Source organism: Antechinus flavipes, chromosome 2 (assembly GCF_016432865.1).
Source record: "Antechinus flavipes isolate AdamAnt ecotype Samford, QLD, Australia chromosome 2, AdamAnt_v2, whole genome shotgun sequence".
Classification (NCBI taxonomy): domain Eukaryota; kingdom Metazoa; phylum Chordata; class Mammalia; order Dasyuromorphia; family Dasyuridae; genus Antechinus; species Antechinus flavipes.
In genome coordinates this window covers 255,748,656-255,820,744 of record NC_067399.1, presented here as the reverse complement: position 1 = coordinate 255,820,744, position 72,089 = coordinate 255,748,656, and the positions used below count along the sequence as shown (strand labels likewise).

The following is a 72,089-nucleotide window of genomic DNA, read 5'->3' as shown; positions in this document are numbered from 1 at the left end:
TCCTTGCTGGTGTGAACCCTGGGGAGTCCCAGCATACTGTAGTGGAAAGAACACTGGGTTTAGAATAGAACAAACAAACCCAAACCAACAAAAATTCAAGCATCTATTTGACCTTATGGAAGCTTTTCAAATTCCCTGAATCTCACTTTCCTCATTGTACATAATAAGCAAATGCTCAGATCATCGAATATGGAAATACTCTTGTGGGAGACAGCAGGAATCTTCTACTGGGAGAAAACATTTTGCATTCCCCTAAGTGTGGGTGGGAACAGCTGCTTTCCATACAGTCACTTTGGGCTAGATCTTTAAAACTACCAGATTGGGACAAATTTATCTTTTCTTTTCAAATGGCATCCTGGAGGAAAGGTCTTGTTCACCTCGGCATTGTCGCCATTCACTCAGCTGAATGGGAAGAAAGACTACTTTCTCTTTCTCCTAATACCTTGGGGCCCCAAGAAATGAGTTTGAGGTTTTGCTTTGTTTCATTTGCCGTTTTTCAGTTTTAGACATGCGCAGTGAAATCCAGAGACCCAGATACTTGACCCATGATGACTTTGTCACTAGGATCCCAGGCTAGGTGCTGCTGCCAGCCCAGCAGGGAAATTCTGAGAAAGGGATGGGGGTGGAGGTGAGGGTGGAAACTAGACTCAGACTAGATCAGATTAAAGTTCAGGAGGATTTTGGCTTTAAAATTTGGTGAGAATATGTCATGTAGGACTTGAGTTAAATTGTGAGCATTATTCCCTCTCAAGTAGACATTTAAGGGGTATAGGAGAAATTATGCCCTCCATATTGGAGAGGGAATATTCGTAGGTTTGTACTTGCTATATACTTAAAGTAACTATTCCTTTGTAAAGTTTGTAAAAGATAACCTCTCTTCCAAAAGGTTAAATAGTACTGGGATACTATGGACTCCTAAAATTTGGGAAACATAATAGGTAGAGACTTAAGTCAATGGAAGACCCCTGAAAGATATTAAAGAACCCTGAGAGAGAGATAAAGTGTAATAAAAGCAATGTTTAAAAAGTTCAGATCAGAGTATTATTATATGTAAAGATAACCTGATTAGGCTGAAAGACAGTAAGGTGTAGTAGAAAGCATGCTAGATTTTAAGTTAGAGGATTTTTATTTGAATCCTAGTTCTATTATCTACTGCTAATTTGACTGGAGGTAAATTTTCTCATTTTTGACCTGAGAGGGATTAAACTGGATCAGGAGACAGCAAACTCTGACTTGAAAGTCAAATCCTTTTTGCTCCCTGTTTTTGAACAGCCTAAAATTAAAAAGTTTTTATATTTTAAAACGCAATAAAGCTTTTTATTTTAAAAATGTAAAAAAAATTCTTAGTTCCCAAACTGTACCAAAGAAAACAATAGAACATATTTAGCCCATCAGCTATATTGCTGACCTCTAAATTAGATGACTTCTGAAGCCTCTATGAGAACATCTGAATCCAAGGCTCTTGTTAGTATTATTTAGGAGGATGTCTTGAGTCTAACTCCTAACTTGCAAAAAAAAGTTTAAAAGTGTGTGTGTGAGAATGTGAGTGTGTGTAAGTGTATAAGTGTGAGTGTGTATGAGAGTGTGTGTAAGTGTGTGAGTATGAGTGTGTGACTGTGAGACTGTGAGTGTGAGAGTGTGTGTGATTGTGTGAGAGTGAGTGTGTATATAAGTGTGTGTGTGTGTGTGTGTGAGTGTGTGAGAGTGGGAATATGTATGAGTGTGTGTGTGTGTTTGTGTGTGTGTCTACATGATTTTAAACTGCCATTCTTGACTGGCAACAACATTAGGCCTGGCATCCTTGTCCCAAGTCACCATGGTTTAAACTCCTGGATCTGATCTCTACTGTACTGTGTCTACTGAAAAGGGCAAATGAATCAGATTAAAGCCTCCCATTTCTTGGAGATGCAAAGTCTAAGGGTGAGAGAAAGTAATTTCCCCTATCCTTAGTCCATGATGCCCCTACTGTGAGTCAGTAAAATCTTCACCTTTAAGCCATTGGAAAGAGAGAGAAAATGAGACTGTTCCAGTCTGGTAATTTTTAAAGATACAGTCCAGTTTGGCTATGAGACCAATGGAAAGTAGTTGCTCCCATCTACATGGTAGGGTAATGCAAAATATCTTCTACCAGAAGCACTTATATGCTAGGTGATTTGTTATATGCTGAAGTTGGGTTACACAAAGGCAAAAATAAAACAAACCCTGGCTTTAAGCAGTTTACATTTTATGGAGAAAACTGTGTCCACATATAAGGAAATACAAAAGCACAGAATTTGAGAGTTGGAGAGGACTTCTTGTAGAGAAGTCCCACTTTTTAATTTAATCCCACCCATACACAAAAGGAACCTCTCATATAAAAGACCAAATAAATGTTCACCTATTTTTTGTTTGAAGACCATCAATGAGGAGTAACACATCTTATTTTTAGGAAATCATTCCTACCTCAATCATAATTTTTTAAAAAACTTCTTCCCTTTGCTCCTGGTTCTATCTTCTAAGTCCAATCAAAACAAGTCTAATCTTTCTTTCTCCTCATATCCTTCCAATTCCTAAACATAGCTATAGTGTCCTAAAATATTATTTTTTTTAACTAAAAAGTTTTTATGACCTTAAACTTATCCTCACATGTTATGTACTCAAGGCTTTTCATGATCTTAATTATCTTTATTTGAATAGTCATTAGTAGTGTTATGTTGGCTATATAGTAGATATCTCTTCCATGCTTGTGTCAGGTGCAAATTTGATGAATATAGGATCTATACCTTTATCTAAGCCATTGATAAAATATGTTATATAGCACAGGGCCAGGTCTGGTGCCCTCCATCAGACACTTCCTGCCACACTGAACCATTGATATCTACTTTGGCTCCTGCCATTCAACCAGTTCTGAGTTTATATCTTTCCATCTTCTCTACAAGAGTAATTTAAGATATTTTAACAAAAAAGCTTTGCTAAAACAGTGATCCAAGATAATTCCAATAGAATTGGGATGGAAAATGCCATCTGGTCAAAGGATATGAACAGACAATTCTCAGATGAAGAAATTGAAACTATTTCTAGCCATATGAAAGGATGCTCCAAGTCATTATTAATCAGAGAAATGCAGATTAAGACAACTCTGAGATACCACTAAACAGCTGTCAATTGGCTAGAATGACAGGGCAAGATAATGCAGAATGTTGGAGGGGATGTGGGTAAACAGGGACACTAATACATTGTTGGTGGAATTGTGAATACATCCAGCCATTCTGGAGAGCAATCTGGAACTATGCTCAAAAAGTTATCAAACTGTGCATACCCTTTGATCCAGCAGTGTTTCTACTGGGCTTATACCCCAAAGAGATACTAAAGAAGGGAAATGGACCTGTATGTGCAAGAATGTTTGTGGCAGCCCTGTTTGTAGTGGCTAGAAATTGGAAACTGAGTGGATGCCCATCAATTGGAGAATGGCTGAATAAATTGTGGTATATGAATATTATGGAATATTATTGTTCTGTAAGAAATGACCAGCAGGATGATTTCAGAAAGGCCTGGAGAGATTTATATAAACTGATGCTGAGTGAAATGAGCAGTACCAGAAAATCATTATATACTCCAACAATACTATATGATGATCACTTCTGATGGACATAGCTCTCTTCAACAATGAGATGAACCAAATCAGTTCCAATAGAGCAGTAATGAACTGAATCAGCTACATCCAGTGAAAGAACTCTGGGAGATTACTATGAATCACTATATAGAATTCCCAATCCCTCTATTTTTGTCCACCTGCATTTTTGATTTTCTTCACAGGCTAATTGTACACTATTTCAAAATCTGACTCTTTTTATACAGCAAAATAACTGTTTGGATTTGCAACTGTCAATGCTAAAAAAATTACCTATGCATATATTTTAAAATAAAAAGCTATTAAAAAAAAAAGAAAAGAAAATGCCATCTGTATCCAGAGAAAGAACTATGAAGATTGAATGTGAATCAAAGCATACTATTTTCATTTTTTTGGTTTGTTTTTTCTTTCTCATGATTTTTCCCTTTTATTCTGATTTTTCTTTCACAACATGACTTATATGAAAATATGTTTAAAATAACTATATGTATAATCTATAGCAGATTACTTGCTGTTTTAGGGAGGGAGAAGGTAAGAGAGGGAGAAAAATTTGGAATTCAAAATCTTACAAAAATGAATGTTGAGAAGTATCTTTACATGTAATTGGAAAAATGTAATGTTAGCAAGCCAAAAAAAAAAAAAAAAAAAAAGCTTTGCTAAAATCTAGGTCAAGTATGTTTGACGAGGTCTTGAATGGTGTGTTGGATAGGAACTAAAGAGTTCATCCCTGAGGCAACCAGGGAAAAGGCACTGATAGAGATCATAGAGATCAGTTTGCCTTCAGGGTCCCACCTTCTGGAGGACATCATTCAGTCTGAAATCCAAGTTAGGTCAAACCTTTGAGAATCATCCTCTGTAGGAGTCTTGAACAGTCTCACTTCGCCATGTCCTATCAGAAATCCCAGTCAAGTTTGAACCATCCCAGGGCTGCCTCCTTTCTTTGGGTCAGTCCATCCCGGCACTCTGCCTCATGGTGTCTTTCCCTTTTTCTTCCCCTTACCAAGCCGTCTCTCTCCTAACTCCATTGTACTTCCCAATTCCACTTTTCTTCCTCATGGCTAACTAACTCTTTTAAAGTGCCAAGTCCCTTTCAGGATTTAGCAGTCAGCTAAGGGCATACCTTAACTTTATGGGGTGCTCCCTTTCTACTGGGTAATTGGGAATTTCACTGAGGAACTTGTCTTTCTATGCTCTCCCATTCTACTTCATATTTACCATTTCTGGTGTTTATTGTATCTCTTTATTTTTGTCTGTAACCTTTTTCCTAGATAAGTCTATCATTTGTCAAATAAAATAGCCATTGTGAATTCTTCATATGACCGAATCCCAACTTTTGGTGCCTACCGTCATCTGGTGTCTACACCACCCACATCATTTTGACAGCATTCTCTTCATCTACTTTAATAATCTTGTCCAAAAATGAAACAAGGTTAATCCAGCATGTCTTATTTTTGAGGAAGCTCTTTGTAGTGCCTATTACCCTTTTTAGATATTAACTATCTTCTTAAAGATTCTTTCTAGAGTTTTCTTAAGAATCAAAGTCAAGTGCAGCAAAACAACTGTAGGAATATGTATACATATATTGTGTTTAACATATACTTTAACATATTTAACATGTATTGGTCTACCTGCCATCTGGGGGAGAAGGTGGGGGAAAGGAGTGGAAAAATTGGAACAAAAGGTTTTGCAGTTGTCAATGCTGAAAAATTACCCATGCATATATCTTGTAAATAAAAAGCTATATAATTAAAAAAAAAGAAAAGAAAATGCCATCTGTATCCAGAGAAAGAACTATGAAGATTGAATGTGAATCAAAGCATACTATTTTCATTTTTTTGGTTTGTTTTTTCTTTCTCATGATTTTTCCCTTTTATTCTGATTTTTCTTTCACAACATGACTTACATGAAAATATGTTTAAAATAACTATATGTATAATCTATAGCAGATTACTTGCTGTTTTAGGGAGGGAGAAGGTAAGGGAGGGAGAAAAATTTGGAATTCAAAATCTTACAAAAATGAATGTTGAGAACTATCTTTACATGTAATTGGAAAAATGTAATGTTAGCAAGCAAAAAAAAAAAAAAAAAAAAAAAGCTTTGCTAAAATCTAGGTCAAGTATGTTTGACGAGGTCTTGAATGGTGTGTTGGATAGGAACTAAAGAGTTCATCCCTGAGGCAACCAGGGAAAAGGCACTGATAGAGATCATAGAGATCAGTTTGCCTTCAGGGTCCCACCTTCTGGAGGACATCATTCAGTCTGAAATCCAAGTTAGGTCAAACCTTTGAGAACCATCCTCTGTAGGAGTCTTGAGCAGTCTCACTTCGCCATGTCCTATCAGAAATCCCAGTCAAGTTTGAACCATCCCAGGGCTGCCTCCTTTCTTTGGGTCAGTCCATCCCGGCACTCTGCCTCATGGTGTCTTTCCCTTTTTCTTCCCCCTTACCAAGCCGTCTCTCTCCTAACTCCATTGTACTTCCCAATTCCACTTTTCTTCCTCATGGCTAACTAACTCTTTTAAAGTGCCAAGTCCCTTTCAGGATTTAGCAGTCAGCTAAGGGCATACCTTAACTTTATGGGGTGCTCCCTTTCTACTGGGTAATTGGGAATTTCACTGAGGAACTTGTCTTTCTATGCTCTCCCATTCTACTTCATATTTACCATTTCTGGTGTTTATTGTATCTCTTTATTTTTGTCTGTAACCTTTTTCCTAGATAAGTCTATCATTTGTCAAATAAAATAGCCATTGTGAATTCTTCACATGACCGAATCCCAACTTTTGGTGCCTACCGTCATCTGGTGTCTACACCACCCACATCATTTTGACAGCATTCTCTTCATCTACTTTAATAATCTTGTCCAAAAATGAAACAAGGTTAATCCAGCATGTCTTATTTTTGAGGAAGCTCTTTGTAGTGCCTATTACCCTTTCTAGATATTAACTATCTTCTTAAAGATTCTTTCTAGAGTTTTCTTAAGAATCAAAGTCAAGTGCAGCAAAACAACTGTATGAATATGTATACATATATTGTGTTTAACATATACTTTAACATATTTAACATGTATTGGTCTACCTGCCATCTGGGGGAGAAGGTGGGGGAAAGGAGTGGAAAAATTGGAACAAAAGGTTTTGCAGTTGTCAATGCTGAAAAATTACCCATGCATATATCTTGTAAATAAAAAGCTATATAATTAAAAAAAAAGAATCAAAGTCAAGCTGACTGACCTATAGTTTGCAGACTGTTATCTTCTCTTTTCTAAAATATGAGGAACTTAGTCCTCCTTCCATCCTATTGGCACCTTTCCCATTTCCCATAATCTTTTAAATATCACTGACAATAACTCTGCAATTATATCTGCCAATTCTTTTAGCATCCAAAGATGTAGTTTATTTGGTTCAAGCCAAAAATATATGCCAAGTAAATATGAGATGATTTAGGGATAGTGGAAAATGTTAGCACTGGAGTCAGGGGAGGGGAGAGGGGGGAGAAGGGATGGATTAGGAAAGACTTCATGTAGGTGGAAACAATTTAGTTGAATTTCCATAGAAGCTAGGAATTCCAAGAAGTGACAGTGAGGAAGGCAAGCATTTCAGGTTTGATGGATAGACTATTCCAATATATCATAAAGCAGCAAGATGGGAGATGGAATTCCAAAAGTGAGTGACAAGAAGTAGATGAATTCTAGTTGCCCATCTTAGAATTTAGAGAGCATGAAGGAAATTAATATAGAATAAAGGTAAGTCAGAGCTAGATTGTGAAGGGTTTTAAATGTCATAAATAAAAGTCTGTATTTGATCCTAGAAGCAATAAAGAACAGCTGGACATTTTTGATGAGAGGAATGACTTTGTCAGACATTTGCTTTAGGAATGCCACTTTTGTAGTTGAGGAGGACATTCCAGGCATAGGGAACAGAGAAAATACTTAATCCTATTTCATGAATAGAAAAGATAGCCATGTCACTAACTCATAGGGTGTTTGTTGGGCTGTGAGATATAAGAAAACTGGAAAGGTAGGAAGGGCCAGGTTATGAAGGGCTTTGATCATTAGCAAAGCTGAAGGTTTGAAGGGATGAATAAGAAGGGCCTTGAAATATAAAGAGAGAGAAGTCTCTTCTGGGTAAAGGAAGCATTCCACATCTGAATCTTGAATGGTCAATGATTTAGATAAAGGCAAAAAAAACCCCCAAAAAACAAACAAACAAAAAAAACAAAGATTGCCTCAATACACAAATGTCTCCCTAGCTTTGTCTTACCACTCATTTGCAGAAGATTCAACAGGAATCTAGGAAGTATAATTATGTGTTTATGGTGACCACATCACTAGTAAAGGTGTATAGTTTCTCACTGAGAGAACCTTAATCTGAGACAAAAGGATTGAACAGGAGAGGCCAAATCATCTTATGGTAGTAGTAAACCTCAGAATAGTCAGAGGAAAGCTTCTGCTCATAAGTATACTAGTAAATGTTTAACAACTGGCTCTCCAGAAAAAAAATAGTATTCTTGATATACTTTCAAATTTAATTTTCATTAATAAATTTTTTGCCATTACTTTCTTAAGTTTATATCAGTACCAGCAAAAATCAAGCTGCTGTTCATAACATCCACGCTGAAAAAGTTGGCTCTTGTATATCCCTGTTTCTGTTGGTCCTGGACTAAGAGTCAATGGCATTGTCAGAAAGAGCTCTAAAACATCTAGCCAAATCAGCGGTTGGAGTTACATCAAAGCTGCTCTTCAAAAAACAAATCCAAGGAGTCTAATCAATGGATCTGTCTAAAAGAGATGCTGAGGACTGTGAAAAGCCCAATGGCTGAGTGATCTTCCTGGTCCAGCTCAGAAAACCTCCAATCTATGATTGAGTGATTTGTTTCATTCAGTCCACTAACAGTTGCTCAGGAGAAGAACAACCTACCCAGCCCAGGCCAGCAGCAGATTGCTTTGCCTAGCTGAGATCTTCTGCCTACTAAGAGGCAAGCCTGTGCTAACAACAGTGTCATTTTTCACTCACACTGACACCTGATCTTTTATTGATCTTCATGAGGATAGATATGTGAGTTGCCTTGACATGACATGTACCCTATACTTAGTGATGAGGTCTTGAATAGTATTTTTAACAGAGAGAAAAGAATTGATCCCTGAGACAAGCAGGGGAAAGAATCTGTTAGAGATCAGTTTAGCTCCATGGACCCTCACTCTGGGGACGTCAACCAACCTGAAATCCAAGTTATGTGAAACTCCTGAGACCAACCCTCTGTAGAAGTCTCCAGCAGTCTCACCTTGCCATGCCCTGTTAGAAATCCTAGTCATGTCTCTTAGGTTAAATTTTCCCTATAAAATCTACTTATGGGCCATCCCATGGCTGCTGCCTTCCTTTGGGTCAGCCGCCGTGGCACTCTTGCTTGTGGTGTCTTTCCCCTTCCCTTTTCCCCATGCCATGTGATATCTCTCCTAACTCCACTATACTTCCCAACTCTACTTCTTCTCCTCATAGCTAATTAATTCTTTTGGAGTGCTATGTCTCTTTTAGAAACTTGTCTTTCATATGCTTTCTCAATTATATTTCATATTTACCATTCCTGGTGTCTATTGCATCCATTAATTTTGTCTGTAATCTATTCCTCTAAATAAATCTATCTTTTGTCAAAGAGAATAGCCATTGTGAATTCTTCACATGACCAAATACCAGCTTTTGGTGCTTACCATCATCTGGTATTTATATCACCTATATCATTTTGGGCCTTGAACCATATCATTTGGTGCCAAATCCCACATTGTAAGCCACATCACTTAGGATTCATTTATAACTCCATTATATGGAGGGGCAGAGCCAAGATGGCAGAGAAGGCACACTTGACTTTCTAAGTTCCTCTTATGCCCTCACAACCAACATTAAATTCAGCCTCAAAAATAGCACTTGACTGGTAAAACCCATGAAGATTAGAAGCACAACAACTCACCAGGCGAAGATAATCTGGAAAGATTGCCAGGAAAGGTTTGTCCTGAGGGGCCAGGAACAGACCAGCGCAGGCAGAGAAAGACTAGTGTCAGGGAGCTGACCAGGGACAGGGGTGACCTCTGCTGCTAGAGAAGACTCTCCCATAGGCTAACTGCTCTGGCTTAATTATAAAGCAGTAAACTGGCAGAGAAATTAAAGCCAAAGACAGAGGGTACTCTCTAAAAAACGCCAGACCCTAATAAGATCTGGCTATAACCACCCCAAACTGGAAGTGACTCAGGCAGACCCGTAACACAGCCCTGCAGCCACATTCTACAGTTCGGGGCTTTTGCGGGGGTAGGTACAAATCTGCACAGCTCGGAAGCACAGCCTGGGGCAGCCTCTAATCTGCACAGTGGGGGGCTCAGCCAGGGGCAAAAGAACTTTCACAGCAGATTGTGCTTCACTGCAGGACTTCCGATCCCTGCAGGGCTATTCACTGCTCAGGGCTAATACCCATAGCCCCAGGGTGGGCTTTGGCTTGGGATAGTGAAACTTTCACTGCTCAGCATCTAGCCTCAAGGCAGTCATTAACCTGCACAGCGGGATTCTTTACAGGGCACTTTCGCACCTTCGAAGTGCAGGCCTTAGTTACTTCCAGGGAACTCTTTCCCAGAGCACTCTCATACCTCACTGCTCTTCGTAGCCGGTTGGCAGGACAGCTACCCATCCATATACCTACCACTGCTCTGCAGAGGAAGCTGGTAACCTCCTGGCCCTGAAGGCAGACCCTACAGGCATTAACAAAATGAGCAAAAAAAATCAAAAGGATGATGGAGAGCTTCTATACAGAAAGAGAGCAGCTTTTCAACTCCAAGAAGACTAATAGCAGACAGTCTACAATTGTACCCAACACAAAAGGCTCTCCTAGAAGAGACTATTAAAAACCTTAAAAGAGAATTAGAAGAAAAATGGGGAAAGGAAAGAGAAGCTATGCAAGAGAGCAACAACTTCCTAAAGTGTGAATTAGAAAAGGTAAAAACTCCCAAGAAGTGCAGGGAAACAGAATTTATGAATTGGAAAAGGTTAAAAATTCCCAAGAAAGTAGGATTTGTGAATTGAAAAAAGAAAATAACTTCCTAAAAAAAAATTAGTGAAATGGAAAAAAATTCCATAGAGCAAAACAACTCATTTAAAAACTCAATTGAACATATAGAAAAAGAAATAAAAAAAGCTAATGAAGAAAATAACTTACTAAAAATCAGAACTGAACAAATAGAAATGACTGATTCATTGAGACATCAAGAATCCATCAAGCAAAACCAAAAAAATGAGAGATTAGAAAAAAATGTCAAATATTTACTTGGAAAAACAACAGACCTGGAAAATAGTTCTAGGAGAGATAACCTGAGGATCATTGGACTACCCAAAAATAATGATGAAAAAAAGAGCCTAAATACTATTTTATAGGAAATCATCAAAAAGAACTGCCTAGAAGTAATAGAACCAGAAGATAAAATAGGCACTGAGAGAATTCATTGAACACCTTCTGAAAAAGACCTTAAAATAAAAACTCCAAGGAATATTGTGGCCAAATTTCAGAACTATCAGACTAAAGAAAAAATATTACAAGCATCCAGGACAAAACAATTCAAATACCAAGGTGCCACAATAAGGGTCACTCAAGATCTGGCTGCCTCAACATTAAAGGATTGAAGGGCCTGGAATCTGATATTCCGAAAGGCAAAAGAACTTGAAATGCAGCCAAGAATAAACTACCCAACTAAGCTGAGCATATTTTCCCATGGAAGAAGATGGACATTTAATGAAACATTAATGAGGAATTCCATTTGTTTCTAAGGAAAAAGCCAGAGTTAAACAAAAAATTTGATCTCCAACCATAGGACTCAAGAGAAGCAGAAAAAGGTAAAAGGAACTCTTGAGAACTATATTTCTATTGTGGATATACAAAAAAAAAAAAAAAAAAAAACAAACAACCAAAAAAACATGTATAATTTGATTTTACTGATATAACATAATAAAAGGAAAGTAGAAATGGAAAGGGGATAGTGTCGGAAAAAGGGAAAAGGGGAGATAAAAAGAGGGAAACTACATCCCATGATGAGGCAAAGGAAACCTACGATATCTGAGGAAACTTAGAGAAAGGGAGGAACATTGTGTAAATCTTACTCTCATCAGAGTTGGCTCAAAGAGAAAATAATTGACATATTTATTTTACAAAGAATCTTCTCTCACCTCATTAAAAAGTGGAAGAGGAAAAGGGAAAAGGAAAAAAAGAGTAATAAGGGAAGGGTACAAGAAAGGGGAAGGGATTCAGAGGGAAGAGGGAGAGATCCTAAAGAGGGATCATGTGTGACACAAGTGGGGCCCATAAGTTTAATACTAGGGAAGGGAGTAAGGGGGCAGGGAGTGTAAAGAAAAAGAAAGGCACAATCCAGGGATATTATGATGGCAGGAAATACAGAATTAGTAATTTTAACCATAAATGTGAATGGGATGAACTCTCCCATAAAGCAGAGGCAGATAGCAGACTGGATCAAAAGTCAGAACCCTATAATATGATGTTTACAGGAAACACATTTAAAACAGGGAGATACATACAGAGTAAAAGTAAAAGTCTAGAGCAGAATCTATTATGCTTCAGGTGAAGTCAAAAAAGCAGAGGTAGCCATCCTTATCTCAGATCAAGCAAAAGCAAAAATTGATCTAATTAAAAGAGATACGGAAGGAAACTATATCTTGCTAAAGGGTACTGTAGACAATGAAGCAATATCAATATTAAACATATATGCACCAAGTGGTATAACATCTAACTTCCTAAAGAAGTTAAGAGAGTTGCAAGAAGAAATAGACAGCAAAACTATAAAGTGGGAGATCTCAAGATTGCACTCTCAGAATTAGGTGAATCAAACCACAAAACAAATAAGAAAGAAATTAAAGAGGTAAGTAGAATATTAGAAAAATTAGGTATGATAGATCTTTGGAGAAAACTGAATGGTGTCAGAAAGGAGTATACTTTCTTCTCAGCAGTTCATGGAACCTACACAAAAATTGACCATATATTAGGACATAAAGACCTTAAAATTAAATGCAGGAAGGCAGAAATAGTAAATGCTTTCTTTCCAGGTCACGATGCAATAAAAACTACATTTAACAAAAAGTTAGGGGTAAATATGTAATGGGCTGCGGCTCAGGTTGATTCACTGAGGTCCCAAGTACATGAGGCTAAATAGTAATTGGACCATATTCTATTAATATATGAGCTTGGAGAAAGAATGGCCCCCGCCCACTCTTTGTGCAAGTCCTGATGTGTTGTATAGGAAATGATGATTTTGGTGGATGGAGGTAGGGGAATGGAAAAGGAAGGGGAAGGAGAGACTGCTCACATTGCCATTGCGATGGCCTTTCAGCTCAGATCTCTCTCTGCTAGCTGGCTTCCTGTTGCAGCTGCCCATATTGCTATCGCAATCCTTCTTGCCCATATTGCTATCGCAATCTTTTTTCACCTCTTTACTTCAATAAAGATTGAAGATTTTTCCCTTAACCTGAATTCCTGACTCCGGCTGATTTTAAATATGCGGTCATTACATAAATAGACCAAAAAGTAATTGGAAATTAAATAATCTCATCTTAAAGAATGATTAGGTGAAACAGCAAATTATAGACACAATTAATAATTTCACTCAAGATAATGACAATAATGAGACATCATACCAAAATTTGTGGGATGCAGCCAAAGCAGTAATAAGGGGAAATTTTATATCCTTAGAGGCTTACTTGAATAAAATAGAGAAAGAGAAGATCAATGAATTAGACTTGCAACTTAAAAAGCTAGAAAGAGACCAAATTAACTCCCCCCCAATCAATTCCTAAACTTGAAATTCTAAAATTAAAATGAGAAATTAATAATATTTAAAGTAAAAAAAAATTATTGAACTACTAAATAAAACTAAGAATTGGTTTTATGAAAAAAACAATAAAATTGATAAACCTTTTGTAAATCTGATTAGAAAAAGGAGAGAGGAAAATCAAATTAGTAGTCTTAAAAATGAAAAGGGAGAACTTTCTATCAATGAAGAGGAAATTAAAGAAATAATAAGGGGTTACTTTGCCCAACTTTATGCAAATAAATTTGATAACCTAAGTGAAATGGATGACTATCTCCAAAAATATAGGCTTCCCATATTAACAGAGGAGGAAGCAAATTGCTTAAACAATCCCATTTCAGAAAAAGAAATAGAACAAGCTATTAATCAACTCCATAAAAAAAAAATTCCCAGGACCAGATGGATTTACATGTGAATTCTACCAAACATTTAAAGAACAATTAGCCCCAATGCTATATAAACTATGTGAAAAAATAGGGAATAAAGGAGTCCTACCAAATTTCTTTTATGACACAAACATGGTATTGATACCTAAACCAGGTAGGTTGAAAACAGAGAAAGAAAATTAAAGACCAATCTCCCTAATAAATATTGATGCTAAAATTTTAAATAAGATATTAAGAGACTATAGAAAATCATCCCCAGGATAATACACCATGATCAAGTAGGATTTATACCAGGGCTGGTTCAATATTAGAAAAACTATCAGTATAATTAGCCATATTAATAACCAAATAAACAAAAACCATATGATTATCTCATTAGATGCAGAAAAAGCATTTGATAAAATCCAAATCCATTCCTATTAAAAACATTTGAGAGTATAGAAATAAATGGACTTTTCCTTAAAATAATCAGTAGCATCTATTTAAAACCATCAGTAAGCATCATATGTAATGTGGAATGCAATCATTCCCAGTAAGACCAGGAGTGAAACAAAGTTGCCCACTATCACCGTTACTATTCAATATTGTATTAGAAATGCTAACTCTGTCAATAAGAGTTGAGAAAGAGATTAAAGCAATTAGAGTAGGCAATGAGGAAATCAAATTATCACTCTTTGCTGATGATATGATGATATACTTAGAGAACTCCAGAGATTCTACTAAAAAGTTATTAGAAATAATTCACATCTTTAGCAAAGTTGCAGGATACAAAATAAACCCACATAAGTCATCAGCATTCTTATAGATCATTAACAAAATTCAACAGTTAGAATTACAAAGAAAAATTCCATTTAAAGTAACTATTGATAGTATAAAATACAAAGGAATTTATCTGCCAAGGGAAAATCAGAAACTTTATGAGCAAAACTACAAAACACTTTTCACACAAGTTAAGTCTGATCTAACCAACTGGAAAAATATTAAATGCTCTTGGATCAGGGTGAGCAAATATAATAAAGATGACAATACTACCTAAACTAATCTATTTATCTAGCGGTATACCAATCAGACTCCCAAAAACCTATTTTAATGACCTAGAATAAATAACAACAAAGTTCATATGGAAAAACAAAAGATCAAGAATTTCAAGAGAATTAACAAAAAAAAAATCAAATGAATTTAGCCTAGCTATACCAGATCTAAAATTATATTATAAAGCAGCGGTTACCAAAACCATTTGGTATTGGCTAAGAAATAGACTAGTTGATCAATGAAATAGGTTAGGCTCAAAGGACAAAACAGCCAATAACTTTAATAATCTAGTCTTTGACAAATCCAAAGACCCCAGTTTTGGGAATAAGAACTCATTATTTGACAAAAATTGCTGGGAAAATTGGAAATTAGTATGGCAGAAACTAGGCATTGACCCACACTTAACACTGTACACCAAGATAAGGTCAAAATGGGTTCATGACCTAGGCATAAAGAATGAGATTATAAATAAATTGGAAGAGCATAAGATAGTTTACCTCTCAGACCTGTGGAAAAGGAAGGAATTTATAATGAAAGAAGAACTAGAGATCATTATTGATCACAAAAGTTTTTGTACAAACAAAACTAGAAGGGAAGCAATAAACTGCGAAAACATTTTTACAAAGGTTCTGATAAAGGCCTCCTTTCCAAAATATATAAAGAATTGACTCTAATTTATGAGAAATCAAGCCATTCTCCAATTGATATATGGTCAAAGGATATGAACAGACAATTCTCAGACGAAGAAATTGAAACTATTTCTAGCCATATGAAAAGCTGCTTCAAGTCATTATTAATCAGAGAAATGCAAATTAAGACAACTCTGAGATACCACTACACACCTGTCAGATTGGCTAGAATGACAGGGAAAGATAATGCGGAATGTTGGAGGGGATGTGGGAAAACAGGGACACTAATACATTGTTGGTGGAATTGTGAATACATCCAGCCATTCTGGAGAGCAATTTGGAACTATGCTCAAAAAGTTATCAAACTGTGCATACCCTTTCATCCAGCAGTGTTTCCACTGGGCTTATATCCCAAAGAAATCTTTTTTTTTTAATTTAAATTTTATTTTATTTAATAATAACTTTGTATTGACAGAATCCATGCCAGGGTAATTTTTTACAACATTATCCCTTGCACTCGCTTCTGTTTCGTTTTTTCCCCTCCCTCCCTCCACCCCCCCCAAGATGGCAAGCAGTCCTATATATGTTAAATATGTTGCAGTATATCCTAGATACAATACATATTTGCAGAACCGAACAGTTCTCCCACTGCACAGGGAGAATTGGATTCAGAAGGTAAAAATAACTCGGGAAGAAAATCAAAAATGCAAATAGTTCACATTCATTTCCCAGTGTTCCTTCTTTGGGTGTAGCTGTTTCTGTCCATCATTTATCCATTGAAACTCAGTTAGGTCTCTTTGTCATAGAAATCTACTTCCATCAGAATACATCCTCATACAATATCATTGTCGAAGTGTATAATGATCTCCTGGTTCTGCTCATCTCACTTAGCATCAGTCCATGTAGGTCTCTCCAAGCCTCTCTGTATTCATCCTGCTGGTCATTCCTTACAGAGCAATAATATTCCATAACATTCATATACTACAATTTACCCAGCCATTCTCCAATTGATGGGCATCCATTCATTTTCCAGTTTCTAGCCACTACAAACAGGGCTGCTACAAACATTTTGGCACATACAGGTCCCTTTCCCTTTTTTAGTATCTCTTTGGGGTATAAGCCCAATAGAAATACTGCTGGATCAAAGGGTATGCACAGTTTGATAACTTTTTGGGCATAATTCCAGATTGCTCTCCAGAATGGTTGGATTCGTTCACAACTCCACCAACAATGCATCAGTGTCTCTGTTTTCCCGCATCCCCTCCAACATTCATCATTATTTTTTCCTGTCATCTTAGCCAATCTGACAGGTGTGTAGTGATATCTCAGAGTTGTCTTAATTTGCATTTCTCTGATCAATAGTGATTTGGAACACTCTTTCATGTGAGTGGTAATAGTTTCAATTTCATCATCTGAAAATTGTCTGTTCATATCCTTTGACCATTTATCAATTGGAGAATGGCTTGATTTTTTATAAATTTTAGTCAGTTCTCTATATATTCCCAAAGAAATCTTAAAGAAAGGAAAGGGACCTGCATGTGCACGAATGTTTGTGGCAGGTCTTTTTGTAGTGACCAGAAACTAGAAACAGAGTGGATGCCCATCAATTGAAGAATGGCTGAAAAAATTGTGGTATATGAATATTATGGAATATTATTTTTCAGTAAGAAATGACCAGCAGGAGGATTTCAGAAAGGTCTGGAGAGACTTACCAGGTGATCATTATATACTTCAAAAACAATACTATAGGACGATCAGTTCTGAATGCATGGCCTTCTTCAACAATGAGATGAACCAAATCAGTTTCAATAGAGCAGTAATGAACTGAACCAGCTACGCCCAGTGAAAGAACTCTGGGAGATGACTAAGAACCATTACATTGAATTCCCAATCCCTATATTTTCACCTGCCTGCATTTTGGATTTCCTTCACAGGCTAATTGTACAATATTTCAGAGTCCGATTCTTTTTGTATAGCAAAATAGGGGTTTGGTCATGTATACTTATTGTGTATCTAATTTATACTTTAATATATTTAACATCTACTGGTCATCCTGCCCCATAGGGGAGGGAGTAGGGAGAAGGAGGGGAAAAATTGGAACAAAATATTTGGCAAATGTCAGTGCTGTAAAATTATCCATGCATATAACTTGTAAATAAAAAGCTATAATAAAAAATAACTAATAAATAATAATAATATGTAATGGAGAAAAGTTAATTTTTTAAAATAGGATCAGAAAAAAAGCAAATATACAAATGTTCTTTTAATAGGCAACTAAAAATTAATTGAAACTATAAATTTGTCCAAGTTACAGGATATAAAATAAAACCACATAAATCATCAGCATGTCAGGATATTAGCAATAAAACTAGACAGAAAATCTAGAATAAGAATTTCCATTAAAATAACCATAACAGATATAAAATGTTTGAGAATCTACCTTCTAAAATATACTCATAAGTTATGAGTCCAAAGAAGAAAATCAGGAATCAGGAAGATTCCTCTTCCTGGGTTCAAATACAGCCTCAGATGCTTACTAGTGATTCTGGGCAAGTCACTTAATCCTGTTTGCCTCAATTTTTCATCTGTAAAATGAACTAAAGAAAGAAATGCAAAAAGTACTCTAATAGAAAATCCCAAATGAAGTTATGAAGAGTTGGACATAACTCAAAAACGATAACTCCAAAGTCACTAACCTGTGCATACTCTTTACCCAGAGATACCAATATCATTACTATATTTACACTCAAGAGATCAAAGAAGAAAAGTACCCATGTATACAATACTTATACCAATTTCTTTTCATGTCAACCCTAAACTGGAAACTCCTCTACATATTGTAGGATGTCTAAACAAATTATGACATATGAATGTAATGTAAAATTATTGTACTATAATATAATGAACAGTTTTAAAAGACACTAGGAAGCATTCTATTAATGCTGAATGAATCTTGCAGAACTAGGAGAAGAATTCATACAATGATGACAACATTATAATGAAAAAGAACTATGAAATACTTTAGAATTTTGTCAATAAAATAGTAATTTACAATTCCAGAGGACTGAAGATGAAATATGATACCTTCTTCCAAAGATGTGATGGATTATACATATTTATTATGAAAGTATGCTTTTTCTTTTCTTTTTCTTTTGTTGTTGAATTTAGGGAACAGTAGGAGGAATAATTTTTTTTTCAAATCAATTTTTTTAAAGAAAAATAATTAGGCCAGGTTTTCTAGTTAACCAAGACATGGCTTTTGATTTCTTAGTGTTTTTTTCAGCTGTAGCTGATGATGGTCATTTTCTTCTCTGAGAAGCAGCATGCCTCTAGAAAGCACCTCTCTTTAGGGCTTCAATACTGACCTAGGTACTCAAGGATTTCTTGAATTCATGAAATAGTCACCAAAGCTTGAAACATTCACCTCTGAGGATCAATGTTCATTCACATACTCAGGGTAAGAAACCAAAACAGAAGTGACCATCAGGGACTTGAGATCCTATTTTAGGTTCTCCTAGGCAAGCCCATGCTGTTGCTGCTTATACTAGAATTCTAGCCTGTGATGTTCTTCTTTTTCTAAAATATATTATGGTTCTCTGGGAAGCAGGTTTCTTGAAGAGGTTTTCTGGAGGCAGCCTTAATTTCAGTTCCAAGTAATAATCACCTCAAATACAGACAGAGTTAAAATCCAATCTTTTATTGTCTCTTCCAAAATAGCCCAGTTAGCTTTCTTTGTTTCCGAGAGCTCTCATTGCTAATCTTTTGCCTCTGCTAGCTTCTGCCTCTAGCTCAACTCCGACTCCTGACAATCTTCTGAACTGACTGACTGACTGACTGAAACTCTTTTTATGCTCTTTTAGAGGTGTAAACTCAAAGGCTGACTTCTCCTCAGAGAGTGGGATTATGGGAGGTGTGAATTCACAAAGTTACAAAGTTAACTTTGTGAATCTCCCATACTTGTGAACTCCAATGTGTGAGTTGTAATGTATAAACTCTCTTAAAAGTCTTAGCTCTAATGTGTGACCTCTAATGTGTAAACTCTTAAAGGTGTAAGCATTGTTTCTATCAATTCCTTTGAGTTATCACTAGGATTCTAACACTAGCCATCTCTGATATCAGGAGGTATAGGAATGGAAGAAAAATCCCTTTTCTTCTTTGCTGAAAGTCCAAGAGAGAGGCTTTCTGAGACCAAGTATACACTCAAAAGACAGAAGAGATTTTCTCCTATACCTTTTATATAATCTACAGATTGTATGGCTTTTCTTGTTAGAGTCAATAATCATTTTCAATGTAACATCCCAGCCATATGGACCAAAGGACTAATCAGTAATCACTGGTTTTCCCCCATTAGCAAAGGGCTAGATCACATACGGCAAGGAGTCAGAATACAAGCCCAATTCTGTGGAAGTGTTCCATTTCAACATCTCTACTGAGAAAAAATGGAAGGCAATTGCAATATATGACAACTAGAGTGTCAGCTGAACTAAAACTAGAGTGGCAGCTGAATTTTAAGAAGTTTTAAGAAGAGGAAAAGGATAAGATTTTGTGATGATGCAGAGAACAAGACTTTGATATGTAGGGTGAGAGAGAGTATGAAAGCAAGGAAAATTTCAAGGAGTTGATAGACTTTGATGCAGCCTGTTCAGTTGTATCTGATTCTTCATCTTGGCAGAGATACTGGAATAATTTGCCATTTCTTTCTCCAGCTCATTTTAAAAGATGAGGAAACTGAGGCAAGTAAGATTAACTGACTTTCCCAGAATCACACAGTTAGTAAATGTCTGAGGCTGGATTTGAACTCATGAAAATGAGCCTTCCTGACTTCAGGACCAGCACTCCACACACTGAGTTATCCAGCTGTCCTTGAATATAGCCTATCTGTTTGTTATTTGAGTATTTTCTCGTTTTCAGGGCTTGTCACCTGTGTCTTTCTCTTGTCACATTTGCTCTTTTATCCCTGAGGAATTGATAAAGGTTTGGTCAGTTTACTGCATACTTAACCTTAATCCATTCTCCTTTACAGGCCTAGAAAACCTTTCCATTTGGGGAGTCTGTGTTCTCTGAGGACCTCTAGGTCCTCCCTTAGCTCAGAAGGTGATAATTACATAGATGCTATTTTGTTCCTCTGAGGCAGAGAATCAAAAGCCCTATTTTTAGAGACTGTGAAAACCCTTTCTCACTGTTTCCTGAAGTATCATGATGCAGGTGAACAGACCTGCTTTTCAAGGGTCTGGGATCTCTGGAGTGAATTAGGAGAGGTTAGTCACAGTGGGAAGCAGGAGGATTAGGATGCCGGGTTGGTGCTTGATGCCTCCAGGCCTCACCATGGCAACTGGCTTCAGACTTTTAGTGAAATGAAGCTCTAGTAGTGAGATTTTTCTTAGAGAAAAGTTTCCCTTAGGTTAACCCACTGGTTAAGAATAGTTAATGGGATTGGTGCTTATGAAGACTTTTAAGTGCATTTGCTACTCAATTGCTTGTCTATAACTATAGTTGAGATTTTTCCCTTTTTTTGTTTGGGCACTGAGGCTGCATCTACACAGGCCAATTGAAATAGAGAGTCAAGTTATGATCTGTGTATTGTAGTTATAGACAAACGTAAACTATAAAAATTCAGACCTCCAAATCCATTGTTCTCCTTCACAACTGTAAATTATTGAGGTCTTGTGATAGCTAGTTAGTATAATGAAGAGTGCTAAACTTGGAGTTTAAGATAAATCTGATTTTAAATTTTAAAAAGTGATTTTTAATTCTCAGATACTTACTAGCTGTGTGAGTGGGCAAAACTCTCAGCCTTAGATTCATTCTATGTAATATGGTACTTTTCTCACAGTATTTTTCTGAGCAGCAAATGAGATAATAAATGAAAAGTACTTTGCCAATCTTAAAGTACTAAACATAATCCCTAGTAATAAAATTATCTCATATTTCAGTCAGATTTGGAACTAGAAGGAAATGGGAATATTTCATACTTCTAGAGAAGTTAACTTGGCATTAATTTGTTGATAGCAGAATAAAGAATATAGCAAAATAAATTCATCTGTACCATAGCAATTATGCAACCTTTGTTTGTTCTGATTAAGCATACCATGTAGGAATCCAAGCAGGAATGAGCCAGTTCTGTTGGGATCATAGACTGACCCAAATGATCATTGAACATTGGAATTTACATGGTGTTATACACAGAAATAAACAAAGATAATCAGTATCCTGTACCATGAAGTCCATCCCAGGTAGCTTTGAATTGACCAATCAGAAAGAAGCTAGACAAGGGTGTTCACATGAATTGGCACAGTTCCTTTGAGAATAGTTACACCTAGGAATTTGTCAGCTCTAGCTATTTTTGTCTATAAATCCTCCTCTCTTCCCCCTTTCCCCTTTGGGGAAAAGGGTCTGGTCTGAGCTATTGCATCACCTCTCATCTCTTTGCCTCATTTCACATGTACAGTCATACTTCAAAACATTGGAAAAGGAAGAAAAGAGGTTTCCCTCATCAATTTCCCTGGCCTTTGGTTGTTTACAGATACCTAAAAATATCCATTAGGGAAATTATGTAGAAAGGTACAATGGAACAAAATTATTGACTATTCCAATAGACCTTGTAGTTCAGGTCTTCAGATTTAAGAAGGGGTAAAAGGAATGGAAAGAGGAAGTTAGATGGCTTAGTGGATAGAGTATTGGGCTTGGTATCAGGAGGACCTGAGTTCAAATCTATCCCAAGATACTTATTAATTGTGTGACCCTGGACAAGTCATCTAACTTGTTTGTTTAATCCATTGAAGAAAGAAATGGAAAACTACTTGTGTCCTTGCCGAGAAAACCCTATGATCCATGTTTGCATGGTCCATGGGATCACAAATAGTTAAAAGTGACTAACAACAATAACAACAAAGAGAATGTAAGAGGCAGCATGTTGTAATGCAGGAGTTCTCAAATTACTGTTTATAGACCTTGGGAATCCTTGAGATCCTTTCAAATACTCCAGGAGGTCAAAACTATTTTCATAATAATACTAAAGATATTATTTATCTATTAAAATATTTCTTCTTTTTTCCAACTATATGTCTATTTGAGGTCAGATCTTTATATACATCTACTAAAACATGTCCTAACAATTTGAATGCAGAATCAGATATAAGACTTTAGCTGCTTTCTATTGAACCAGACATTAATTTTCAAAAAAAACCCAAACAATACTACTTTTCTTACTATTTTTGTTTTAAAAATGTAGTTTTTTCATGCTTTTCATAATGATATATACAAGTTTAGTAATGTTATTTAAATGAATAAATCCATATTTTGAAAAATTATCATTTTCATTTCTTATATGGCAAATATTGATAAATATAGCATGGATCTAAGCTTTAATGTCTTTCCAAAAAGCTCTGGCATTCTTAATAATTGTCAAAACTATAAAGTGGTTCTGAGATTTAAAAAAAAATTGATAACACTTCCTAGCTGTATGAGCCTAGGCAAGTAACAACTCCAATTGCCTTGCCAAAAAAAAAAAAATTTATAACCACTGGTGTAATAGAGAGCCAGATGGCTTTGAAGTCAGGAAAATCTAGGTTCAAGTCTCCTCCTGGCTGCATACTGACTGCATGACTTTGGACAAGTCATTTAACTTTTTATTGTTCGTTTTATAGGTGATGCTTATTTGCATTGCTCATCTGTAGAAACTTTCTTAACCAAAAATTCACAGATCTGGTTTAAAAAAAAAGGAAGGAAGAAAATTGTGTTGGAGCTGTGGGGGAAATTAATAGGGTCTTCAGATATAACTTGGGGTGGGGAAGATGTGGTTCCTAAGTATTTCTTGAGAGACAAAACAGGGTTCTGTACAAGGACAGAGTCAATTCAAATTCAAGGAGCTAGGCAGAGGGCAAGAAAGAAGTTTACAGCAATGGTGTCAAAATTGGTCCATAAGCATTTATTAAATGCCTACTCTATGCCTGATAATGTGCTAAGTACTGAGAATACAAAAAAAGGGCAAAAAACAGGCACTGCTCTTATGGCACTCACAGTCTAAGGTGGGGAGACAACATTCTAACAACTATGTAATTGGTGATAAATTTCAAGTGATAATCACTAAGGGGGATGAGGAAAGACTTCTTGTAAAAGGTGGGAAGTTAATACAGACAACATAATTTGAAGGGAGATATTGGCATAGTGTCAGGTAATAGCATGCAACTTCTCTCTGTAAATTAGCAACGATAACAACAACTAACATTTATAGAACATCTAATTTGCATTAGATCAGCAATCTGTGATATATAATGGTTGGGAATAAGACAAACTTCATTTTCCCTGGAGAAGTCACTAATCTCAGCCCTTTGTCAGACCATGCTCTGGAGAGATAAGGAGAAAATCAAATGTGTTTTCCATCTGTGAGTTGTTTGTAGTCTAAAAGGAGAGACAAGACAACACAGAGATACATGGTGGGTGGATAAGTACTCTGTAGATAAGAAAGAACTGCAAGAATTAGCAATCACATAGATCACATATATCATATAAAAATATATTTTAAGGTTATTTCCCAGACAGGAAACATAGTCCTTCAGGCCTTGGATATTTCCATATCTGTGGGCCAAGTGTAGAGAGGCCATCTTCCCAAAGAACTAACTACTGAAGCTCTGTTGTTCTCTATGTCTTTTCTGGGGCTTCTTCAGGACTCTCTTTGGATCCAAGATCTGATATGTCTCAATGATCCTCAATCTCTGGCAACAGGGTAAATAATTGCATTTGAGTCCCAGATCCTCACCCTTTATTTTTAACTAAGAGGTCAAGCAGCAGCTCCTAATATAACCTGTCCCAGGTCACTGATAAAAAATGAGAGGCACAGGCTGATGAGAAAGTTGACATTAATACATTTTCTGGTTCTTACCAATAGAGAGATGGCATCATTGGCAACCAATGGGAGACTGTGTTTGTTTCCAGGCTTGGAAGATATTGCTTGACTACATTTAGTTTTAGTTGGATTTTCTTATAGACACAATAACACCAGCCCAGATGAAGAAGAAGCTGTCTGGGCTTTTGTTTTCTTCTCTGAGAAGGGTTGAATTTCTAATTCTCCAAAGTTGCCTAGGCTTACAGAAAGAGTATTTAGGAGTCAAAGAATTCTGTTTGCCAACCTAGATTTGCAATGTTTTGATGCGTCTGTAATGACTGGTTAATAGAGCAATGGGACCTGGATGACAATGTAAATGGTAGGAAACTGAGATATTACCTGATTAATTCTGTGGGTCCATCTTAAAAATGGCTTCATTTATTCATTCTTTTACCCCAAAACATTTATTAACTATATGCAAAGCTTTGTGCTAGCATTTAAGGATAGAAATAGAAAAAATAATATAACTACTTTGGGAATGCAACTTGAAAGAGGAGAAGACATAGAATAAAAGCTGGCATTGTGGTATGTGGAAAGAGAGCTGGTTCTGAAATGAAAGGATACGATATCAAATACTGCCTCTGATATTTATTAATTTGTGATTTTGGATCAATTACTTAGTGTTTTTGTTTTTGTTGTTGTTGTTGAGCCATGTTAATAAGTGGTTTAGTTATGCCTGACTGTTCTTAACCCCATGGACCAGAGCACACACACCAAGTCCTTGTCTCTACCTCTATTTCTTGAGTTTAAATAAGCTCATATTCATTATTTCCATAACATTATGTATCCATCTCATCCTCTGCCATCCCCCTTTCCTTTTGTCTTCCATCTTTCCCAACATCAGATTCTTTTCTAGTGAATTTCATCTTCTCATTATGTGACCAAAATATTTAAGCTTTGACTTCAATATTTGATCTTAATTAATTAATTAATGACCTCAACATATTTATCTATAAATCTACCTTTAAATGACCCCAATATCTTTATCTATAAAAGGCTGGATTGTGTCTCTGAGTTCCCTTTTAGCTCTAGTTCTATAATCTTAAGTATGATATAAGGTTGGAGGTGGCAGCTTAAAGGAGAGAGCCACTAGTGCCCTGGGAAAATTTTAGGAGAGAGATAAAGGAAGATTTCTTGAAGGATGTGGTACCTGAATTAAGACTGGAAGAAAGAGGATTTCAATGGGTACAAGTAAAGAGGGAGTATGTCAGGGCAGTGTTTATGTACACTACTATTAGGAAATAGCTGACAGCACAGTTTGTCTGGAATATAGAATACAAAAGGAACTATCAAATGTAACAAAGATAGAAAGGTAGATTGGGATCTGATCATGGGAGATCTTGAACGCTAGGCTGTTTTTCTTTTAGGCAATAGGAAGTCATTGAAGAACTAAGGATAGGGGAGTAAAATTTAGTTTAATACAATAAAGATTTGTAAAGCAACTATTATGCGTTAGAAACTGTGTCAACTGCAGGATACAAAGACCATTTTCCTTGTATTTTTACTTAGGAATGGGAGAGAATAACATGTAACAAAATAATGTAACAACAAAATATATACCATACCATGTAAATACAGAGCAGTTAGATGGTATGGGGATTAAAATTACTCCAAATACATCAAAACAGACTGATGCAGAGCTCTGAGCCAATGGTACTTTATTAAAAGGTCCCTGGTTTCCTTTAATGAAATAGACCTCAGATCTTTCTCATGATCTGAGATGTCTCCTCCTTCCAAGGCTCTATTTTTATAGATGTCTTAAAACTTTGTGACATTATAGACAGTGAGACTAGTTAAAGGGGTTTTTTACAGTGTCTCAGGCAAAAAATGATGAAAACTTTGACTAGATAGAGCAGAGAAAAGGGGACAGATGGGAGAAATTTTGGTGAGATAGACTTGGCAAATAAATGAATGTGGGGGAGGGATGAACAGGAATGAAAAGACAGAGATACTGAGGTTTCAAGCCAGGGAGGTTGGACAATGGTGCCATCAAAAATGAGAACAATAGGAAGTGGGGCGGGTTTCAGTTCTCTGACTAGTATTGCCAGCAGGAAGGACTATGGTTAGGGATATCAAGGGAGGGTTCACTGTGCAGTCAGAACACTATACAACCACTTACAGATTATGTCTACATAATGTCTACAAGAGCACTGGATGGGTCACCTGCTTCCAAGTAGCCTTCTTATTGGCCAGTCAGGATGCCTTGAAATTTTACCAACTGTGATGGACTCTTTTTTAAAGCAGTATCTCTGTGGAATCGAATCTGTCTGGAAGAATTGAGCTATGTAACCCTTAGTGTGCTACAATGAAGCAGATCCAATTGTTTTGTCACACCTGGCTGTAGGATTAAATGTATTGACTGGGGGAGTGGGGAGGAGGAACAAGGAAATTGCCTAAGAGTCTAACTGAGCTAGGTGGGAGAGGGGCCTTTACTTAGAGGGGAGAACAGAATGAGTTTCCAAGGTACTCAATGAGGAGGTTAGAAGTCAATTAAAAAAAGGTGGGGTCAAAGGGCACTTGGACAAAATAAGCTTAATTATTGTGCATTGAGCCAATCCTGCCCAAATGTCTTCAATCCCTGCCTATGTTTCCAGTAACAGCTTTCCTAGTTCTATGAAAATCCCAGCCTAATTGTAAGGGGAGTAGAGATATTAAATTTCAGGCTCAGCCAGCTGCCTGGTGGGGAATTTTTTGGAAGTTGTTTTCACACTAGGCATTTATTTTTAATCCCTGGCTACAGTGTGATCCTATCAACTATGCTCTGTGATTTCAGTTACCTCCTATTCTCCTTACACTACTTTCTTTCTCCAGTGATTGTATCCCTTAGCTGGTATGCTAATTTGGGGCACTATTTGAAGATCTGATCTTAGATATTCAAATTAGGGAGATAGTAGGACCCTCAGATGCCACAAACTACACAGAGGGGAATGCAGGGAACTTGAGGGACCAATCATAACTCCAAGGAAACTTCTTTACCACCCATTCTCCATCCCAAAAGACCTATTTGATCTTTGAGCAATAGTTTAACTATGCAGCTTTCCCTTTGCCTTGCAAACAGCCTGTAGGAGCTTCTTGGCAATAGCTATACGCATAATCTTTCCACGAAATGTTTAGGCTTCTGATCTCTCTAATATGGCCCAGAGCTAGATCAGTATTAACTACTAAACAAAGCCTTCTGGGCAGCTTGATCTGGCAAAAAAAAAAAAAAATCGTGGGACATGGGATTAGGAAATCTCAGTTGAAATCTTGGCTCTGATACTCTCTAGCTGTCTGACCACAGACATTTCATCTTTCTAAACTCAGTTTTGTTTTTTGTAAAATGGGGTTACTATTAGTATTAGAATTTAATAGGTGAAAGGGATCTTAGAGATCATCTTGTTCAACCCTCTCATTTTTCAGATACAGAAACTGAGTCTTAGACAGATGAAATTACTTGCTCAAGATACAAGTGGAAAACAAGATAGCTGAAATTTGAACCCAGGTCCTTTGACTTCACATCTCTGTTTTTCCCCTTCACCATAATAGTACTTTTATTTTCTCTAGAGGATAGTTGTCATAGTAAATTAAAATGTATGTGAAGTTACATAAACATCAGCAATTATTTATTTCTAGTTTCTTGAATATAATGAGTGCTGAATAAATACTTGTTAAATTGATTTTGAAGCTGCTGCCCACCCTTTTTTTGGTCCCCTTTGAAGATTTTCACTCTTTGAAGTTCTTTCTCTAGAGTTATCCTTGAAATGATTTTCATAGGAAAAGAGCCCTGAAACACATATAGAGTAGTTTTGTCATAGGAGTTTAGGATTTTTTTATTTTTTATTTTTTTAGAGTTAAATGACTTGCCGAAGGTCACATAGCTAGTAATTGTCAAATGTCTGATGTGAGTCATTTTGATTTAGGGGATATGGCCCTGGACAAGGAGTCAGAAAAACTTAGGTTCAAACTTTTAGATACTTACTAACTCTGTCTTTGGGCAAATTACTTAACTACTTGTTGCCTCAGGAGGGGCTGAATTCAATGATCTCCCACATCTCTTCCATCTCTAAATCTCTGATTTTATGAAATCTCCTGCCTTGGATGACTCTAGATAAGTTTTCATGTTATCTTGCCTTGATCCAGATCTCTCCAAGCCATTTTCCAACCAAAACCACATCACACACTGAACTGGTACCATCTATCCCCTTTTCTTGCACTCCTTTATACGTTGTTCTCCAGTGTTAGACTATAAGCTTCCTGAGTTCAAGTACTTTTTTTTTATTCCTAATACAGTGCCTGGCATATAGTAAGCTCTTAATAAATGTTGTTATTTATAAATGTATTTCTCTCTTTGTCTCTGTTTTTCTCTTTTTGTCTCTGTCTCTCTCAATTGAACACAACTGACTATTTCTACAACTGCCTCTCCTTTTCTGTCAATATTTGTCTCCAGTCTTGCTTCCAATTCTTCTTCTGCAATTCTGGTGGTCCTTGCAAACATCATCTTGACAAGAATCTGTGGGGATTGATATTTTTTTCATATTGCAGCCTGAGACCATTGTGCCTATGTAAGATGTATGAAAACTAGGGCAAACATCCCAAAGCAGGCCTTTCTGTGGTCAGCAGAGTATATGATATGGCATAGAGAAAATAATAATAAAATCCATGTCAGAAGACCTACCTTCCAATCTTTGTCCTGTTGTTTGGTATCTGTGTTACTATGAGCAATTGATTTTTTCTTCTCTGGGCCCCAACTTCCATCTGGAAAATGGAACTAGATGTTTTCCAAGATTTCTTCCAGCTCAAACAAAATATGATTAATTGGTATCTATCACATGTTGGCAGAGAAGACAAGGTAAAACTGATAGATTCAGTAAAAGGAAAGGGGAAGAGTACTAAAGAAAAGAATAGATTTGAAGCTCAATCTTGAGCCAATGTTTCACAATTAGAGACTTTATGGAGATAATCAGTGTCTGGGCAATAAAATCCTTTATTGCTTCTGGGGAGATATTTTGTCTTCTGTACCTTTTCCCAATATACATATGCATATATATATATATATATATATATATATATATATATATACATATATATATACACATACACACTTGTCTCAAGGCAGTTGAAGATTCTTTCATTTGACATTGATTAATTGTACTAACATGGGCAAGTCACTTACCCTCTTTGACTTTGGTTTTCTCTTCTGTAAAATGGGGATGATTCTAACTTCAATAACTACCTCACAGGGTTATTGTAAGGTTCAGATCAAATATCTCACAAAATTAAATCGTCTAAGAGAAGGCATTTATCCTCATAGCTCAGAAAGGGAGGTCATCATAAAACTGTCATCTCTATATTTCATCATCAGTGTGTCAATCAGTTAATAATAGAATTTTGATGAGATCCTGAAATAGTGAAAAGAGAAACTGAAGAACTTATCCCTGAGCAGGTAGAAGATTCTGATAGAGATCAGTTTAACTCTATGGTCTCATTCTTTGGGGAGGTCTCACCCCCTGGAACTGAAATTCAAGTTATGTTAAATTCCTGAGACCCACCCTCTAAAGAGGTCTTGAGCAGTCTCACCTTGTCATGTTCTGTCAGAAATCCCAGTCATGCCCCAGGACATATAAAATATACCAATGGGCCATCCCATGGCTGCTGCCTTCCTTTGGGTTGGCTCACCATGACACTCTGCCTGGTTTCTTTCCCCTTTTCCTTCTCCCATGCCACGTGGTCTCTTTCCTAACTCCACTAGGCTTCCCAACACCACTTCTCTTCCTTAAAGCTAACTAACTCTTTTAGGGAGCTAAGTTCCTTTCAGGATTTTGCCTGCCAGCTAAGGGCATGCCCCAACCACATGGGTGTTTCCTTTCTATGGGGTAATTGTGAATTCCACTGAGGAACTGGTCTTTCATATGCTCTCCCACTCTATTTCATATTTACCATTCCTGGTGTTTATTTTATCCCTTCATTTTATTTGCAACCTCTTCCCTAAATAAATTTTCCTTTTGCTAAAGAGAATGGCCAGTGAGAATTCTTCACATGACTCAACCCCAACTTTAGGTGCCAAACCCCACATCACCCCCCCCCCCCCCCCCACACACACACAGTGTCCACTATGTGTCAGGCACTGTGCTAAGCATTTGGAATACAAAAGAGGCAAAAGACAGTTTCTACTTTCAAGGAGCGCACAATCTAATAGAGGAGACAATATGGTATATGCAGGACAAATGGGAAATAGAAGATATACATACATATATATACAGATAGAGGATAAATATATATTATATATAAGATACATATATAGGATAAATATATAAGTAGGAAAAAGAGAGGAGGCACTAGAGTTAAGAGGTTGGAAAAGTTTCCTATAGGAAATGGGGTTTTAGTCGGAATTTAAAAGAAGCCAAAGGGCAGAGATGAGGAAAGAGGACATTATAGGCTTAAGGCACAGCTAGAGAAAATGCCCTGGGCAGAGAAAAGGAATGTCTTGTTGAAGGAATAGCCAGGAGCCACCAGATCAAAAGATATGTGATGGGGAGTGAGGTGTGAGAAAACTGGAAAAGAAGGAGGGGGTGAGGTTATGAAGGATTTTGAATACCTAGTAGAGGATTTTGTATTTGATTTTGGAGGCAATAGGAGGCCACTGGGAGGCTCTTGGGCATCTGGGAGGCCAGCAATGTCAAAGACTGGGCTTATAGAATTACTACTTTTGAGATCATATATGCATGTCCAAGAATACATATGTGTGGGGAGGTCTGAAACCTTCATGATATCTGACTCTATGAGGTCTTGAGAAAACGAAAAAGGGAGTTCTATTAGAGAAAGGAGAGTTTTACTGCTCAATTTGGAAGAGCAGAATGATTTGAGACTATCAAAAAGGATGGGACTTAAGAGAAACATCAATCACAATCTGAGATGAAGCCGTCTGGCTTCCCCACACTTACAGAACAACTTTGTTATAGTTATTCTGTATGCATGAGGGGGCTGGACAGGATACAGAATTGTTCAGAACATGCATGCTGTTTTGAAAACCTGGATGTGGAGATTGGAAGAGAAATCTTAGGAAGCCCCGTAGTATCTGTCTGGTTTTCTTGTGTTGAGGCAACACTGAGGTATAATATGACAAAAGCTATCTCTGACCTCAAAGCCTGAAGTTCATATACTGCCTTTGATGTTCCGTGGGCACATGTTTCTCTCTGGAGAAATTACTTAGCTTCCTAGGACCTCAATTTCTTCATTTATAAAATGAGGCAGCTGAAGTAGATAGCTTCTGGGTCCTTTCTTGTAGCACTAAATCGATTACAGTTACTCCCTCTCTTAAATAAAGATATCTGCCTTTGATGGACACAACTTGGAGGGACCAAGGGGCTATAATAATATTTGGAATTTACATAGTACTTTATGGTTTGCAAAGTGCTTTGCATGGATTATCTCATCTTATTATCTCAATTTTATAGGCAAGGAAGCTGAAGCAAAAGGGAAATAACTTGTAGAGTCTCACAGCTAATACGTGTTGGATGCAGGATTATGAAGTCAGGCCTTCCTGATTCCAGGCTCAGTGCTCTATCCATAGCTCCATCTAGTGGCTTTTTCCTGGGAAGCTTTTGCCCCAGTTTTGTTTTTAGTTTTAAAATTCAGCATTCAAAATCTCAGAGCTTTCCATTAGGTCAGAAAATTGCTCTAGCTGCAGCAAAGATGTCCTGCTTCTTTCCAGATGTACCTTCAGGTGTAACTTGGCTGGAATTGAAAAAAAAGAGTCTCTCATTTGACATTGCCTAGCTGTATAAACATAGGCAAGTCAGACTCTCAATTTTCTCATTTGTAAAATGGGGGTGTTTCTACCTCTCAGTATCTATCTCATAGGGTTGTTGAGCAACTGAGATCAGACATTGTACATAATTACACATTTTGCTAGCCTTGAGTGTTGTAAGAGATATTGTTGTGCCACAGTTCCCTTTAATTGTCCTGTTTCCCCAATTGTCCTGCCTCAGATTCCCTAATGGTCCTGCCTCAGTTTCCCTAAATTGTTCTGCCTCAGTTTTCCCGAATTGTTCTGTCTCAGTTTCTTGAATTGTTCCACCTTAATCCCCCTGATTGCAAGCCTCCCCCCTCTTCCTGACCATTAGGATTGAGATAATAGGACTGTGGAGATCTGACATTCCAAAAGATAAGATTCTCAGTGTCCTATCTCAGATACCTAATTGGAATCCTCTATATCTCTAAGTTTCAGACTTCCTTGCTCTAGTTGGACATCTCCTAAGTCCTCCCAATTTGAACCTGTCCAAACCAGATTGATGGTCTGTTCTTGGAGATTCCCAATCACCAGAGTTTGGACTCCCCCCCTCCCCACCTTTGTCCACCCTAGCTTAGAGCCAGGTACTTATAGATTTCATGGGAACCTCACATTCTGGGCTGGATTCTTTGAGACAAAAGTCTGATTCAGCCTTGACACCAAAAATGGATCCTTTTGGTCCCAGAAAATCTCTCCTTCTCAGAAATCCAAATAAAATATTAAAAACTCTCTAAACTCTATCTTGCCTCAGTTTCTCTGGCATTACAATATGACTGGAGATTTTGTTACAAAGAAAGGGAACTTTGCCATTATGATGGAGCTGGGGGTTTTGAGGAGTTTAGGGAAAATTCTCCCTTTGAGGCTTGCAAGTTCTCTTGCAAAGAACCAGACCAGGCTTAGGAAAGCCAGCTTTCCATTAGCCTAATTTTAGGGTCCCAATCTCTAATGTGTTTTCAAATGAAGTCTCATTTCTCCTCAGAGACAGAGAACAGCTTCAAGGACTTTAACTCTCCTCTGACCTTTTGAATGCAAATGAGACAATAATAATAGCTCACATTTATACATAGCCTGAAGGTGTGAAAAACACATTATATCTCTTATCTCATTTGATCTTCACAACATTTTTGGAAAGTCTGCAGGATAGTCATGATTATTGCCTTTTGACATATGGGGAAACTGAGTCTTGAGTCTCACCAAATTAGTATATTTCAGGGCTAAAACTTGACCCCAGTCCATAGTATCATAGGATTTTGAAGTTAAAAGTGACCTTGTTGGAGCATCTAGGTGAAGTGGATAGAACAACAATCCTGAAGTCAGGAGGACCTGAGTTCAAATCTGATCTCAGATACTTAATACTTCCTAGCTGTGTGACCCTGGGCAAGTCACTTAACCCCAATTCCCTCAGCCAAAAAAAAAAAAAGTGATCTTCCTGTTGGTGTTCAGTTGTTTCAGTCATATCTAGCTTTTGGCACCCCATTTAGGATTTTCTTGGTAAAGATAGTGGAGTGATTTATCATTTACTTCTCCAATTCATTTTACAGATGAGGAAACTAAAGCAAACAGGATGAAGTGACTTACCTAGAGTCACAGGGCTAGGAAGTGCCTGAAGTCACATTTGAACTCAGGTCTTCCTGACTCCAACTCTGGTACTCTATCCATTGTGCCATCTAGCTGCCCATAGATGAACTTAGAAATGATCTAATATTTATTTTATTGAAAGGGAAACCAAGGCAGAGAAAAAGGGGTTGACTTAGCCAATGTCAGACAAGGAGTAAGTGACAAAGATAGAATTTGAACCCAGGTTTTTTTACTTCAAATCCATCATTCTTTTCATTGTGTCATGTCACAGTCAGAAGAGATGATTTATTAAGTAATGTGGGGGATCAGTGAGCATGGTCCAATAATGTTGCTAGAGCTGGCCTTTTTGAATCATTTATTTGTGCTATTGTCTCAATTGAAATGAGCATTGGACTTAAGAGTCAGGAGACTTGCCTTTAAATCTCCCCAGAAAGGAAAAAAACAACAACAACAACAACAACATAATCATCCCCAGGGGTATGGGCATTAAATCTTTAAATCTCATGTTATTAGTTAGGCAGATTATTTTGTCTTTCAGAGCCTATTTCTCATTTGTAAAATGGAGTAATACCTATCTACAAAATTGTGATGAGAAAACTACTTTGTAAACTGTAAGCTACATAAATGTGAATAAACCAAATTTACTGTCCCTCTTTCCCTACTCCACAGTGTCATCAAGTCATTTATGAAAACCACTTTGATTATTTCATGATAGGCTCAGAGTCCAACCCCTAGAGCTCAACACCTTGAACCCAATTCATTCTCCAATTCATCTTTCTGAATTGTGAGCCCACCTCCCAGAAAAAGTCTGACCCCAAACAACTCCAGAGTCCCAAAGTCTAAAGTAGCCCCACCTATTGTCCAGAGACCAGATTGTAGTCTAATTCCCAGATCCCTGACTTTTGAGACCCAAACCCAAAAAATAGTGTAAAAAACTAAAAAGTCAGAACCCTTAACCCTGAATCTTGAACCAGCACAGAACCTGGAGCCTCGACTCCAACATCCCAGAACCCAGCCAAGCTCAGAACCCTGAGTTTTCCCTTATTTATTCTAGAACTTGCCTTTCTTCTACAGAGCTAAATTAGTAATAGTGTAATTCTCTTTTGGCCCAGCAATCATTGCTGACTGTACAGACCAAAATGAGTTTAACCTGCTCTGACTGCTCTTGCCAGAGAATGCACTCATAAAGGAACCAATGGGCCTTCATTATTGCTGATGTTAGCTGGGTGCTATCCATCTCATCCAAGTCCAGAGATAGCATCTTTCTCATTTAGCCTGACTGATTGTGTTCACCAGGAGCATTTTAGGTCAGCAATACCCAGTATGTTGCCTGAAGGAAGTAGTGAACTCAGGGGTCTCCAGCCTGTTCCCTAAATCGACCTATTCTAGTGCCAGAAGGAAGACTTTCCTTAAGATTTTCAAGGTCTCTCCAGGGTCTGAATGAAAGCTTGAGCCACAATAAAGTTCCTTTGAAGGTGCTGATGCCAAAGACAGTTAGTGCTTCATTTCTAGCTTTTGCTTTGGAGCGAAGCCACTTTAATTAAATCCCACATCCTTTGCTTCCTCTTTGAGCCTCACCTCCCATTGTGGTGACATGGCATGTCATAGAGAACCAGACTTTATAAGAGGTGAGGTCACCCTTCTGTTAGTTGGAAGCAAGCCAGTCATTAAAACACACACACACACAAACCCAAACCCAAACCCACAAAACAATTGGGTAGCTTGATCACAAACTAAATGATCTGAGGTTCTTGTATGGAAGGCATTTTAAAATGCCAATTATCCCAATAATAATAGTTCCTATTTAGTTTATTGCTGGAAGAGTAATAAAACATTTCTCTAGCTATATTCTTGAGAATACAGTACAATCAATCAATTGGCAAGCACTTATTACATGACTTCTGAGTGCCAGACAATGTGCAAAACACTGAGTATAAGAATATAATAAAATGATCCCTACTTACAAGGAGTACTATTACCTTCACTTACGGGTGAAAAAATTGGGATTAAGAGAAGTGAAGAGGCATATCAGTTTATAGGATTAGAAACTGGAATAGAATTTAGAGATTAGAAAGTCTAATCCTTTTATTTACAAAGGAGGATGTGGAGGATCAGAGAGCACCAGTGGTTTACTCACATTTAATAATAGAAGAGCCAACATTCAAAACTAGCCAAATGTTCTGACCATATCTATTGTTCTTGCTATGTTATGAACCTATAGTCACACAGGTAGTATATATATTTTATGTGCCAAATCTGACCATTGGCCTCTTGACGCCAAGGACCAGGCTCTTCCCATCATACTTCCTTTGCTCTAGTGGACCTAGGTTATAAGTTTTCTTTTTTGTAATATTTGGTTGGGCCATAATCTGCTGGAAGGGATTTTGAGAGGATATTTGGTCTATCTTACTACACCTGGGCATAATTATGTTTTTTTTTTCCTTTCAATAGTATTTTATTTTTCCAAATACATGTAAAGATAGTTTTCAACATTCATTTTTCTAAAACTTTATGTTCCAAATTTTTCTCCTCCTCTTCTTTACTTCCTCCCTTTCCAAGACAGCAAGAAATCTGATATAAGTTAAATATATGCAATCCTTTTAAATATATTTCCATATTTGTAATGTTGTACAAGAAAAATCAGGACAAAAGAGAGAAAACACGAGAAAGAAAAACAAACAAAAGGGGAAAATATTATGCTTTTATTGACATTCAGTCTTCATAGTTTTTTTCTCAGGATGTGAATGGTATTTTCTATCACAAATCTATTGGAATTATTTTGCATATGTCCTTTTAAAAATTTTAACTTAATTTTTAAATAGTATTTTAGTTTTCCAACTACATGCAAAGATAGTTTTTAACATTCACTTTTGCAAAACCTTATATTTCAATTTTTTTCCTTTTCTCCCCTCATCCACCTCCCTAATACAGCAAGCAATCTGATATAAGTTAAACAAGTGCAATTTTAAAAACATGTTTCCATATTTTTCATCATGTTGTGCAAGAAAAGGGAAAAACCCCCAAGAAAACAAACAACAAAAAAGTAAAAATACTATGCTTTGATCCACATTCAGTCTCCATAATTCTTTCTCTGGATGCACATAGTACTTTCAGTTAGAAGTCTATTGAAATTTCCTTGAAATACCTTATTGTTGAAAAGAGCCTAATCCATCACAGTTGATATGATTATGTTCTTAAGCATCACAGAAACAGAAACCTAAAAGTCTTCACAGAAAAGGTCTCCCAGAATGGATGATGAATTGAGAGGTCACACATGCACATTTTTTGCATTGTTAACTCTTACTAAACACAATTATTCTTCTTCCTATATATTGGTCATACAGCACATATTTGTTGTTGTTGTTGTTTTTTCCTGCAGTACTTACATATGTTCCTTATTCTCCTAGTAAAAGTATGAACTGTTTGAGGTCAGGGGCTAGGTCTTATCCATCTTAGCACTATGCACATAGTAGGCCTTCGATAAGTACCAGTTGGAATAATAATAAAAAAAAAAGCCTGAGTGCTGAGATGGATATAAGGATAGTACAATGTTCCATAGCCGGAAAGCTTCAAGATTGTATGTTTTGGATTTTAGGCAAAATATATATTATTAGGACAGCCAGATGGTACAGTGGATAAAGCACGGGCCCTGGAGTCAGGAGGATGGGAGTTCAAATCTGGCCTCAGATACTTACTAGCTGTGTATTAATATATTCAAATGCAAGGTGTGACAACAACAACAAAAACATATTGAATTTGAAGTCAGAGGACATGGATTTAAATCCCAGATTTATAACTTATTACCTGGTCAAGTTATTTCACTAATCTAGATCTAATACACTCGTCTATAAATGAGGGGGGTAGACTAGATAATCTCTAATGTTCTTTTCATTTCTAAATCTCTGGTCCTATTCTGCAGCTAAAGCAAGACTACCCATCTGTTTCTTCAAACACACTTCTCTTTCCATCTCCCTTTTCTATATGTGATAAGTGGAATAAATTTTTTGGGATATACATTCAACTCTCAATTAATTGAAGTAACAGAGAGAACTCTATTGTAGATAATCCAGAAATTGTTTCCTTAGCCTTTGCAAACCATTCTGTTTTTTGTTTTTCCTTTTAGTAACAGCAGGCTCTCCTTTTCTCATTATAATTTTAGTGGGGTTGATCATTCAAGGAGCCTGCCTTTCTTGAGCTTGAACATTGACTGATTGGGGGAAGCTGGCATGAGTTGTTGCTATGTTGGAGGGCAGGCAGAAGAAGGCATCTTGGGATAAAAAACTCAGTCTCAGAAAACCACCAAATGGCTGGAGGATGCTCACTCACACAGACAATTCCAAGTTAACTGAATTCACCAGGTGGAACGTCACACGGGGCTTTGCACAAAGTAGGGGGTCAGTAAATATTTGTTAAACGAGTGAATGAAGGAGTCTGGTAGGGGAGCCTTTTCTTGAAGGAGGGAATGGCACCTATGGAACACCATGGCCATCCCTGAAGGCTGGCCTCACTCAGCCTCAATTCTAAGACTTAGAATCATGCATATTAAGTAGGCCCACATTTTCTTGGCAGCCTGAATCTTCCCTGGGTTCTTTCTGTTCTTGTTAGGATTTCTTCCTTTCCCTTCATCAATATCTTCCTCCGAAGCCCCACTGCCTTCTAGCGGAGCATTGTGTCATCATCTTTGTCCTCAGGGTCCTTTTGGCCTCTTTCTTTAACTTGCCAATTCTCTCTCTCTTATCCTCCCCTGCATCTTCTCTCGCCTACTCCTTTCTTTGCCTCCTCTTCGCTACTAACCTCTGCCTCCACCTCTGTCTCTGTTTCTATCTTTTTAGTGTCCCTGTTTCTATCCGTCAAAGGGAATCTAATTTCATTCTCTCTCCCTTTCCTGTTTTCCTGTCTCTAATTCTCTCTCGCTCTCTCCTTATTTCTCTTTTTTCCTTTCTCGGTTTCTCTCTGTCCTACCGATCCTGTCTTTCTGTCTCTCCATCTAGTCTGTCTCTCCTCCCTCCTTCTTTTACCTCCATCCCCCCGCCCCCAGCCGCCGCCTCCGCCGCCGCCTCCGTCTCCTCCTCCTCCTCCTATCTCTCCAGCCCTGTACCGCATTGCTGTAGTACAGGGGGTCACTGCATTGCGCCGTCACCGTCAATAGGTGGACCCCCTCCTAGGAAGATAAAACCGCCAGAGCCGGCGCTGCCAGTCCCTCTGGCTGAGACCTCAGCTCCGGGTAAGATCGCTTGTGCCCCCCTCCGCTCCCCTCGGGAGGCCTCCTGGCAATGAGGGCAGCCCCTCGCCTCTGCTCCAGATCCCGGGGGACTGGGAGGGGTAGGAGCCTGGGATGGGAGAAATCGGGGGTGGAGTAGGAGAAGGTGAAGACGTAGAAGTAAATTGTCTTGGGAGTGGGGGGTGGGCTAGGGTTACCCACATCGAATCCTCACATTGAATCCCCTGTCCCAAGGATTGTGGAAAAGGGTTGGGAGTGTGGGTGTTGGGAAAGGACACCTGCAAGATCTGAGAGGTGGGGGCAGCAGCCGCAGCTCGAGATGGGTTGTGCTGCGTCGTAGCTTGTTTATCTCGTTCTTAAAGCGAGGTGCGTCCTTGTGGGGTCTCCGGGGAACCGGAACCCGGGCGAGAGCATAGAGCACAAACAGAGGCAGCCTTGACCTTGCGGCTTTCAGAGGGCGGTCCCTTTGGCTGCCCCTGAGGAGGGGTCTGGGACCAGGGCCGCTCCAGGGTCACCTCTGCTTTCCCGGTAAGACAATTGCTCGTCAGCCTCGGGGAATTCTCAGAATGGTAGGCTAAAGTGAGATGGGGAGTGGGATGAGGAGGTGGTGAGGATTGGGAGGTGGGAGTTGAGGAGGTGCTGTTAGGTTGATTTGATCTGGGACCTTAAAATACCCCTGCCAATCCTCCCTATCTTTCAGGGTGCCCACTCCCCCCCCCAATATCTTAGGCTTCTCTGGATCCTAAACATCTGAGGTGTGTGTGTGTGTGTGTGTTCGTTTGTGTCTGAATTTCTGTGCGTAGATCTCTCTCAGTGTCTATCTGTCTCTGTCTTTGTCTCTGTCTCTCTGTGTTTCTTTGTCTCTCTGTCTCTCCCTTTCTCCTTCTCTTCCTAAAAAGATGGGTATTTACCATTAGAAAAGTGGGTGAGACTAGTGGGAGGAGATTTTTTATAGGACCTTAGGGAACTGTCATCCTTTGACATCTTGGATTTGGGAACAAACTCTGCCCTCCTAGAATCTTGGCACCTTTTGGATCTTATCAAACCCCAACTCTCCATCACTAGGATAGTTTACACTGTGGAGCATCTCTAGATTTTCTCTCTCCCCAACCAGGAGCCCACAAGACCATAGCCAAGATGGCTTGGGTGATTTCATTTTTTGGCTCCTCTGGCTAGCATTGACCCTTCAGCTCAGACTCAAGGAGAAGGGCTGGAGTTGAAGCTATTTTGAGTTGTGTCCTTATCTGGACAACATATTGTCACTCAGGTCATGAGCTCCCAATATTGCTTTGGGGGGGGGGGTGCTGGAGAAGAAAAAAATGGCTCCCTTTCCATAACAGCCTTGATTTAAAGAGAAAAGAGAGGGGGGGGGCAGACAGAGACGAGAGACACACAGAGAGACAGAGACAGAGACAGAGACAAATAGAGACAGACACAGAGAGACAGAGAGAGAGTGGTTGGGGTTGCTGGAGAGGAGAGCAGTCCCGAATAAATCCTATCTCATCAGGGAAGATGTTTGTATGTAAAATGGAAGTAAAATCTATTTTAGAAGAAGGCAGAACTTAATCCTGCTCCTGGAACTATTAGTCTGTCCTCCCTTGAGCTCCATCTCTCCTTACCCAAGCAGTGTGTATATGTGGGGTTGGGGGGGGGGAGGTAGAGATGGAAAGTTATTGAGTAGGTAGAGATTCCTGGATCTGGAGTCTGGGAGGATCGATCAGTAATTACCACAAGGAGACAGAGCAAAGCTGTTTTCTGGCTCCTTGAAATGGCTGGGTCCAGGAAGACTGTGTAGCTCACTCTTGGGGTGGGGGTGGGGGTGGGGGTTGCAGTTCTTAATCTACTTTTTCCAAATGGGTTTAAACATAGTTACAATAAGGTCAAGTCTCAATGGACTCTATTGCCCAGTCTTCTTGGACCCAAGCTAGTGAGTCTGTCAGGATAGATTAGAAGTGACTGATTTGCTGGTTTGGGTTCCTAGACTATTCATCTGAATCATTTTGGTCAGGAAGAGCTGAATTGCCCACAGGGCTCTATAAAGCTTGCTGCTTTCAGAGAGACACAGACAGAGACAGAAACAGAGATCGAGTAAGTGAGAGACACACAGAGACAGAGAGAGAGAAAAAACAGAGACAAAGAGAGAAACAGATTGAGAGAAGGAGAAAGAGAAAGGGGTGGAGGAGAGACAAAGACAGAGATAAAGGGAAAGAGAGAACAAAGAAGATGGGGTGGGGGAAAAAGGGGGAGAGATAGAGAGAGACAAAGACAGAGAGATAAAAGGAGAGAAGAGAAAAGAAGATGGGGTGGGAAAAGGGGGAGAGAGAGAAAAAGTGTGAGAAAGATGAGATAAAGAGACACAGATAGAGATAGAGACAAAGAGAGACACACAGAGAGACAGAGACAGAGACAAAGAGAGACACATAGAGAGACAGAGACAAAGAGAAAAAGACAGGGAGACAGATACAAACAGAAGAGATTGATTGATTGAGAGTTCCTTAGCCTGTGCCAGCACTAGAGCTGCTGACAAGGGCTTCCTGCTTTGGATGGAGCTTTTGTTGGATACTCTTTTAAGTACCTGTTACCTATGTTCTCTTCCAGCCTACAGAGAAACTCATCTCAGTTTCCATTGCCTGAAGTGCCCCTGCCCGACCCAGTACCCTAACCTTTTAGATTGAGTTGGCCCCCTCCCCTGTCCCCAACACACATCCTCCAAGATGGGTAAGGAGAAGACCCACATCAATATCGTTGTCATTGGCCATGTAGATTCAGGCAAGTCCACTACCACAGGGCACCTCATATACAAGTGTGGGGGCATTGACAAGCGGACCATTGAAAAGTTTGAGAAGGAGGCTGCAGAGGTGAGTGAGACTATAGCCATTTGTTTCTGCCTCATTATTCATCACCTTCTTCCCTTCCTCTCCCCCTTTCTTTTCTCCCAATCCCTTTCCTTTCTTCCTTTAGATTCCCTCCCCTCCCAGTCACCCCTCTCCTTCCTTTTTCCTCTCATTATCTCTATTCCCTCTCCTCCCTTTTCCTTCCCATCTCCCTACTTGTAGATTTTTCTCCTTCTTCCCCTTTTTTGTCCTTTTCCCTTCTTCCTTTTCCTCTTCTTTCTACCCATTCCCATACTCTCTTCTTTTTCTCTTTTCCCTTCCTCTCCATTACTTCTTCTTTCCCCTCTCCTTCCCACATATCCACTTATATTTTTCTCCCCTCCTTTCCTTATTATCTTCCCTTCTTTCCTTTTTCTCTTTTCCTTTCCTATTTCTATACCTTCTTTTTCCTCTTCTTTCTTGTCCCCCTCCCCTTACATCTTCTTTTCTCTGTCCTCTATCCTCCCTTTCCCTTCTTATTACTGTATTTTTTCTTCTCCTTTTTCTTCCCTTCTTACCCTTTTACTTGCTCCCTTTCCATCTCCTCCTTCTTCTTTTCTTTCCTCTTGCTTCTCTTCCCCCTCATTTTACTTCTCTCTTTCACCCTCCCCTTTTCTCTTTTCTCTCCCCTTCTTCTTTCCCCTCTCCCCTCTTTTTCTCTTCCTTTCCTTATCCTTTCCTTCTCTCCTTCCCTACCTCCCCCCACTGGTTTTCTCACTGACAAAACAGATCAGTGGGCTTAATCCCACTCTATTCTAGGTCTCGTTTTACCTCTTTTGAAGGTAGGACAAGTGTATGGCTTTATATGTTAAGTACACAATGCATGAAACCTGGTATCTGTGAATCTATGATACTATCTCCTGGTTCTGCCTGGGAAAAACAAAACAAAACAACAAAATAGCAGTGAAAGGAGAGCAGGGCCCCAAAGCTCTGAATCTCCAGCCTGTACCAAAGGACTATGCTTAAGATTTAGGAACTCTCCCCCCTTACTGTTCCCTTAGGAACCAGACCAAGCTGTTTGTTACTTTGTAGCTGAGTTTTTCAGGCTGCAAATGGAGCTGGGAGCTTTCAGCCATCAATGTTGTTGGGCCAAATAGTCTTTCCCGATAACTACATCTGACTTGATTACTAATCAATTTAGTTAAAGCAGGGTGGTTATAATTTGTGGTGTTCAGAACAACCTTGTAAGTCAGGTATTTGATAAATATTTGGTGATTTTATTTAATTTAGATCAGATCAGAATAGTCTTTATTATGCTTATAAAGACAAAATCCCCGAGGTCCCCAACTGTTTAACCATCCTCAGACAACTATTCCTATCTGGCAAATGAAAGCAGAGCCTGATGTACCCAAAATGCTGATGGGCTGGGCAGCTTTTCACCTCTCCCGGGGACCAGGCAGAATATGCAGGACTCAGAGTTACTATTAATAGCTGATTGACTGAGCTTCCTGACTCCATTTTCTGATGCTGAGCCGGGAAGGCTTTTCTTTCACAAGGTTACATTACTAGGAAATGGAGGCCTCCAATGCATGTAAAAAGCCAGACTGCTACTTTGCCCTTTGCCAGTTCTGGGGAAGCTGCCCTGGCTAGGGAGCCCTGAAGCAGCTGCTGGGTGGGGGTGGGGAGATGGAAGAAAACTGGGTGGTTCTGAATCTTGCTGCTCTTGTTCCATGGGACCTTAAGAACACTGCAATCCACCCGCTCACTTTAGCTAAGCTGAAAACCCTGGGTCTTTCTGGGCAGAAAATGGTGGGCCTCCTTGAAAGGAATAGCTAAGGAGCAGGTATAGCTGAGTCTAAGATTGTGATTGAGAACATAGTGGCTGGCTTGGGGTTGACATGGCTGACTTCTGAGCACTCAGTTAGAGGGAGCTCCTTTCTGGGGCAGAGATGAGATTTACTGGGTCAGGCAGTTGAGGCTAAGGAGATTACAAATGTCTCCAGAGGGTCCTCTGTGGGTAGGAATGGGTGTGCCGGAGTTGGTCAGATGGTCCCAAGGGAAGAAGTTTTCAAGATACCAGGTTGCATTTAATGACATAGGTGGGTCTCGAAGGACCTGTGTGCTGAGGGAGATGACAGTCACCTGACTGTGACAAGCTGCCTCATAATCTTTTTGGTCAATTCCCTACAGCAAACCTGGCACCCAGATGTTCTCAGCTGTTTGTCAGTAATTAGAGCATTAAAAGTGGCTCTATCTCTTCCTTTGAGGCTACGGCGTTAGGAAAACTCAAAGGCATTTGCACTGGTCTTTTGGCTGAGAGCCTCAGAACCTTCAAATCCTGGGTCATAAATCTTTTTAATCCTGCTGTGTCATCTGAACTGTGTGGTTCCCCTTTTTCCTTCCCTTGTTTCCTGTATAGGCCAAAGCAGGATGGAAGTTACAGCATAAAAGAGAAGGCATGTAGCTCACTTTAAAAGTTGAGACTTGCCTTTTTGGCAGGAAGGCTTTGCAGTCTGAGGAGGGCAAATCCCACAGTGGAGTCCTAATCCCAACCACCTGTCCCCTGAAACATACGCTCATCTTGGCCATTATTACTGGATGCTCTAGAATAGCTGGTTATGGGCTGCTGATCCTTCTCCATCCATTTGAGGTTCTGCCTTCCTCTGGCACTACAGAATTCATTGCTTACCTAATGCTGGGTTCTACTCAGAAAAGGCAAGCTCCCTTCAATGCTTCTATTTAAGATCAAACAGCTGAGGTTAGTGAGGGATCCATGCTTATTGCTTCATGAAACAGATTGGGCTTGAAAGAGGGGCAGAGAAAGGAAGTCACAGATCCTAACTAAAGATCCTTGCCAGGAAAATGGTGGCAGCAGGTTGTAGTGGGATTAATTATGGACCTGGCAACAGGAGAGTTGGGGACAAGACTTCACTTTGTGCTCACTATGTAATCTTGAATGAGTTATTTTTACTTCTCAACCCCTGTTTCTCCCCTCTTCAAGTGTATGAGAATGAATGATCTTTAAGAATTCTTCACGATATAACATACTAGGACTTTAGAAAAAAACTGAAAAACTAGTTGATGTTGCATTAATTCATAACATTTTAACAGATGTCTGATAGGCAGAAAGAAATACTTAGAAGTATCATCATTCTCGGATTGATGCAATGTAACCCCTGACTTCTGGTTTTATTTTTTTTTTTCTTTTTAAATTTAATTTTTGTATGCTCCAATTTGCTCCCCCTACTGGAATATTTTTTAATGAACTCTAGTTCCAGAAATGCTCTGAAACTAGTTGTGATTTGACAGTTGTATGAAGGAGGGCGAGGAGGAGGAGAGGAACACAATATTTCATGTTTTCCTAGATATAGAACTAGAAAAGGCCTTGGAGGCCATCTAGTTTATAGGATCCTCAATTTATATGGGAAGAAACTTGCTTTGCCTAAGACCATGCAAATAAGAAGCATCAGATCATGGGATTTGAACTCAAAACCTCTGACTCCAAAGCCAATTATCTTTCCAGTATTCCATGTTACTTTGCCAGAGGGAGAGAAGTGAGCCTTAGGAATCACATGGTTCAGACCCCTCACTTGAAAAAGGTATGGAGAAGGAAAGTAGATTATACAAAATTACACAGCTAACCATAACTGGGACTAGAATTTAGACTTTCTGATTCTTAGATTAGTGCGCTTTCCCTTGAAAACAAGCTGCTCTCATTTCCAAACATATGGTTTTTGGTCATAGCATTTATTATCAATGAAACAATGTAGGATCCAGTGCCTCTTGATGTACCAGGATTGGTTCTGCCACAGTTTGTTTCTTTCCAAGGTTAACTTATCTCTCTCTCTCGTTACTTCCTCTTCTCTTGACCAATATTTAGATGGGGAAAGGCTCCTTTAAGTATGCTTGGGTCCTGGATAAGCTCAAGGCTGAGCGTGAGCGGGGGATCACCATTGATATCTCTCTCTGGAAGTTTGAGACGACCAAATATTATATCACCATCATTGATGCACCAGGACACAGAGATTTTATCAAGAACATGATCACAGGAACTTCTCAGGTGGGCCCTAATTCTGGAAGGGGAGGGGCAGGTGGGGGATGTTAAGGGAGGGAGTAAGAAATAGGGAATGAGCTGGAGAAAGTAGAAGCTGCACGAAGCATGCTTCGTGAATAATGATTGCCATAATAACTAAAATAATAGCATTTATATTGTATTTACCTATATACCAGGCACTATTCTAAGAACTTTATAAATGTTATCATATTTGATTCTTGTAACAGCACTGAGAGGTAGGTCCAATTATTTTCATTTTACATATAAGGAAACAGGCAACCAGAGATTGATTGACTTTTCCAAAGTCATGAAGCAAGTAAGTGAGTGCAGCTGAATTTGAATTCAGGTGTTCCTGACTCTAGGTCCCACACTTATCTATTGTACCACCTAGCTGGCCTTAAAGTAATGACTTTACTTTCTATGATATACTGTTCAGTTATGGGGAGATTATTCTCGCCATGAGTGAACAGCCTGCAGTTCACCACCATCACTACCACTATCTTTTAAAGGACCACATAGTGCTAGAAGGAAGCAAATTAAGAGAACTTAATTTAAAAGGGGTTTATGGTTAAAGAAAAGTTAACATGGCACACATAAACAGAAGGATTAAGATACTGGTGGTGGTATTTTTGTATACATTATCTCCCTCAGTGATAGAGGCAGAGTAGTGTTTATGAGCTCCATTTAACAGATAAGGAAACTGAACTTGGAATCAGAGGACATTGGCCATTTACTGATTGCATGGTGCTGGGCCTGGAATTGGGAAGACCTCAATTAAAATCTCACCTCAGATACTTTCAAACTGTGTGATCTTGGGCAAGCCATTTAACCCTGTTTGCCCCAGTTTCTTTATATATAAAATAAGTTGGAGAAGGTACACTCTGTGTCTTTGTCAAGAAAACCCAAATGAGGTCATGAAGACTTGAACATGACTGAAAACACTGAACAACAACATTTGACATCTACAAGCTTGTTTCCTCATCTAAGAGGAGTGAGTGGATGAGAGGGCTGCTGGAGTCCCTTCCAGGTCTAAAATTGATGATCCTTTGACCCTTGCAACCACTACAAGAAATTATGGAGTCCTCATTAGTGTATTAGCTAACACTAGGGTGTTATGGGTGTTTTTTTTTTTTTTTTTTTTTTACTGTAAGTTTATTTTTAATACACGTTGTTTTACGAAATCATGTTGGGAGAGAAAAATCAGACAGATTATTATGTCTTGTGTATCTTATCTATTTCACTGCTCCACCATTATATTTCCTAGCCAGTAGCAAATGGTTTTGATGACTGCTGCTTTATAATATAGTTTTAGGTTTGGTACTGCTAAGCCTCCATCCTTTAATTTTTTTCATTAATTTAGGGTGTTATTCTTCATTGTCTCAGGATACAACTCTGCATTATACCCTGTTGCTTCCCAAATATAGGTAGATGCTAATAAATCCTTCATGTTGGGATCTAGGGTCAGGGCATTTGGGAATGTGAGCCAGGGACTTTTATGTCTAGATGGGAAGAATGCAAGAAAAGCTGTCTCCTGTTTATTCAAGAAAGTCATTTTGGAGGATGTGAGGATTCAGGAATTATTTGAAAGGAGGGGAGCTTTCTGCTCAGGAGAAGGCATAGATATGGAAGTGGGAAAAGGGAATGGACTAAAACATTATGCAGACTTTGAATGTGGATCTTGGCTGAGCAAATAGTATTTTTCAGGAGCCTGAGGACAGTTCCCCAATTCTTTTCAGTCTTCTTTTGTACCAACCATTTATGGAAGCTTTGTTTAGGCCCTAGAGACACATAACCAGTATTGAATTACAAGGTGACCAGTGATAGAGACCTGCGTATACTCCAGAACTCATTCACCACTGTGATTTAGTTTGGAGCTGCTTTTGAGAAATCATTGCTCAGGGAAAGTGCTGATGGCTCAAGTTGTTTGGAAACAGTGGTAGAGCAGGTGTTTAATTGCTCCCAGGGAAGGAGGCTGCTGAAATTAACTGGAGAAAAATTATTGTTTGCTGCCTCTTCTGTTTTTCAGTGAGTGGTTTTTGCCAATGGGCACTAGAGGATTAGGGAAGTCTGGTGAGTACCTAGCCCAGTGAGGGCCCCTTCAGTGAGCAGCACATGGGAGAAGGAGCATATCTGGGAGGTCATGCCCATTTGTTAATGTTTTATGAGAACAACTCTTAACTCTGCTGCCTATGGGTATTTAGATGGGATCTCAATCAACAGGAGGACAGAGTAAATCAACCTTTTTTTTTTTTTTTTCCTAAATAGAAGATATAGAAGAGAAGTATCCTTTGGCATCCTTGATTTATAGATAAGAGAAAAAATATGGTATGCTTTGGAGGGTAGGGTAGGAAGCTAGAGAGCAATTCTGAGGAAGAAGAATAAGTACAATGGATACAGCACTGTTCCCAGAGAAGACCTGAGTTCAAATCTAATCTCTGACCCGAAGCAAGTCACATAATAAGAGCTAGCATTTACAGTGTTTTGAGGTTTACAGATTATTCCCATGTTATTTGATCCTCATAACTAGCCTGGGAGGTAGATGTTATTATTATCTTCAATTTATTGGTGAAGAAACTGAGGCAGATAGGGGATTAAGTGAGTTGGCTAGGAAAACAGTAAATATTGAATTTAGTCAATTCTTTTTGACACTAAAATCAGTGTTCTGTCTAATTTGCCATTTCTCTGTGCCTCAGTTTCTTTATTTGTCAAATGAGAAGTTTGGATAAGATGGCCTCTGAGGTTGTTTTTATTTTTCAGCTCTACATCTATGTTCCTATGAGCTAAAATGAGATTGAGTCAGTTTATTTCTGCCTTCTAGGTGGCCAAGTGATACAATGGATAAAGCATTGGGCTGAGAATTAGGAATACCTGAATTCAAATCCAGACTTAGTTACTTATCATCTGCACAAACTGGGCCAGTCACTTATCTTTAGTTTCCTCAATTGTAAATTGGATATAAGAATAGCATTGCCTTCCAAGGGTTGATGTGCAGATCAAATGAGATATTTGTAAAGTGCATGGTACAGAACAGGAATTTAATAAATGTTTGTTTTTTTTTTTCCTTCTTTTTCCTTCTTGCTTTTCTCTGGCAGGCTGATTGCGCAGTGCTGATTGTGGCTGCTGGGGTGGGAGAATTTGAAGCTGGCATCTCCAAAAATGGGCAGACCCGGGAGCATGCCTTGCTGGCTTACACTCTGGGTGTGAAACAGCTTATTGTGGGGATCAACAAGATGGACTCCACAGAGCCCCCCTACAGCGAAAAGCGCTATGATGAAATCGTCAAGGAGGTCAGCGCCTACATCAAGAAGATTGGCTACAACCCTGCCACAGTCCCCTTTGTGCCCATTTCAGGCTGGCACGGTGACAACATGTTGGAGCCATCCCCAAATGTAAGTGTTTTCCCCAAGAACCCCCTAGATGTCTTGCCCTCATTTTTTAGGGAAGGCCAAGGGAGGTTTTTCTTGACTTTTTTTTGACTTTTTCTTTGATTTTTTTCTTGACTTCTGAAGCTTGTTTTGAAAGGGAGAAAACTTTACCACCAGATGTGACCTTTCATGGAGTAGTGCTCCTACCCACAGCAGGGAAGGACCGTGCTGATATCAGAGCAATTATAGCGGTCCTTGCCCAGGGGTTGGTCTGCTCTGTTTACCATGATTCTGATTCAGAGTATATAAGACATAGCAGAGAAACTTTGGTTTAGAGATATGCAGATGAGAAGCCAGTCTATTTGGAAGTTACATGGGTTAGAGGGGACAGGTCATGATCTGGACCAGAAATGCTCAACCTCTTCATTCTATCTATGAAGCCTTAGTGGACAGAGAGAAGGGAATAAGTCAGGAATCATGTGAATCTGGGAACAAGTCCCTCTGTCTGCTGGCTGGATGGCATGCTGAGAGAGTCATGGACAGCACTACAAAAGTGGAATGTGATTTCCATGATTTCAATGGTGTGGCTGCTCCTCTTATTGACTATCTAAGGCTAACTTTCTAGTGTATGGGTCTTTCTGAGCTTAACTAGGCTGGCCTCAGACACACAATTCATTACTGGAACTGTGCTTGAAACTTTGCCAGCTAGACAGAGCCCATTCGAACTTGTTAATTGACATCTTGGCATCATAGGTCTAGATCAGGTATAGATCATAAGTCTAGTGTTGGCGTAGATATCAACTAGCCCAACTCCTTTATTGTACAGATGTGCATACCGAATCTCAGAGACACTAGGTAACTTGCCTTGTGTCACAAAAGTAGGAATTTTGGGAGGTGGGATTTAATTTGAATTGAGGTCTTCTGGCTAAAATGATCTCTTCAATATGTCATTATGCCTCCTTTGGGTTCCATTGACCAAGCCTTTGAGAATCCAGGGTTACCTCCCTTTCCCTTTCCCCACTCTATCAACTGTAAGGAAGAGAATTAAATCTTATATTTGTGCTGTTAGACATTTTCCAAAATACTTTCATATCTGTTCTTTATTTAATCTTCAAGGCTGCTCTGTGAGGAAGCAGATTTTATAGATGAGAAAGTAGGACAAGTTAAATGAGCTAAGATTAGATAGTATAGTTCTGGGTTAGACTTCAGGACCTGCCTGTTAATCCAGAGCTCTGTCCATTATACCCTACTGTCTTGGATCATTTGGACTGCTTTTTCATCTTATGCTTCCTTGTCCTCTGGTTGATGGTACCTGGGCTATAATGCTCTAGTTTGCTTAGTGCTTTTGCTTTGCCACTATTTTCTTTTGTCTTTTTCTTTTTTTGTTTATTTTCTTTTTTGCCTCTTATATTAAATCAGCGTGTGAATATGTAACCAGAACAGCCCAAACTTTTTGGCTTGGTATACAGGGACTTAAGAGAACTGCTATTACGTTTCTTCTAGGAGGTTAAACTATATGGTTACTAAAGTTTGTCCATTGCTAATGTTCTATGCCTTTATGCTCCTTCTTTCCCAGGAAAGGGACAACAGGGCAGGATTCCTCCCAGGACACATGCCCTATGTCCTGAGCAAGCAGTAGCAGCAGCAGCAGCTCCTCCCTCTGCTTTGCTCCAGGAGGGTAGCCTGCCAAAGGTCTCTAGTTGCTGGACTGGAAGATGATCCTGAACATTCCTTCCGAGAATAGCTCATGGGTGGAAATGATACCTGAGCCTGGAGAATGATTTGAATTTTGTTCTCCAGGAAGGTCCTGGTCAGGGGTCTGGGAATTTTCTTTTATTTTTCCTTTCAGTTCATAGGATTCTAGATCTAAAAATGGGAAGGACATTTTGTCCAAACTCCTCATTTTACAGATTAAGAAACTGAGGCCCAGAGGTGTTAAAATGACATGCCCCAAACAATAAAGATCTAAGTGGCAGATCCAAGATCTTACCCCAACACCCCTGATTTCAGATTCATTGGCAGGTAGGAGAAAGGTTGCTTAAAGCAAGTTCATTACTTCTCTCCAATGATGTAGATACTGAAGATAAGGCTATCAATTAGAGATGAGAAGTTATAGTGTCTTGTGGGTGTCTAAGAAAGTTAGGAAAGGTGCAGTGGATAGGGTGCTAGGCCTGGAGTCAGGAAATATATTTGGTGAGTTCAAATCCAGCTTAAGACACTAAGTGCCTGATTTTGAGTAAGTCACTTAATCCTGTTGGCCTCAGTTTCCTCATTTGTAAAATGAACTGGGGAAGGAAATGGCAAACCACTTCACTGTCTTTGCCAAGAAAATTCAAAATGGGTTCACAAAAAGTTGGATATGACTGAACAACAACAAAATTTAGAGAAAGAGAGTGGATTAATTTCATTAACATAAGCTACTCTAGGCTCAGGAACTCTATCTGCTAATTTAGGTGGCATTTTCTCTGTAAACTTATAGTCTTAGAACACTGCCTGCAAATTGAGTTGCCTAGGATCACACAGCCCCCACTGTGTATCAGAATGAGAACTTGAAGCCATATCTTCCTGGATTTGAGCTGTCTATCCACTCAATCACGCTGTCTCATGAGCCCTATTATATATAATATATTTATGTACATTTAATATCTGTATACATGCATATATATATATGTATATATATATATATAGGTATGTATGTGTACGTACACATGCTTCTAATGTCAATACAATAGGATCCCTTCCTGTCCTCTTCTCTCTCTCCTGACCTAAATTCAGGTCCTTGTTAGCCTTCTTTTCCTTCTGTCCTATCTCCATAAGATTAGGCTCTTAGATAATTTAGATATGTGCTGGGAGTCAGGCAGGGAGACTCCCTGGATAGCTTGGGCTCTCAGCCTGGTTCTGCTGCTCAGTTTGTTCTTTCCCAGTATCAAAGAAGGTACAGTATCTGTAAGCATAATCCAGCAAAGGGAGCCTGCTTTGTCAGAGTAATTATGGCTCTAAGAGGTCACCATGCTAAGGGGCTTACAGTTAATAGCAGCTTTGGAATTGTCATTTTCTGGTGGCTGGGAGCAAGGAAGCCCAGCCCTCAGTGTCTGTTGGCCAGACACTGGACTGAATCAGAAAAACATGAATGGCAGTTTTTAGGAAATCAGGGAGGGATGTGATTCTTTAAGTCTCTTGGATCTAGGACAAGGAAAGGATTGTATATGAGGGGCTGCAACTTCATTTCTGAATTCAAGAAGGCCTCACAGGAGTAATAGAGGCTCATGAGAATGTATTATGGACTAGATGGTGGGGAAAGGCCATTTAGTCATAATCCTTTGACTAAACCCACCTTATAGGATAGAATTGGGCCTTTTTTGATTTCAAAATCCTTACTGAATCCCTAATGGATTAATTTGAGTCAAGAAGTTCCAGGACAGTTCTCCTAAAAAGGGCTTTCTGGAGACAAAACAATATTTGGTGGTTAACCTCCTATACCCCTCCCGCCTGACACCCAGCTTATTTGTACGGTGCTTTCCATACTGAAGTTCTTTTGCTTTGTGTCTCCTCCCAAGAAGTCAGATAACCTGGTTTAAACCCTTCTTTATCACTTACTATCTGCATGACATTGGGCAAATCACAAACTTCCTGTTCCTTAGTTATCTCACCTGTAAAATGAAGGGTTTAGAATAGATTGCCCCCAAAGTATCTTCTAGCTCTAAATTTATAATTCTATGATGTGTACATTTTGTTCAGCTGGGGCCTTTGGGAAACAATATACCTAGTGTTGTTTAACTGCTAAGGATTTCAGGTCAGGAATGTAGGGAGGATTGATGCTAAGTCATGTCAGGTCAAGGGGGGAGATATTCGAGATAGTTCAAGGTCTTTTACTTATTCCCTCAATCATAGTCAACTTCCAACTCAGATGATACATAGGGGACAATTCTTCATTCATTAATTGATCCATTTGATCCAAGTAAGTCAAATTATTACAAATACTAGTTTCTTTTCAACTCTCCTGCTTTTTTTCTCTGCTAATGTCTCCCTTCTGCCTGGGTAAATAGGTCCAGGTTCAGCAATCCAAGTGTTAAAATGAGTCAGGGTCTCTGTTTTCTCTCTTCATCTCCTCCTCCAGCTGATTTGCATTGTTTAGGTTCTCCCTTAGCTTTGTGTCTTCCCCCTTTCTAGAACTCTGATGAGTTCTGGGTTTTTGAAACTGCAATTCAGTGGAAATGCATGTATTTGTTTCTTCTGTTCCTTCAGTGCCAGCCATCATTTCTTTGAAGAAAGGCCTCCCTTTTAGTTTGATCATCTTGCAGAGGGGTAGATGGGGTTGTTACCATTGCTCTGTCGCTTAAGGAAACTTAATTTCTCATTCTCCTTCCTCTAAGCTGGCCTTCATCAATATCCTCTTCTCACGTGAAGGAGATCTGACCTTCTCTTCTCAGAGAGGTCTGACAGGTATCTTTCATTTCAGCCATTCTGAGCTGTCCCTCTGGCTTCTAACTGCCGTGAATCCTGCGGGTGAGGGAGTTGCTTCTGAATTGATAGCTAAAGGGATCTGAGGTCAAATCTTGATCATATGCTAAAAATAAAATTGGCTCACTATTAATTATAATTATTAAGAACTTCAGATTAATATTAATTGTTAATAATAATTAAAATTCCGATTGAAAAGATTTCCAGGAGCACAGACTTTGGAAACTATCTAGTCCAGTTCATACCTGAGAAGGAATCCTTTTTATGAAGCAGTTGACAGTCATCCAGCCATGGATTGAAGACCTGAAAGGAGCTTTTCTGCAAGGAGCCTGTTCCTCTTTTGGACAGCTCTATTTAAGTTTTCCCTTTACACTAAATCCAAATTTGCATCTGTTCAATTGCCAGTAATTGCTCCTGGTTTTCCTTTTTTGACTAAACGGACAGTTCATATGACAGTCCTTCAACTGTTTGTAGACAGAAATCATGTTTATTTAGGTTTGCTAAAAGATTATCACCCTAAGTGGGAGTGGGAAGGGTAAAATGGAGTCAGATGATCAGGAACAGCTTTGAAATTTCCTTCTACTTTTCACTTTAGAATAGTGTGTATTTAATAGTGAATTTCAGATTCCCCTCCTCTTCCTCCCATTCCTGTTGTTTGTCCTCCTTCTCTTTCCCCTCTCCTCCTCTTCCTCCTTCTGTTTCTCCTCCCATTCCTTCTCCTCTTCTGCTTCCTCCTCCGCTTTCTCCACTTTTTTCCTCCCTCCCCTTCTCCTCTTCCTCCTCCGGTTCCTCTTCCTCCTCTTCTTTCTCCTCCTCCTCCCTTTTTTTTGTTTTTCTTTGTCTTGCTCCTCCTCCTTTTGTTCCTCCTCCTTCTCCTCCTCTTTCTGTTCCTTCTGTTCCTCTTCCTCTTCCTCCTCCTTCTCCTTTTTTTGTTCTTCTTCCTGCTTCTCCTCCTTCTGTTGCTCCTCTTTTTCTTCCTCCTCTTCCTCCTGCTTCTCCTCCTTCTGTTCCTCCTCCTTTCCTCCTCCTCCTCCTCCTGTTTCTCTTCCTTCTGTTCCTTTTCTTCCTCTTTCTCCTCTTCTTTTTCTTCCTGTTCCTTCTCCTCTTCTTCCTCCTCCTCTTGGTCTTCTTCCTCCTCCTCCTTTTCCTGTTCTCTTCCTCCTGCTCCTCCTCCTTCTGCTCCTCCTGTTTCTCTTCCTCCTGTTCTTCCTCCTTCTCCTCTTCCTCCTCCTTCTCTTCTTCCTCCTCCTCCTCTTCTTCTTCCTCCTCCTCCCTTTCCTCTTCTTTCTCCTCTTCCTCCTTCTGTTCCTCCTCCTCCTCCTCTTTCTATTCCTCTTCCTCCTGTTCTTCCTTCTCCGCCTCCTCTTTCTCCTCCTGTTCCTCCTCCTCCTTCTCTTATTCCTCTTCTTCCTCTTCCTCCTTCTCCTATTCCTCCTCCTTCTCTTCTTCCTCCTCCTCCTCTTCTTCTTCCTCCTCCTCCCTTTCCTCTTCTTTCTCCTCTTCCTCCTTCTGTTTCTCCTCCTCCTCCTCTTTCTATTCCTCTTCCTCCTGTTCTTCCTTCTCCTCCTCCTCTTTCTCCTCCTGTTCCTCCTCCTCCTTCTCTTATTCCTCTTCTTCCTCCTCCTCCTCCTCCTATTTCTCCTCTTCTTTCTTCTCTAGTTTCTCCTCTTCCTCCTTCTGTTTCTTCTCTTCCTCTTCCTTCTCTTCTCTTCCTCTTCTTCCTTTGCGTCCTCCTCCTGTCCCTCCTCCTTCTCCTCTTCCTCCTCTTCTTCTTCCTTCTCTTCTTCCTCTTCCTCCTTTTCTTTCTTCTCTTGTTCCTCCTGTTCCTCCTTCTCCTGTTCCTTCTCTTCCTCTTTCTCCCCCTTCTCCTCTTCTTCTTCCTTCTCATCCCCCTCCTGTCCCTCTTCCTCCTCTTTTTTCTTGTTCTTGTTTTTCTTTTTTCTCTCCTTCTCCTCTTCCCTTTCCTTTTCCTTCTTCTCTTCTTCTTCTCCTCTACCACTTCTCTTCTTCCTCTTCCTTCTCCCCCTCATATTCATGTTTCTCCTCCTTTCTCCCTTTTCTCCTCCTCCTTTTCCTCTTCTTCTCTTCTTCCTTCTTCTCTTCCTCCATTTCTTCTCCTTTTCCTTTTTTCTCTTCCTTCTCCTCCATTTTAATTGATTTTATTGTTCTGACTCTACCCCAATGTATCTCTCTTTTCTTCCTCTCTCAGGAGAAATTATATAAAAAAATTAAAAAGAGGGCAAAAAATCATCAAAATTTAGGAACACGTAAAAGTGGGACATTATCTGTATGGTCCCACCCCTGTAAGCTGTCTACTTCTGCCAAGAATATGCTTCCCATATTTCTTCTGTGATCTTATAGAATTATGAGAGCCCTGCCCCATCCTTACTTTCTCATCTTGTATGATTCTTCCTTCCTTGTTGCCTCCATAGCAAATCTATCTGCCCTTACAGCTGGAGACCTTTTCCTGGCATCTAATTATCATATTCAGTCTCGGTGCAGCATTATGGCTGTATGTCAGCGAAGGATAGCAGTTCTTCCTCATCAGAAGTTTTCTTGTTTAGAGTTTGGGGAACTTTCTTTCCCACCTTTGAAAACACACTTCTGGTATAATGGAAGGCTGTGGGTCTCACTTTACAGAAAATAATTTTAGCTGGCTTTGTTGGAATTGGTCCATACTGTGAAGCCAGGGAGCCTTATGGATTAAGTTGTGCTTACTTGTGTGCTGTTTTGTATGTATTCCTAAATCCTCAGTCTGTATTTATACTGCTTCCTCCTTCAGATAGAGGCTTCCTAAGGGCCAGAACCATTCTCTCTCCTTCCCCTGTACTGGTTTGTTAATGTTCTACTCACAGGGACTCAGAATCAGAGCTGGGACCACCAGTTTTTGAAGTGATGGACTCCCTACTCCCATTACTGTCCTTCTCTTCACCAGGGGGAAGGGAATAATTTCAGAGGGGGCCCTTCTTGCTCCAAGTGTCTATGATTAGCCGTTGAAGGAAGGGAGATGTGACTCTGAGTCATCCTGAGGGAGAGAAAGAGGACACCTCCTTCATGGTGCAGTTTGGTTTATCTTGGGAAGAAGTGACGTTGGAGGCATTTTGGGAACATTTTCCTTATCCAAGTCTCCACCCTCCCTCATCTGTGTTGCAATTCTATTCTATCACTGTTCTGATGAGGAAGGAAAGGAAATGAATAAAGGACAATCCATATCCAAGGAACTCAGAGAGGTCTTCTCATTTACATCTTTATAACCCCCCCTTTTTTTTTCTAACCTCCCTTCTCCCCACTAGATAAGTAATAGTCCAGTTTTTGTGGCAATTACAGAGAGCTTCCTTTTCTTACTCTTGGTGAGGCAAGCAGCACCTCCATCCCTATTCTGCCCCCCTGCCCAACCGAGCCATCTGTCCTTAGGAGGGGGGAGTCTTTCCATAGGATAGGGAAGCCATAGGTCAATCAAGGTGAAGGGCATCTCAGGGATCTACTCCAGCTCATCCCTGGCTGAAATCCCAGCCAGCAGTCTGGGCTGCTCAAAGAACACTAGGATAGAGGAGGAGATATCTGAGCATAACTTTGGGGTGGGAGGAGTAGAGCCTGGCAGAAATTCAGCTTGCTGCAGTACGAAGTGATTATGAGGAGCTCTTGAGTACATCTGTTGCCCAGGGCCCTAGAAACTGCTGGACTCATCAGGAAAGACAGGGACAGCATTGTGGTGTATGTATGTGCACATGTATATGTATCTAAGAATATGTGAGATGGAGTGAGGGAGCATTTGCTTCCAAGATCACAAGAATAAGCATACACATATACCTACCTGGGTGCTTCTGGGTCTGATCTTGCCTTTGGAACAGAGCATCACTTCTTCAAGATTTCCAAAGACATTTAGATAATGTATCTTGGGGGCTAATGTTGAAAAGATGGATGAATAATAACTAGAAGGAAAGAATGTTAGAAATAGAAGAAAAAGACCTTAGAGATCATATGGTTCCAAAGTTATTTTATACACACATACATAGTATATATACACACATATGTATATACTAAATATGTGTCTATTTCTCCTCCTTTTCCTTCTTCTCTTCTTTCTTTCTCTCCCTTTATATCTCCCTTTGTTGCCTTCTTTCTTTCTCCTTCCTTCCCTTAATCACTCTTTTTCTCTTTCCCTCCTTCTTTTTCTGTCATTTTATTCCCTCTTCTCTTCCTCTTTCTTTTTTCTCTTTCTCTCCCATCTTCTCCCTTTTCTCTTTCCTTTTTCCTTTCTAATCTTCTCTCCTTGTCTTTCTTCTTTTTTCTATCCCTATCTTCCTCCTTCTCTCTCTCTTTCCTCTCCCTCTTTTCTTTCCCTTACACTTGCTTTCTTTGTCTCTATCCTTTTCCTCCTCTCTCCCTTGCTCCCTTTTTCTCCTTCCCTCTATCCCTCCTTCTAATTCTCCATCTCTCACTTTTCCTCTTTCTATCTTCTTTCCAAATCATTCTCCCTTCATCTCCCTTTCTGTTTCTGTCTCTTGTGTCCCTTTGTCTGTCTGTCTCTCTCTCTCTCTCTCTCTCTCTCTGTCTGCTTCTCTTGGTCTCTATCTCTCTGTCTCTGTCTTTCTGTCTCTCTCTCCCTTCCTCTCTCTGTTTCTCTTTGTCTTTGCCCCTTTCTGTCTCCCTATCTTCTCTGTTTTAACATATACACTATAATAATATAACAATAAAAATAATGAAAGCTAACATTTGTACATCAGGCACTGTATTTTACAAATAGCATATCATTTGATCCTAAGAATAACAATGCAAAGTGGTTGCTACAATTATCCCTATTTTACAGGTAAGGAAATTGAAGCAAATAGAGATTAAGCTTCTGGCCCAAAGTCACACAATATTTGAGACTAGATTTGGACTCAGGCCTTCCTGACTCCAGAACCAGCACTCTCCCCACTTAACCTTCTATCAGTGGATTTACTCATCTTTGTTCCTCCTTAATTGAATAAATCCCTGGGGAGTAGAAGAGGTTTTTGGAGACTGGGAAGGGAAGTGTTGGGGACTAATAAATGAGCTATCCTGTGGTCTTTGAACTTTATATATTCTCATCAGCACTCCAGGGCACAGGCCAGGTATGTAATATTCTGGGCCAGTGGAATACTTTCCTTAAAGAGTGTCTGCACATCAGTTTCCAGCTCTCTGAGTGTCTGTAATCAGCTGGGGATAAAGGATGGAAAGGCTCATGGCTTCTTGCTGTCCCTATTTTTCTAGGCTAGCAGGGTATTGTGAAGGTCTTGAAAGGCTGGAAAGCAAAGGTTTCCTTCATAGTTATTCACTGAGAAGATGGGAAAAGGAAGGACAATTAAGAAAGGGAAGGACACTGGAAAGTATAGGAGAGGGAAAATGTATTGAGGCTCAGGCTGTCCTCATATTTGTCTCTTATATATGTGTATGTATGTGCACATGTATATATTCTATGTGTGAACATGTGGGATGGACTGAAGGAGGACTCACTTCCAAGATCACAAGAATAAGAATACACGTAAACCTACCTGGGGGCTTCTGGGTCTTACCTCATCACTTCTTCAAGATTAGGTAGGAAGAGGGAAGGGAGAAGGGGATAGTGTAGTTAAGACTTTCACAGGAAATGCAAATACTTAAACGATGGAACATTTTTGAGTATTCAGTGTCTTCAAGAAATGGAAATGAAGCAAATTAAAACAAATATTTCAGCAATTAGCCATCTGCCATTGGGCTCAGCCTAAGAGGAGAAAAAAGAGATGAAAGAGAAAAAGATGGAAAAGCAGGAAGTAGAGTCCACTGATCACTAGCATTTTGTTGGGCTTCTAAGCTTGAAGGGACTAAGATGCTCAAGCTGTTTTTCACTCCAAGTACTTCCTTATTCTATTTTTACCACCTAGTCTTCCATATATATATATTTTTATTTTTTTCTGTCTCTTGTATTCTCCCTGAGAACATATTATACATATGGAAAGAGTCCTGGGTGTGGAGTCAAATGTTCAAACTTCAAATTCCAATCACGTCATGGTAAACAAATGGATAAATGGATGTGTGACCTTGAGAAAAGTTCTTTACATTTCAGTTTCCTTGTCTACAAAATATGGTGATGTGAGCTTAATCACTTCTAAGGTACCTTTCAACTCTAAACTATAAGCCTATGATTCTTTCTTCTATTCTATCTCAATCGTATTTGAATTCTGACTTTTCTACTTCTTAGTAATGTCTTGGGCAAAGCACTTCACCTTTACTTTCCTTGTGTATAAAATGGATTGGACTAGCTGGTCTCTGAGTTTGAGCTCTAAATCTTGTAAAGTCTGTATCTATGTTTCTTCATTTTAGCTGGAGGACAGAGCTAGGATGTCTCTTGAGATAAGAGAATTCTTTATGCTTTGGAGGAGTAAGAAAAGCTGGCTGGTGAAGAGCCATTAGTAGCTGACCATAACATCTATGATTGAAGAGTAGGCTTTCCTAAGGATCCATAGCAAATGGATTCTGACTGATTGGCCCACCCTGCACTTAGCAATGACTAGCTCAGCTTTTTCTTCATTTAGTTCAGTTGGGCTCTTGCCCTGGCTCTCATTGCTATCTTTTTTTCCCTCCAGATGCCTTGGTTTAAGGGTTGGAAGGTGGAGCGTAAGGAAGGAAATGCCAGTGGTGTATCCCTGCTGGAAGCCTTGGATACTATCCTGCCCCCCACCCGCCCAACAGACAAACCCTTGCGCCTCCCACTTCAGGATGTCTACAAGATTGGAGGTAAGAATTCCAATCTCTTCTTTGCTGTTCCCTTTCCCTACTTAAACCTCATAGAGTACACTGTAAGATCCATGAGACACCCCTCTGCCTCCCAACCACCATTATACACAATAGGCATTCATTAATTACATAAATTATTAATAGATTAATGACATAGATTTAAGGAAAGCCTAGAAAGGGCTAGAAGTGTAAGGATGAAAGTGCTCTGGACTTGGAATTCTGGTCTTGTCTTGACCACAATGAACATATAGTTCTCATTCTGTTTTTCTGTTTCCATCTGCCTGGCTATTTATTTTTCTCTTTTTTTGTACAGTTTCTGGTTTCTCCTACTACTTCTTGTTATTTTATATATATTATATTACATATATGTTATATATACTTATATATTATATATACATTAACATGTTACATATTTTTATATTTATATATGTTGAAATATAGTAATTTCAGTTCATTATTACCACCTCCAGCATTGTATAATGTATAGGGCATTAGACTTAGAATTAGGAAGATCTGAATTTAAATATTTCTTCAGACACTTCATAGGTGTATGATTCTGAGTAAGTCACTTAATCTTTATGTGCCTCAATTTCCTCATCTGAAAAATAAGAGGGTTGGACTTGACCTTTAAGGTTCTTTCCTACTCTCCCCTGATTTAGAAGCCCCATGGGGACAAGAGCAAAAAATGGGAGAGGATGTGAGAGCTTTTGGCTGAAATGAAACCTTTGGATTATTGGTGGAATTCAATTATCCATGTCCCCACTGTTGTCTTTGGTCCTGGGATCTTCCTTCAGAGTCATTGGGAACTTCTCCTTTTTCTAGATTATTTGTGTCATGATTTCCCCCCTCCTTTACTTCTTACTGTTTCCTCTCAGGTATTGGAACAGTGCCTGTGGGCCGAGTGGAGACAGGGATCCTTCGGCCAGGAATGGTGGTAACCTTTGCTCCTGTAAACATCACTACTGAGGTGAAGTCAGTGGAGATGCACCACGAGGCCCTGAGTGAGGCCCTTCCTGGAGACAACGTAGGATTCAATGTGAAAAACGTGTCTGTCAAGGACATCCGCCGTGGCAATGTCTGTGGTGACAGCAAGTCAGACCCTCCCCAGGAGGCTGCTCAATTCACCTCCCAGGTAAGTATAGCCTTCTTGCTCTGCATTAGGGTAGTAGGAGATTATGGGGGAGGTGAGGAAGGAGGGAGGATGTTGGAAAATGAGGTTGAGGAGACAGGAAGAGGGCAATTCATGGGAGGAATGGAATTAGAGAGCTGGGCTTATGGCGTTTGGGAATGTTGGAGGGTGGTCTCTCACCATTTACAAGTTGATTTTCTATTACCCTTTCCTCACTGATAGAATTTGTGACATGCCTTAACCTTAGTGAGTTCTCAGAAGTCTAACTTAAAGAATAAATGACCCAGCTTGGGGTTTAGGGTGGGATATTCAACAAGGTAAACTAATTTTCAGGTAGATCTATGGGCCAGAAAGCTGGAAATTTGGAGCCTTTTGTCTTTTGTGATCAATACATGAGCTTCTTAGTATTATAGAATTTTAGAACTAGAGGAAGAAGGAATACCAGCAGTTCTGGGAACACCAAGATATAAAATAACATAGTCCTTCTCCTTTGGGAGCTTACATTCTCTTAGAGGGTATGTGATATATATTCAGATAAGTACAATATAAGGGAAGATGTGGTTCAGTGAAAGAAGCTATATTCTTTTTTCTTTCTAATAATAGCTCTTTATTTTTTCAAAATATATATAAAGATGGTTTTCAAAACTCACCCCTGCAAAGCCCTGTGCTCCAAAATTTTCTCTCCAGCTTCCTCCTCCTCTAGATAGCAAGCAATTCAAAATAAGTTAAACATGTGCAATTCTTCTAAACATATTTCCACATTTATCTTGTTGCCCAAGAAAAAATCAGATCAAAAAGAAAAAAAATGAGAGGAAAAAAAATAAGCAAACAACAACAAAAAAGGTGAAAATACATGTTGTGATCCATATTCAGTCCCCATAGTCTTCTCTCTGGATACAAATGGCTCCCTTCATCACAAGTTTATTGGAATTAGCCTGAATCATTGAAAAAAGCCATGTCTATCACAACTGATCATCCATAGTCTTGTTGTTGCCCTGTCCAATGTTCTTTTGGTCCTAATCATTTCACTTAACATTACTTCACTTCACTTAACACCAGGTCATGTAAGTCTCTCCAGGACTCTCTGTATTCATCCTGCTGATCATTTCTTATAGAACAATAATATCCCATAACATTCCTACATTATAACTTATTCAGCCATTCCCCAACTGATGGGTATTCATTCAGTTTCCAGATCTTCGCTACTATAAAGAGGGCTGCTAGTGAGATCAAGGAAGGATTCACAGAAGAGCTACTATTTGAACTGAACCTAGAAATGAGAAGGAGGTACATTTAAGGCACCTGGGATTGCATAGGTTAATTCACAGAAGCAGGAGATGGCATATGGAGTTCAGGAAGGGCCAATAGTTCAGCTTGACTGTAATCTAGAGCATATGAAGGAGTGTAATATGAATAAAACTGGAAAGATAAATTGGAATCAATTTATGGAAAACTTTAAATACCAGAATGAAGATTTATATTTTATATTGCTGAGGCAATAAGGAGTTACTGAAGATAGATGATAGATTAATATGTAGATACATAGACAGCTGGATGGATGGATTCTTTAGTTAATAGTTTTAGTGCTGAGCCTAAAGAAGGCCGTAGGAATGTCTTGTGATCATAGAAGAGAAGCACTCAGCCAGGATCCTACATTCCCTTCAAAATAACTAACGCTAAATATTTGTGGTACCAAAGTCCTGGGCTGGGGATTGCCTGTTTTACTCTGCAGGAGCAGACACAGCTAGAATTACTAGGCTACAACTGGAAATGGTCTCATTAAATTTCCTGAGGATAATTGGAATGACCATAATAACTTAATACACTATCTCCTAACTTGGAGATAGGCAGGGCTTTCAGATTCCCATAAACTATCCCTCTGGCCTATAGTGGGACTCATCATTGATGAGTGTCTTAAGTCCTTGACTTTGCTCTTCAATCTTCTCTAGTTAGTTAGACTTCTTTCTCTCACCATTCAAGCCAGTAGTGGCTTTCTGTGGCCTGGCAGTGGAGGGGGCTAGCATTAAGCCACAGCTATATCTGGGAAGGGAACTGAATATAGTTGATTTGAGAAATGAAAGGTAAAAACACCCTCAGTTTGCCCACCTGTTTGTCTTCAGCGCTGGAGCCCTTGTTGTGGGCTAGTGAAAGTGTGGTCCCTTCTAACAGGAAGCTACAGGTTGGAGCAGGGTTGAGATCAATTCGAGAACTGGTGATGTTGTCAGGAGCTATGTGCTCTTTCAGAGATGAACACAGCCAAGTTCTTTCAGAAGGCAGTGAGTAGTGTGCTTAAGGTCTGGGACTTTCTTATCATACACAAGATTCTTTGAGGGCAAGTCTAAGCTTCCTCTATCAGGTTTAGGGTTTCCTAAGGGCTGGACTATGTTTTCCCATAGACCAAGAATTCTCTGATGGCAGTGCTATGCGACCAATGTTTCAATCAATCAATCTACAAGCAGTTATTAAGCACCTACTACATGCTAGACACTAGAGATACAGTCTAATCAAAGGAGACACATCACAACTTCTCTGGGGTAGCTCGGTGGCCTGGTGGTTAGAATATTGGACTTGGAGTCATTATTCCAATGAATTCAAATCCAGTTTCTGATATTTATTGACTTTGTGATGTGGGCAAATCAATTAACCTTCTCTGCCTTCCTTTCCCCATATGTAAATAGGAATAATAATAGCACTTATATCCCAGGATTATTATAAAGATCAAATAAGACAATATTTGTAGAACATTTTATAAGCCTTAAAATGCTATATAACATTATTCTAATGAGGACACAAGAAGTAAATATATACAAAATAAATTTAAAGACAATAAATACTAACCAGTTAAATCTAAGGTAGCTTGGAGAAAAGGCACTAGCAATTGTGGGGAACAGGAAACATTTTCTGTGGAACATGGTGCATGTTGAAGGAAGAGAGGGACCCTAGGAGATAGATTTGGGGGATACTTGGTCAGAGGCTGATCTCAGCTTCTTTTTATGTTCCTTAGGTCATCATCCTGAACCACCCAGGGCAGATCAGTGCTGGCTACTCGCCTGTCATTGATTGCCACACTGCCCACATTGCCTGCAAGTTTGCTGAGCTGAAAGAGAAAATTGATCGGCGCTCTGGCAAGAAGCTGGAAGATAACCCCAAATCCCTGAAATCTGGAGATGCTGCCATTGTGGAAATGATCCCTGGGAAGCCCATGTGTGTGGAGAGCTTCTCCCAGTATCCACCCCTTGGTGAGAGACTGCTCGGCTTCTCTCTTCCATCAGCAGACATTGTATTAGGACATCTTGCCAGGAGTGACAGAAACAGGGAGATTATATTTATAACCAACTCTCTATTATCAATCTCAGTATTATAGATAATTATAAATAAGTAATTTCAAATAGCACATAACCCCAATGTTAATTATAATAGTTTAGGAGCATGTTGAAAGGTTTTCTTGTAGCATATATCTGTATCTTTATCTATCTGTGTGTGTGTGTGTGTGTGTGTACACACACACACACACATATACATATACATATGTGTATATATACATACACATAGATATAGAAATATGTGTATTTAGGTATATATACATATACACATAAATATATAGGTACAGACATATCAATATGTATGTATGTATATATTTTTAAACATACATCTGTGTGTGTGTGTGTGTGTGTGTGTGTGTGTGTGTGTGTTTCTAACTAGCTTGAACTCAGATAGTTCATTTCAGGTGAACTTTTCTTGGAGCATATCACTTGGAAACTAGAGGCCTGTTAGGACTTGGAGCATCCTGATGATTGGGGAAATTGACCAAAAACTAAAGATTTTCTGTGAATAATCCACAAAGCTACTAATTTATGCGCTGAGAAATGGCTATATTTGGTAAGAGCCTTATTTCTGCCTATAGTCAAAACAGACTATTTAAATAGTAATTAAGACAAAGGATGTCTGTGTGTGCTGGAGGTCAGTACTCTGAATTGTGTACACTGAGTTCTCTGCTTTACCAGTTGAAAGCATTTTAGAATGCTCTTGGACTTGAAAATAGAGAGCCTATCCCTTGGGGGTGAAGGGAGATCTCTTGGAAATCATATTCCTTCTGGAATTTAGGAGCTTTTGACTGGACTCGAGGTCCTGACAGTGACCCTGAAAAGGGAGGAGGAAGATCAATGACCAAACTGAGCAGAAATGAGGCTAGTTTCCACAAAGATTGGATAGTTTCTGGTTCTCTAGCCATTTTAAAGCTACTTACCAGGATTGATCCCATCCTGCAGATGTATAGATGATTATAGATTGAAGAACATCATGTCCAACTAAAGGATAGGACTTCTTGAAAGCACAATGAGACATATTCTTTAGGGAAGTAAATCTGGTAAAGATCTTGAAGGAGATTCTGACCCAAAAGCCCATGATATTCAATTGACAATTGAACAGAAAGGCATTGTGGATGGAGGGCTGCTCTTAGAGGAAGGAAAACGTGAGATTAAGCCTTGCCTTTGTCACATACTGGGTGTGGTGTCATGAACAAATCACTTCTCATTTCTCCAGAAACTCTTTGACAGTATAAATTAACAGATAAGTTGCCAGTTTGTATTAGTGAATTTCCATAAGAGGTGTCAACCAAATATTGAAATATCACCAATTTTTTTGTGGGTACCATGGTTAGGGCTGGGTAGTCCAAAGACCAATCCTTTCTCCCAAAACAAACAAAAAAGATAAAAACAAAACAGCTCTTTATTTCAAGAAGCTTATGTTCTATCAGAGGAATACTACATGTAAGCTAGAATATTTCAAGCTCATATTGGTCTGATGAACCACAGATAGACACACTGTACTTGATTCCAGTAGAGATATTATTTTGGTTAGGGCTAGGTAGTCCAAAGACCAATCCTCTCCCCCAAAACAAACAAAAAAAAGATAAAAACAAAACAGCTCTTTATTTCAAGAAGCTTATGTTCTATGAGGGGAATCCAACATGGAAGGCAGAATATTCCAAGCTCATATTGGTCTGATGATAGACATACTGTACTTGATTCCACCCAAGATATTATTTTGGTTTTCTTTGGGATCAAAGGACAGCAATCAGAACCTGTTCAAACCATAACGAGGACTAGATAAAGAGTGGCAAAATCACTATATTAAATTTGAGGTGGAAGAACATCTTGACAACAAGGGGATCAGAAAAGGTGACAGAGGAGGCTTTGAAAACAGGGTCAAAAATGAGGCAGCATGCTACAGTGGAGCAAGCACTGATCCTGGAGTTGCTATGTCTCTCCTTTTATTTTTAGAATTTCAAGTTTAGTGTTTGACTGGGGGTTTTTAATTTGTTCCTTTTCTAGCATTATGGAGTTGCTATGTCTAGGAAATAGGGAACCATTGATGATTTTTTAGCAAGTGAATGGTATAATCAGACTGGGTCTTAAGAAGATTTTTTGAGCAACTACATGGAGGGTGGAATGAGAGGGCAGAGATGGGAATGACACTTAGGAGGACATTAGACAAAGGGATAGGGATTGGACCTGTGAGTTTAATGATGTAGGGGACGTCCAGGAGAGAAAATCCCTCTGCTAACATAGGTCAACATCTTGTAATTTAGATTGCCTAGAACAGTAAGAAATTAATGCCCAGGGTCACTAGGTTTTCCTGCCTTCCAGGCCAGTTCTCTATTTCTAGGCTGCTTCTCAGGAAGCTGTTATAATCTATAAAAAGCAGACTCTATAAGTTTGGACAAGAAGTAGGAGATGAGATGCAGGGATGGACCTGCTGGCTCACCTGGGGATGCAGGTGCGGATGGGAGCTCCTCTGGCCTTTCTCCCTCATTCCCTTGCTCTTTCCCGGCTCTGCAGGTCGCTTCGCTGTGCGGGACATGAGGCAGACTGTGGCTGTCGGCGTCATCAAGAACGTCGAGAAGAAGAGTGGAGGGGCAGGCAAAGTGACCAAGTCTGCACAGAAGGCCCAGAAAGCTGGGAAATGAATTGTGGGCTCCCTGTGCATGGTGCAGAAGCCCTCCCCAGCTCCCAGAAGCTGCCATCTTCTCCCCCCCGAGGCGCATGTGTGCACATCCGCTTGTAAGAGTTTATATGTCAACGACTGGATGCTCATTATCAAGGTCCAGTGGAAATTCTTTAAAAGGAAAAGCACATCCCAGCGTTCGTGAAGCTTTACCGTCCCAGCGTTTGTGAAGCTTAATGTTAATTTTACCAATAAACTGGTCTGACATCCACAACAGTGGCAGGTGTGAGTGTATGTGTGTGTATATGTGAGTGTCGGGTGCTCGTATGTATGTGCAGAGCACGTGTGCATGGGTCTGGGGTCTGGGAGTGGTTCAGGGTTGGGGTCTGGCCGCCGGGGAAATGGGTGGGATCACACTCTCTTTCTGGGTGGTTCAGCCTGTAGCTGGAGGCCACGTCTTGGGATTTTTCTTTCTCCTGGGTGCTTCCTGGTACCTTCTAGGGAAGGAGAATTCTACCCTATTTGTGAGGATAAACTACAAAAACAGAACCAATTTGTGAGCTGGATGCAAAAAGCAGAGAGTGACATGGTGGGCAGCAGGCTGGTCTGGGAGTCAGCTGGGTATGGGACACGTAGCAGCTGGGTAACCAAACCTCTCAGTGCCCCAGGAAGCTCTCTGAGAGGTACAGAAGTTGTGGGTCTGTGTCAGTGTCGGTTCATTTCCATACTAGGAAATCCATACATCTATAAAACCCTAGGTTCACATCAATCCCCCTCCTCCCATACCTCTAGAGAGGACATTACTCAGTGTGAAAGTAAGTCCAATAGTTAGTTCATACTCTTGAAGCGCAGACTCAGCTCACAACTTCATTATTCACACCCAAGGTGGAACTCCAAGAATGGGAACAAAGACTAATTATAACATCACACATTTAACTGGGCCTTTGTACTTTCCTCTTCTCATCCACTTTCTCAGCATTTCCTTATAGCAGCTCACTGAAGTTGGCTCAGTAGGCGCTTTGTCCCTATTTTGAAGGTGAGGAAACAGAATCCAGAGAAGTGAATTGTATAATGTCATACAACCAGGCAGCGGCAGATCCAGGCTTGAACTCATGAGTCCCATCTTCTAGCCAGTTTACCTTAGTGATAGCCCCGTGCTGCCCTTAAACACGGTCAGAATTTGGAGCTTTGCTGGGCAGTTATGTCTGTTATGATTGCAGAAATCTAGTCCTCTAGATGTCTTACTTGGTCCTGGTCTATTTTCCAAAAGTTTTAAGATTTTTATCTTGAAGAAATGATAAGTTCTTGTTGCCAGTGTCTGAATATCCAGCACTTTTCTTAAGCCCAAATGGAACCAGAGAGAGACCACATACATGTTCCATTCTCAAGGCAGAAGTTAAGAGATTTGGGTTCCAAGAGAACATCAAAATCATTGGGCTAATAGAACACTCCATCATCCAAATAGAAGCTGGATCATAGCAATCAATTATTACACCTCCAGGTTTCCATTTAACAGGTTTCTCTTCACATTGTACTTACATGTCCCATATGTAGGGCAGATATCAATATCCAGGAATGGAATTACTAAAGGGCACAGGAGAATGATTGAGGATGTCTCTGATCTTTTGGATTATCATAATCATGAGGGAAAGAGAACTGTCACCCTGACTTCCAAACCATCACTTAGTATTCCTGTTGGATTCAAAATTGGACACTTTGTACTCTCCTCATGGAAGTTTCTGTATTTGTGATAATAGGCCTCCTTTGATGATATGGCCATTTTAAGCTAACTATCTCAGTTGTACATGATATTTATCTTCCTTACAAAATCTCAGGGTCATATGCCTTCATGATCCAACTGCCCTGTTGTGGATCAGCTTTCTCTGATTGTGGTCCTGACTAGGTGAATCCTTCCAGACCTGGGAAGATGAACAGGTCATAATCCTAAGTAATCGAATGATTCAGAAATCTACTGGTTGACTCAGAAATCTAATTAACTTTCTTGGAGCAGAATTCAGCTTAAAGAGGGAAGGTCAGCATACTAGTTTGTCAGGTCAGACCTGGAATAAGGAGAGCAGGCTAAGACCAAAGAGTCATATAGTTTAGTGACTATGGAATTAGTGAAGGGAGGGGTCAGAGCTGGCTGAGGAAATGCAGTGCTGAGGCAAAGAGAAGATTCTGAGGAGGTGGGCATAAAATCAGCTAACCATTAAACAGCCCTGTTGTGTTAGTCTAGATAGTCACTTGTTTAACTCTCCCTTCCACTGTCACCTTTCCTCTATGGAAGTTATATTCAGGTTCAGCTTTTTCTTAATTCTCCAGTAAAGAGAACGCTGAATCGAGAATCAGAACATCTAGTCTATTTCTATCTTAGTCCCACTAAAAAGAATCAGGTAAAGTGATTGGTCATCCTTTTAATTTTTCTATCTGGAATAGAGGAATAGGGATTTTACAGTAAAATAGCAGCAATATATGACTTAAAAGAGCTGAGAGTCTCCATAAATATACTAGAAAACTCTAAAAATTCCTCAGAAGGAACAAAGATAAAGAAAACTAAAGAGAAATGTCTTTAATTCAAAACTATACAGAAAATCTTTTAGAAACCTGTAGAAGCTGAATGGAGACAAAACAGGTAAGTAGAAGAGATATCACAAAGAGACCTGAGCAATCATAGATAATATTGAGGCAGACTGGTTTACAGATGCTGCATTGCTCAGACAGTCCTTATCCAAAGCCATGATAAAAAACAGGGGCCGTTCAGTAGCAATAGCTTAGAAGTCAGCTTGCATCTCAGTCACAGCAGGAGGCAGGGAAAGACAAGCTTGCAGAGACCCCACACTTGAGCTACAGAAAGAGAAAGGCCCAGTGCAGCACCTGAGGTCTTGTAAGAGCTCTACCGCCAGCACAATGAACAAAATCTGGTTGGGGTCTTTCAGGATCACATCAAGGGATGGAGTCAATTCTGAGTCCAGGCTCCACAAAATGAAGATAAAAGATGGAGGACAAAATCTAGTTTGAGCTACCAGGAGACTGAGCCAAGTCTAGGAATTTCCTGCAGAGGGTAGAGTCTATTCTTAGTTCCAAACCCATGATGATTGCCCATATATACCATCCAAGAATATAAGAAGGAACAGAATCTTTCCAAAGCACATATTCCCAATCCAGAAACTGAGGTTTGAGATAAGAAAAAATAGAAAGAAGCATAAATTGGAAATACTATGAATTGAGAGAAATCTAAGAGGTAAATCCAGAAGGATGCAATCCTGTAGCAAGTCCAAATAGACCCTTAGAATAAAGAATGAGTTGTTTATAGACTGCAGGAGTACTTGGATGGAACAAAGCAAGAAATACAAAATATAATTTTAAGTGAAATGAGAGCTATGGAAGAAAGAATGAGGAGAATTCATATTTTAAAGAAGAAGGTAATAAAACTTATTTATTCAAAGGACTTTCTGAAAATCAGAATGTGCCAAATAGAAAACAATAAGCCAATGAGACAACAGAAGTATTAAAGCAAATTCACAAGGCTGAAAAAACTGAAATAGATGTATTAACTAACACTTGTGCCTTGATAAAGATGGTGTGAAAACAAATGAGAAAATCAAATCCTTGGTCATTCTTGGAGTTTTTCAAGGCACATGCTAACTTTTTATAAACCAGAGTTTATACCACAAGGATCGAATTTAAATTTCTTGTGACAGCAAAATGTTGAATTTCTTAGTTTTCTGGACCTGTCTTTTGGACTACAGATTATAACAAGTGAGAGTCAGCCATCTCTTAAAAACCATCCACAGGAAATGAATCTTTGGAAAGCCAAATATGACTTGGCACAGAATAGCACTGATTGGAACCAGAGGACCTGGATTGAAATCCTGACTCTACCTTTTACCCTTGGGCAAATTTCTTTATTTATTCCTTCAAGCCTAGATTTCTTCACCTGTCAATTAATGGAGCTGAAAAAAGTTTCTTGCAGCTCTAAATCTATGTATGAGTTGACATTTCCCAGGCCCTGCTTTTCAGATCAGGAGTCTTAACCCTTTTTGTGATCTCCATCTTTTGGGGAAGCCTATGGATCACCTTTCAGAATAATGTTTTTAAATTCATAAGGCAAAATACATATGGCTATAAAGAAATTCAGTTATATTGAAATTTTTATTGTTTAGTCATTTCACTTGTGTATGCCTCTTTTTAATCCCATTTGAAATTTTTTTGGCAAAGATATTAGAGTGATTTGCCATTTCCTTCTTCAGCTTATTTTACAGATGAGGAAACAAAGTTAAGTGACTTTCCTTGGGTCACACATTTAGTAAGTTTCTGTAGCTGGATTTGAATTCAAGAAGTGAATCTTCCTGGCTCTGGGCCTGGCACTCCATATACCACACTACCTCAGCTGCCCCATAAAAAATGCCAAGAATCAGGAGATAAAGTATTCATGTGGGAGGAACAGTGAAGAGGCAGGTTTTAATAGAACCCATGGTTGGCATGATATGTGGGTAAGTATAACAAGATTGGAACTATGAATCAAGTTATGAAGAACTTTGAATATCCAACAGAGGATTTTATGGTGTTGTTCAGTCCTTTTATTTGTATCCGACACTTCATGACTCCATTTTGGAGTTTTATTGGCAAAAAT

General features: G+C 39.3%; 1 protein-coding gene across 2 annotated transcripts; it reads left to right on the top strand.

The window, feature by feature from the left end:
* Positions 1-38,595: 38,595 nt before the first annotated feature.
* On the top strand, positions 38,596-67,730 carry EEF1A2 (eukaryotic translation elongation factor 1 alpha 2). 2 transcript variants are annotated; one of them, XM_051976760.1, is made up of 8 exons: positions 38,596-38,953; positions 41,549-41,808; positions 45,644-45,823; positions 48,910-49,206; positions 60,231-60,381; positions 61,257-61,513; positions 64,515-64,749; positions 67,351-67,730. In XM_051976760.1, the coding sequence occupies exons 2-8, from the start codon at positions 41,665-41,667 to the stop codon at positions 67,476-67,478; spliced, it is 1,392 nt and encodes a 463-aa protein (XP_051832720.1). In that variant the 5' UTR covers positions 38,596-38,953; positions 41,549-41,664; the 3' UTR covers positions 67,479-67,730. The 2 variants fall into 2 exon arrangements, with proteins under 2 accessions (XP_051832720.1, XP_051832721.1); XM_051976761.1 differs by lacking the exon at positions 38,596-38,953 and adding an exon at positions 39,314-39,478.
* Positions 67,731-72,089: the final 4,359 nt, after the last annotated feature.

Excerpts from the sequence above, each read along its gene's own strand:
- EEF1A2 (XM_051976760.1), top strand. The coding sequence starts at position 41,665 with ATGGGTAAGGAGAAGACCCACATCAATATCGTTGTCATTGGCCATGTA. Across the intron at positions 49,207-60,230 it reads TGTTGGAGCCATCCCCAAAT|ATGCCTTGGTTTAAGGGTTG; the intron begins GTAAGTGTTTTC and ends TTTTCCCTCCAG. Across the intron at positions 60,382-61,256 it reads GGATGTCTACAAGATTGGAG|GTATTGGAACAGTGCCTGTG; the intron begins GTAAGAATTCCA and ends GTTTCCTCTCAG.